The 72,089-nt window shown below is 44.8% G+C and overlaps 2 protein-coding genes and 1 pseudogene across 7 annotated transcripts; 1 reads left to right on the top strand and 2 right to left on the bottom strand.

Moving 5' to 3' along the window:
• Window positions 1–39,228: 39,228 nt before the first annotated feature.
• On the bottom strand, window positions 39,229–42,719 carry LOC136452325 (probable inactive beta-glucosidase 33). 6 transcript variants are annotated; one of them, XM_066452944.1, is made up of 6 exons: window positions 41,752–42,333; window positions 41,577–41,648; window positions 41,045–41,146; window positions 40,737–40,910; window positions 40,178–40,271; window positions 39,229–39,400 (listed from the first exon to the last, which is right to left on the bottom strand). In XM_066452944.1, the coding sequence occupies exons 1-4, from the start codon at window positions 41,810–41,812 to the stop codon at window positions 40,813–40,815; spliced, it is 333 nt and encodes a 110-aa protein (XP_066309041.1). In that variant the 5' UTR covers window positions 41,813–42,333; the 3' UTR covers window positions 39,229–39,400; window positions 40,178–40,271; window positions 40,737–40,812. The 6 variants fall into 6 exon arrangements, with proteins under 6 accessions (XP_066309041.1, XP_066309042.1, XP_066309040.1 ...); XM_066452945.1 differs by lacking the exons at window positions 39,229–39,400; window positions 40,178–40,271 and adding an exon at window positions 42,693–42,719 and having other exon boundaries at window positions 40,298–40,910; window positions 41,752–41,907; XM_066452943.1 differs by lacking the exons at window positions 39,229–39,400; window positions 40,178–40,271 and adding an exon at window positions 42,402–42,677 and having other exon boundaries at window positions 40,298–40,910; window positions 41,752–41,907.
• Window positions 42,720–46,434: 3,715 nt separating this feature from the next.
• On the top strand, window positions 46,435–50,286 carry LOC136452324 (LRR receptor kinase SERK2-like). Its single transcript, XM_066452940.1, has 4 exons — window positions 46,435–47,011; window positions 47,738–47,998; window positions 48,092–49,030; window positions 49,559–50,286. Exons 1-4 carry the CDS (start codon window positions 46,555–46,557, stop codon window positions 50,014–50,016), a joined length of 2,115 nt encoding a protein of 704 aa, XP_066309037.1. The 5' UTR covers window positions 46,435–46,554; the 3' UTR covers window positions 50,017–50,286.
• Window positions 50,287–69,932: 19,646 nt separating this feature from the next.
• LOC136454759 (uncharacterized) lies at window positions 69,933–71,315 on the bottom strand (annotated as a pseudogene).
• Window positions 71,316–72,089: the final 774 nt, after the last annotated feature.

Genomic DNA, 72,089 nt, shown 5'->3' with positions numbered 1-72,089 from the left:
TAACAGTTGCATGCATTAGTTCCAATGTTGGTCAAAATTAAAACATACAATTGTCCTCTACACTAATTCTACATCATCGTTGGGTAGAAATAAAATTAATGCATGACAAAACATTATAATATTGCCATTAATCAACGTTGGTCAGAATAATAACAATATTATAATCAATTAAAACATATCCATTTTCAAAATTACATTCTCCCATTGATTCGAATTTAATAATGAAAATAACATCTTTAAATATGCAGCGGAAAAATAATCTCAATTTAGTGAATTTTACCCACAGGAAAAATTCTCTTTTCTATTTTCTTTAAGCCATTTATTCATTTTCTAGGAAATAAATATTTGCTGGAAAAACAAAAAACAAAAAACTGATTCATTTCATCACTGTTCATTCGGCCCAGCCGGCAAAACGGCCCGGCCCAATTCTCTGCGCGTGCTACCCGCACCCAGGCCGCAACCTAGGCCTGGGCCGGCAAAGCCGCGTGGCGTGCTCGCCTGCCTGGGCCGCGAGTCGGCCTGATCAATTTGAGTCATCGGATCGCATCCGACGGTCGCCCGGCCGTCTCGCCCGAACAAAAAGGCCCGGCCGCCTCGGCCGAAACCCTAACTCCCATTCTACTCCTCCCCTTCTCTCTCTCAGTCGCGCGGAGCCTGAGCGAGAGCGAGCGTGAGCGAGCAGACGACTCGGCGCCATCGCCGGCCCCCTCGCCGGCAAGCGCGCTCCCCAGTGGGTGAGCGCGCCACCGTCGAGCGGCCTGGCTGCGGCGCCCCTTTGGCCCGAGCCCGGCGAGCAGCGCCCCCGGCTCGGCCTTCTTTTCCCCGCGCGTCGGCGAGGCCGCAGCGCTACGCAGCGGCGAGGTAGACCCCCTTTCCCCAACATCCCCCTCTGATTTGCTTCTTTCTTTTGTTCTTCTCGGATTCAATCGATTGGGGATATAGGGTTAGGGTTTCTTTTCTTATTAGGGTTACACTGTTTATCTTCCCCATGAAGTCTTCACGGGTTTAGGGTTCGGCTCTTACCTTCTTAAAGCCGAAACCCTCTTTTTCTTCTCCTTTCCTTAACCCAGTTAGGGTTAGGGTTCAACCGAACCCTCTGTTCTTCTTAGACCCGCACTGGATCTAACCTTCTACTTCCTTTTCTAATCGGTTTACCCGTTCTGGATCTAAAAACCCTAGAAACCGATGGCTCTGGTACCATTGTTATATCTATAGAATCACTAGAAGCATAGATCTAGCCAGGTACTTGCTGTTGAATAATGGCATGAACCCTAGAATGACTATCAGAGTAGTAACAGTAGGTAGAACGAGAGAAAGGGAGAGGTAGAAGATGGACGCGTCAAACCTGACACGGCAGTGGAGGAAGATCCGCTCGCATCCGCCATGGAGTCGATGTCTGCGCTAGGGCAGCGACGGTCGACGAAGACGGTGTCGGTGATGTGCTGTGGCGACCGGCGGTAAAGGCAGTGGAGTCCGGTGGCAGCGCGGCTGGTGGCTTCCTGTCACTGGCTGCACGCCCTCTAGATCGGATTAGGGTTTGTCGGTGGGGAGCTCGGCTCAGGCGAACCTAGTGATAAGAGCCACCGGCCCCCACCTTTTTTTATAGCGCAGTGTGACAGGGGTCCTCCAGCTATGGTGGGCTGGGCGCCCCCGATCAGGGCGTGAATCAAAGGCCCAACTGGGCCATTGGGTGCAGTTAGGATTAGAGATCAATCTAACATTTGTATCTTCTTCGTGCTAGTGCTTACTCTCTGAGATGAACTCGAATAAATTTTGGGAAGTTTTGCACAGACTCAGCAAGTGAGAATCTGAAAGTTAAATAAAAAGCAAGTGAGAATCTGGTACAGAAGCAGCAGTAGGTCATTTCGCTGATAGAGGTAATTTCCACCCGAGATCACTACGATGATATGGTTATGGACTAGGAGTCTATGATAATCACAATGGATATTGTCAGTTCAGGAAGTCACTCATCTGACATTTTATTTCTCCCTAAAATATGCAGGAACTCTGGATGAAGAAAAGAGAAGTGTCTATAGAATTTTATTATATAAATCGAGGGAAAAGGTCGTAGCTCTGATGACCGATCGATGTCGCTTTCAACCATGTCCCTGTGGTGTCTGCAGAGTGGATGATGTCTTTTATTTCAGAATGATCAGTTGCTTTGAACAAACAATCTGTGCAACTTGTCGTTTCTTTTTTTGAACTTGCTTTGTAAGAGTTAGTAGCACAGTTTGTTTGAAGAAACAATCTGTGCAACTTGTCATTTTTTCAGAACTTGCTTTGTAGGAGGTTGTAGCACCGATGCTGTAAAATGCAGAGACAATTCTTTATCTGAAATAAATATGGCATTTTGAGCCCCTTTGAACTTCACAGTGTGATGGATGTGTTACAAAAAAATTATAGTCGATTTACAGTGTTGAAGTTTCCGTTCTACTGCACATGGATGGCTTACTGTGTTACAGAATCCTTGGCATATATGTATAAGCACAGATTGAGACGTCTCAGCATGCTAAAAAAAATCACATTATCTTCTGGATGTGCTCAACAAAAGGAGGTTAACAGCATAGGTCACCAAAACAGTATCCGGCTCAACATAATGAGACAAAAATCACATCATCTTCAGCACTTGGATCCACTAATATCATTTGTAGGGGTGGCTCAAGACCATTTGTAGGGGCGGTTTGGCCAGCCGCCCCTACCAAACCGTCTCTACAAATCATGTTTTTATAGGTGCGGTTCCAGACCGCCCCTACAAATCGATTTGTAGGGGCGGCTGATACTACAACCGTCCCTATAACCGCCCCTATAGTATATTTTCCCACAAAAAAAATTCAAATTTACAATTCAATTTCGACCAGAACACTGTTTGTTTCCGCGTATTCCATCCAGCGTTTGCGTTGCCGAACGCCCCGCGACCAACGTTCCGCCGAACGCCCCGCGACCATCGTTCGCGTTGCCGAACGCCCCGCGACCAACGTGAGCGAGGAAAGTGAGATAATCCCGCCGAACGCCCCGCGACCAACATTCCAAACCGCGTTCGCTCAAGAGTATTATATAAACTACAAGCACAAGAGTATTATATAAACTACAATTACAAGTCCAATCCACAAGAATATATACAATTCATCATTAAATAGACATAATCCACAAGGTAAGACCAATGTCAAATTTCATACACATTGTTATCAATGTCCTAGAGCTAGCCTTTCAGTCTCACGAAGGTGTTGGTACTGAGGATTTCTACCTAAGTCAGACTCTCGATCATGGTAGGTGCCTTTGACGTGTACAATCTGGTCCAATATGAAGTTGCAAAGGTCGGTGATGAGCTCTAAGAGTTGGTCATCCCTGTATGGGTCTCTTTTCATTTCTTTCTCTTCTTTCCACTACAAGAGAACAAGTTTTGGTTTAGTATTTCATACCATATACGAAGTGTTTATACTACGGGTGAAGAGGTTCAAACTTATCCTTAAGTGATGTCTTCTGTAGGCACCGGTGTTACTCATCATAGAACATATATAGTATCCACAATGTACACTCCCAGACTTTTGCTTGGGGCATTGTGTGTTTTGCATAAGAAAATATTAAGTAATGCTTTTGACAGCCATGTAATGGAGTACTGAAGAAGTAAGTTACACTTACCGCACATAGTGTTTTTATAGCCAACTTTTCCTTCCTTGCTGGATCATGCCTTCCGTGATGTTTAGTGACATAGAACCTAAATGTCCTGTTTGAATTATTTTAGCAAATACAGCTTGTTAGTATCCAAAAATTAACGTTACAAGTATGTATACAAACATATAAACTAATGAGGATTGTCGATATGTATACGTCTTGAGAATCGATATAAAGTCTTTGTATGTCACCGGGTCCCTATCTATTGAATCAAAGACCCATGCCATGCTTCTCCCGACATCGACACCTATACAAATCCAGTGGTTGCTGCATGTATTTAATCATAGAACTAGATAAGCTCTTTTGCATCGAATAAAGCTTTAAGTATAGAGTTGAACTTACTCGAAGTTGTATGGTAGCCATATAGTAGTGCTGTTGGAGAATTTTGAAAGCCAGGGCAATGTATGCCGCAACCTTAAGGGACTCTTCCCTTAGTTTCACCATATGGATGTGCTCTTTCTCCCGAAGAGTCTTTCTAGCAGCTAGCTCTTTGGCATCTAGTAGCCACTGTTTAGGGTAATTAAAATTTATTTGTGCTATAGCTTGAGGGTCTATATACCCGGCTTTCACACTTGGCATTTGTTTGAGAATGTGCACTTGCATTCTAGAAATCACGGCGTGGGTTAGTTACAACAAAATTCAAAGATTACATTCATATCATTTCGGGAGGACAAGGACTTACAGGCACCACGTGCGAATTAGATTCATCTCCATTGCTCCGAGGTGAAAGCATGTCTGCATGTCATTGAAGTCAAAGGCAATTTTCCCGGCTGGGCTTCCAAATGTGCCGGTGGGGAAGCATGCTTGTATGAGGTCTATGCTCGTTGGGAGAACACGCAAGTACCAATCATGGAACCTTCTCATTCCAAGTGGTAGGTGCTGGATGTCCCGGTTTGGTAGGAAGGGCTTGCCTCTTTCATATGTTTTCGGGCAATCCTTTGACCATTTGATGGCATCAACATTTGGATACTGCTTTGCTGTTTGGTGGAGTTTGCTAGTGATGGTCTCCTCAGAATCCCGTGATGTGACTTTTTTAACTTAGTTCTCAGGCTTGAACTAGTCATGGGAATACCACTTGTGCACCGACGAGATGTCTTTCATCGGAACATAAACTGGTCTTATGGTGATTGGATGCTTCTTTCAAAGTTCCCATTCAGGCATGTCCTCATCTTCTTGTGAATCACCTTCTTCAGGAGGCACTCGTTGTTCATGTATCGGCTGTGCTTGTTGAGAAGACTGTGGCATCTCATCATGCACTTGCTCAGTATGAGCTGCAGAAGGCACATGCTCGCTAGGAGGTGGGGAAGAATGTGACATCTAAGGAATGTGGTGGTCGTGAGACAGTGAAAATATCTCCCTGACCTCAACAACTTGCTCCAAATTTGGGAGAGGGGGAGGCGGCGAAGAAGCAGTCAATATAATGTCTCGTTTGTGCTAGAGGATGAACTGCCCCATTACGTCTCCGAGTAACACCAGCCCCTCGAGAGTTGCGTAGTCTATCCTCCACTGCATGAACTCGGGCTTCATGGTATGCACCTCGACCCTAGTGTAGTCCGATGGCATCTTATTATTGTGGTGTAAGCCACCGGGAGGATGTGCCACACCCGTTGCCACCTCCATCACAATGTTTTGCTGGCCACTGAGAAACACCAAGGTGCAACTAGTTGGTTCCCATATGCGATCGATGGGGGTTGTGGCTGCAGTGGAACCTTGGCTGCTAGGAACTTTCGGAGGGCTGCCAACTAATGCCAGTTCTCCAAGCGACGTCATTAATGTTCATGGCTCCGTAGACAGTCCTTGCTCCTCCAACGCCTTCGCAACTAGAGCCTTTACTTGGAGCTCAAGATTAGTCTCCCAGTCTCTGTCATGTTTCTTGTACATGTGCCTGTCCTCTTCGAATCCATGCTTCTAGGTCGTCCTTTTCCCTAGCCCCCTGGTGTGGCCTATGTGCTCCTTGTTTCCTAAGCCAAGGTTAAGCTCGTCCCTCTCTCTAAAAGGATTGAATGAGCCCTTCTCCTTGTCTTTAGCATATTTTAGTATCCTTGATACTGCCTCTTGGGTCTCCGGCTTATCAAACTTAAGATTACCGCCAGATGATTCTGTACTCCTCGCATATATCTAATTCCTTGAGCGTACCTTCAAATTCATCACATCGATATTCCCAGTAGCTGCGGCCTCTTCGTCCATCTTCCTAAACTGCTCTTCCTTGGCATAGTAGCCATCGGGGCCTAGATGATGGTGGTGTTTGTTCCTCTTCGCCAGCTCGGTGTTACGGGCACTGAGCTCCAATGCCTCCGGTGAATTCTTCTGAGCCATGAGCTCCGCCCATTGACTAGGAGTTATTTTACCAAACTCGTTGAAGGGAGTTAACCCCTTTTGGATATACTTCTTGTTGAGCTCCGACCTCCAACATTAGAATGACTCTCCCATCATCCTGAAAGCATTTTTTACCAATTCGTGCTTACCCTCCGGAAATCTAAAATTGAGCTTCAGCTGCCTATCCCATAGTTCATTCTTTTTCTTCTCTGGTACCTCTTTCCAGTTAGGGATTGCTAGGTTTAATTTATCTCTTATTAGGGCCCCGATCGCATTATGAAATCATTCTCTTAATTTCTTTGGCTCAAGGATCTCCCCTGCTAGCCCGACCTCCATTATCACATAACAAGCCTTATCTGGATATAGATTTGCTTTTCTATCCCCTCGTTTCCTCTTAGGCTTGGTAGTTGTGGTTGTGTCTTAAGGTTGTGGAGCAGAGGCCTCAATGTCTGTCTCTATGGCTGTTGCCTCTGCTCTCCTTTCCTCTACTCCGTCTTGTCCAGCAAGATGTCGCGGACGTCGATGTCGTCTTTTCTGAGTTTTAGAAGGGACCTGTATATACGACAAGTCAAAGTATTAGCAGAGGTAACATAGCCAAAGCTTTAGCAAAATTTACAAGCTAAGGCTTTATCCCTACCTCCTCGTTCGGGTCAAAATCCTTGTCTAAATCTTCTTCCGTTGGCCTCCTTCTGGCTTCACGTGGGAAAGGATCCTCGGGACTTACATATCCCTCTTCTAAGTCATCATCCTCTTCTTCTTCACCTTCAGCAGCCTCTCCTGCTCTTCCTTCTGCTCCCCTTCCTCCTCGTCACACTGCTCCTAAGTAAGCATCACTTCTAGATCCTTTTCTAACTCGTTATTGAACTGCTCCTGAGTAAGCTAGTCCTCTAGTGCTTGCTCCTCATAGGTTGGTTGTTCATCATGCTCGGGGCATCGGGCTGCACTGTCTGGTGTCCATGACATTATTTCACGTTTTGTTCTAATAGATGCAAGAAAGTGTGCTTTAGGTACGCGAGAAGGTATAGAAAATCAAAAAGGTCTATAAACCAAAGTAGTCCTATAAAACAATAATATATAAAAAAATGAGTAGTAGCAATAGTAGAGGCCTCAGAAACATGTGAATCATCATTTGATCATGAACTTGGAGCATCAAGGCATCATAACAGAGAAGAGAGGATAAGGTAATGTAGGGGCGGCTGCTAATGATGCCAAGTTCCTCACAAGTTCATGATCATCAGCTCATATTCCATATAATGTATGAACTTAGACAATTTCATCATCAACAAAACAAAGGAGAGGAGAGGAGAGGGGAGATTTGGCAAAAAAGCAACAGCTACTTAGCAAACATAGAGAGAAAAAGGTGTAAAAAAAGCAGCTCCTGCTTCCCAAACATAGAGGATAGGAAAAATAGCCAAAAAATAGTTGACTGCTGTCACATGGTTGGAAGACCTCTGCAGATCAAAATATGGTAACTTAGATGTGGTAAATAATGGATTAGAGTAGAGGAGGAGTAATAGTAGATAGAATAATAGTAGAGGAGTAGAGTAGAGGAGGAGTAGAGAAGTGTAGCAGCCAGTAGTTAAGAGCAACAGCCACTTAGATACAATAATAGTCGTAGATAGAGTAGTAGAAGTGAGAGAGAGGTACAGATGGAGATAAGCTCTCAACCATGCATACTACTCTAATCAAAATGAAGTAATATAACACTTTCAGTAAATATATAGCCAATGATTGATTTGGTATTTCACGGATGCATCAAGCAAGCTTTTGATGGACGGAGCCACCACTCTCTCTCTCTCTCTCTCTCTCTCTCTCTCTCTCTATATATATATATATATATATATATATATATATATATATATATATATATATATTCACTGGTTGAAAATGATGTGCTTCCCTAGGTTTCCAATTTCACATTATTCTTGCACGCCCAGCCAACAAAAGGAGACGAGGTCCACTGGACCCTCCAATACATATACCAACCTCGGTGCCCAAGCACAAGAGATGCTTGCTTGACGTAGTACCATATAAACTAAGTATATGCGGGCAGTAAATGAAACTATAGGGAACATGCCAGGTATAATTTGAGTACGTCACATGATTTAGGATAGATAAGCGTACATGCCAGGTAGCAGTTTTCTAAATACTAATGGTTTACATCAGAAAGCTTTGGTACTTAGATTGCTCATGATGGAGTGTGGCTAGAAACTATAAATTGGGGTATTGATTGCTAATTATTTGGTGACACTGATGTGTTAGCTCACACATTGCTTTACAAAATCTATTCATGTTTGTTCAACCACCAGTTGCTGATAATGATGTCGGTGTTTCCTGTTCAGTGGGACACAACAGGCCAGGAAAGGTTCAGGACAATTACAAGCAGTTACTACCGAGGAGCTCATGGAATCATCGTAATTCCTCTTAACTCGTCATTTATAGCTCACGCTGATCTCTATTTACACAATCATTTTCAGCTTTCCTGTTTCACTTATTCAGTGTAATACAGTGAACTAGGATGGCTTGAATAGATTTGCAGATCACTTTTTTTAGTTATTAGACTGAAGTGGTTAATTTCCCTTTTTGACCTTACACAATTTGCCAGTCTTGGTATGGACTTAATATTGTACAATGCTCTTTTCAGATCGTGTATGACGTGACAGACATGGAGAGCTTCAATAACATCAAGCAGTGGTTGAGTGAGATTGATAGGTATGCCAGTGACAACGTGTGCAAGCTTCTAGTTGGGAACAAGTGTGATTTGGTTGATAGTAAGGTTGTTGACACTAAAAAGGCAAAGGTAAAGATCCTTTTTCTTATGCTTCTCTTTAAAATACTAGCCGTAATTCTGATGCTGGCTAACAGCTATCTAAGACAACTTTTACAAGTAGCAAACAAGAATGAACACAATGAAGGGAGGAATGTGTCTCTATTCGTTATGAAAATACAGTGATTTATTTTGATCCAAAGACATGTATGCTTAACTGAGGGTGTGTATGGGTGGGTGGGTGTGGTGTGATTGTGTTGTATTCATACATTTCTTCTTCTTGATGCAATGATGCACAACTCTATTGTGTATTCAAGGAAAAAATGAAAAATTACAGTAGTCACTGTGATTCTATTTTATTCTCGAATCTCGATAGATAATTAGATGTCCATGTTTATATGTTCTTCCTAAACCTGACAATCAAATCAATTGCAGGCTTTTGCAGATTCATTAGGAATTCCCTTTATCGAGACAAGTGCAAAGGAATCCATCAAAGGGCACCTCCGATCAGGGCACGGATCCAAAGGACCAATTGGTGGAGATCAAACTAACATTTCCCCCCTTGATCTCACCTTATGACTTAAACTTAACTTCTTTTTTCTTTTTCCCATTCCATCACAGATCAGTGCATAGAGTGTGCCTCATCGTCACAGTTAGTTGCCATTAGATTTAAGAGCTACAATTCACCTCTTTGTTTTGAAATAAATACTCAACTAGGCCCTTAGTATCCAGAAATTACAGGCTTTCCCATAAACCCATGTCGACTGTGTGTTCTCTGAACGCACTGGGTGGTAAGACTTTGGTAAACGGATCCACAAGTACTTACTCGGTACTTATGTGCTCAATGCTTTTAAAATAATTCTAGATTTTCTCCTTTACAACATATACCTTAGTGTCAATGTGTTTGGTAGCACACTTGACTTATTGTCTTAGGAGTTAAATTACTTTAAATGGTTATTGTTGTTGTCTATCATTGTTAAATCCAGGTACAAATTTTTTTAACCCTCTTTTGCCTGTTCCTTAAGCCTCATGACAAACTATACTATGGTATGCATCACTGATGACACCGCAACTGTTTCTTTAGAGCTTTTCCACAATAATACTCCAACTGCGAGTGTTAGCAACTGCCGTGGATTTCACTACACATCTCGCCAAGACTTTTGTACCCTCAATTATTTGAGAGTACTTATTCTTTCTTACTCAGCATGAGGCCTATGATACTTTACAAAATTGCAAGACATTCTCAACTCAATTCCAGTAATCTATATCTAAACTGGACTTCTGCCAAAATATCCCGGATACATAAACTACGTTAGGGTAAGTTCTTACTTGTACTTGTACACACATCAAGCTTCCAACAGCTGAAACATATGGAACCATATTCTTTTGATCGATCTCATATCGGTTCCTGGAACACTTAAAGTTTCCAAATCTATTACCCTTGACTATAGGAGCAGGCGTAGGTTTACTCGCATGCATATTTTACTTCTTTAAAATCTTTTCTAAGTATGCCTTTGCGATAGTTCTAATACCATATTTTCTTTTATCTTAGTGAATTTTGATTCTTCAAACCAATAACGCTTCACCAAGATTATTCACATTGAAACTTGAGAATAAAACTTCTTATCCAATGATAGATTAGCGAAAATGAATTTTCCATTCTTGAGCTTTGCATAAACGTTATTGTCCTTCTCATTTTCTTTAAAACCCAAACTTTCTTATCGTTTCATCAACTTCAAATACTACTGTCTAGAGACTTACTTTTAACCCATAAATGGATTTCTACAGGCGGCATCCCTTATGTTCTTTTCTTCCATGATAAAACCTTTTGGGTTATGCCATGTAAACGTTTCATATAAATCCCCGATGAGGAATGCCGTCTTTACATCCATCTGTTGTATTTCTAAATCATAATATGCCATGAACACCATTATGATTCTAAAGAATCCTTGCATGAGACTGGAGAGAAAACTCTCATCATAATCTTTTCATTCTCTTTGCGTAAAGCATATTGCTACAAGTTGTGCTTTATATCTTTCTTCATTTCCTTTGGAGTCACATTTTGTCTTGTAGACCCATTAACAGCCTACAGTTTTGTCTCCATTAGGAATTATTTCTAAGTCTGAAACATCGTTGGTATTCATCGAATTCATTTCAACTTTATATCTTTCAACATTCTCTTTGGAGTCACATTTTGTCTTGTAGATCCATTAACAGCCTACTATTTTAGCTCCATTAGGAATTACTTCTAAGTCCCAAAAAATCGTTGGTATTCATCTAATTCATTTCAACTTCCATAGCTTCTTGCCATTTAAACGAGTAAACACTTCTCATGGCTTCTTTAAATGAGGTGGAATCACCCTCCTTTTGAATTTCTTTACTAACATAGACTTTATAGTCATTGGAAAAATTGGTTTACTAATTCTTTGAGACCTTTTGGGGCCTCATCTACTGGCACTTTCATATGGGGCTGTTGTTGCTCTTCATTGCCAAGAGGCAATTGATTCTATAGGCTCCTGTATTACAAGATCCCTTTTTACATTATTCATCTTCTTCGAAAAGCCAACAATAGGTATTGTATAAGTCATACAACATCAATAGGTATTGAGAGATTCGTTGTTTTTTAATCACTGAAGTGGGCATGCAGTCCCGCTTCTCTTCAAGTCTTAGGTCTCTACATACCTCTACATACCATACTCCCCCAGATCTTCCCATGTTTTCTAAAGATAGTGTATCTTCAAATATCTTATTTTGGGTTTAATCCGTTAAAATCTCAAATGGCGCTTTAAGCACCACCTTAACATCTTTGAGACTGACTATGCTATTTTTCTATCGAAACTTTAAAAGGTCCAGTAATTTAGCTATTTCTCTACTTAGGGGTATCATTGTTGTAACCGTTGTACTTCTCCAACGGTCTTTATCTCACTCTTAATGAAGAGTATTTTTCTTAATTGATCTTAATATTCTCCCCTTCGAAATATGGTATGAACTTTGCTGCCATAATTTCGATAACTATTCAGAAAGTCTGTAAACGTGGAGACACTTATAACTTACTTCATTCACATGATTATGTCATGCGAACATAGTTATTTCTTGATTCGTGTAGGAGTACACTTTCCTTATTTCACTTCGAGAACTCAACGAGGTCTTTCATTAGCAGTGCTTTTGCAAGTCACACTTGCATCTTTTCTTATCTTTTGGTTAGTATTGACCATGATGATCCATTTCTATTGTGCCATGGTCAATACTAGGATAGCATAAGAGCTACCTAAACTTCTCTCACTATGCGGGATACATGAACATACGACTCATCATAAAACTTCTCCCACCATGCAGGATGGACTAGTATAAGTACTACGCCAAACTTTTTCCCATACGGGATAAATCTATATACAAACACACATGCTTAATCCAACATTGGTCAAATTAGACATGCATGTTACTTATTGCATCTCTTATCATAATAAACATTCACTTATACTTTATTTTTCAATTAAATCTTTCCGTTGGTTCCAATTTAATTAGAAAATTAATAAACTAACAAAAAGGCTGTCCTGAACTGGCTTGACTCAAGCCTTTTTATTCACATACCCTAGCATTGCAGCCCATTGGCATGCATCCGAGTGATCTCGTTGGTTAAATAAATAAGGTGCTTTTGCATCAATTCTACATCACCATTAGGCAGAAAATAGAATTAATGAATAAAACTCATAAATCAACTTGAAATACATATAACTACTCTTCAAAATTAAATTCTCCAATTAGTTCGAATTTAATTAGAAGATAATCAACTTCATTTCAGCGGAAACTTGATAATGAAATACATTCTTTTAGTTCAGAAACATTTCTTGGTCCTTATCTACTCTTTGAAAAGTTGACCACATTGGTGTAAAATTTATCAAAGATTTAAACATCAAACTTGAACTCATTATAATATTGTCATCATCAACATTGGTCAGAAAATGATAATACCATAATATGACTTAAACAAAATGGACTACTCCTATAATTTAAATTTTCCCATTGATTCCAATTTAATTAGAGGATAAACATAATCATAATTCACTAAATATAACTGCTCTTCAAATTAAATTCTCCCATTGGTTCAAATTTAATTAGAAGATAATCAACATCAATCTTTGCAGCGAAAACATGAAAAAATAATCTTTCTTGAAGGATAATACTTATTCAGAAGGTTCATTGTATACTTATCTACTCTCTAAACAAATTATCCTGTTGGTTCAAATTTAATAGAGATGAAAACTTAGTCAAATTCTTCAAAAAAATTGTTTCTGAAAAGAATAATACAAATTCATAAAGGCAACTGTGCAGTTGGGCCAGCAATAAGACGATCCACGGCCCAGCAGCGAAAACGGCCCCTGGCCCAGCCGTGCACACCGCGCCCCCCCGCGCCCAGGCCGCAACCTAGGCCTGGCCCAGGAATCTTCTTCCCCGCCTAGACCGAAAGCGGCCCAGCTGTCTGTGGCCATTGATTTGAATCAGATGGTCGTCCACACGCATCGGGTGAACAAAAGAGCGCTGTGACCGGTGCCTCCTGAATCCTAACTTCATTTTCTTCTCTCCCTTCTCTCTCTCACGCCACAGCTGAGTACCGCTGGTGAGCGAACGCCGGTGAGTGAGCGGAGTGGCGGCTGGAGCTTCGGTTAGTCCCCGGCTAGCCCCTTCAGCTCCCCCGCAGCCCCGCAGCAGTAGTGACTAAAGGTGCCCGCAGCGGAGGAATGGCGCTGTCACTGGCCCCCTCGTCGGTGTGTGTGCTCCCCAACTGGTGAGCATGCCGCCATCGAGTGGCCAGGCGGCGGTGCCCTAGCGCAGCGTAGAGATGTGCCCTAGCGTGGCATGGAGCCCTTTCTCGGAGTACTCCGGTGAGTGGAGGCCGGTGAGGTAAGCCGCCTCCCAAGCCCTTTCCCTTTTCACCTTCTTGTCTGTTTGGATTTTCTTTCTATTCTTCTTGGATCTTGTCTGATTTGGGGTTAGGGTTCGGGTCAACCCTTCTGCCACTATTCATTCATCTTCCTCGACTACTTTTCGTGAGTTAGGGTTAGGGTTCGTGTCTTGGTCGATCCAAATCGGGCAGAATTGAGCCCTCTTTCTTCTGTTGTTCTTTCCCTTCTAGGGTTAAGGTTAAGAACCCTCTGCTTCGATCCAAATTGGATCTCTCACCTCCTAATTTCTGTTACCCCTACCAAAACTACACACTAGATCGATGGCTTTGATACCAATGTTAGACGCTTAGTATTCATCGAGGTGTAGTACTGAGGGTGAATTGCTTACTAGTTGATTCAAATTGAGTAACAATAAACTTGGGACAAGGAGGCAGAGAGAGTAGAGAGGCCATATCTTTGGGCTTGGCAGAGGAGGTAAAGGAGGAAGTAGCCACCATGGCAGCAGGTACGCAGTGCGGGCGGTGAAGTCCGGCGTAGTGGTGGCAATGTAGAGGCGACAGTGAAGTTGGTGGTGACTTCCCATCGCTGACAGCACCCCCTCTCTAGATCGGTTAGGGTTAGAGAATGGTCGGTGGGGTGCCTAGTAGCTCAGGGGAATCTCGTGCCTTATGCCTAGACCCCCATCTCCCTTTTATGGTGTTGTGCGACGAGAGCCCACCAACCAAGGAGCGGTTGGGCGCCCCCGGTCAGGGCGTGGATCTAAGGGCCTAATTGGCTATTGGGCCAATTGGTGGAGATCAAACTAACACAAACCACTTGAGACATCATATTGTTATACCTTAGGATCACCTAGGTGTAGATCAAGAGGGTATGTTCTTAGAAATCTTGGCATTGCATCAAGTATGATCTACGATATGAAACCTAGAGGAAAAGAGAGAGGGAGAGAGGGGATAGAAGTCGCTGACCTTCAGGCTTGGTGGAGGAGGAAGCCATGGTGGTGAAGAGGATGTTGTTGAGTCAGCGGTCGATGGAGAGGGGCGACGCAGTCTAGTGATGGCGGTGGTGAAGGTAGTGGAGCTTCCCGTTGCTTCCAGCGCCTCCCTCTAGATTGGATTAGGGTTATAGGTGCGGTTTGTGGCAGAGGTGAACCTTGTACCTTGAGCCTCGGCACCCCACCTCCTTTTATATGGCGCTGTGCGATGGGGGCCCACCAACCATGACTTGGTTGGGCGTTCCCGATAAAGGGCTCGAGATCAAGGCCCAACTCGGTCGTTGGACCGAGTTGGAGGAGATCAATCTAACATTCTCCCCTTTGATCTCAACTTATAACTTTAAACTTAAAATACTTATCTATTTTCCCATTCCATCATTGATTAGTGCATAGAGCGTGCCTCATCATAACGGTTAGTACCATTAGATTAACAGCTACAATACACCCCTTTGTTTTGATATGGATTCTCAACTAGGCCCTTATTGTCTAGGGATCATAGGATTTCTCGTAAACCCATGCCGGCTAAGTGTTCTCTGAATACATTGGGCGGTAAGCTTTTGTAAGTGGACCCACAAGCATTTTCTTTGTACTTATAAGCTCGAGACTGATAGAATGATCCTAGACTTTGTCTTTCACAACATAAAACTTTATGTCAATGTGTTTAGCAGCACCACTTGACTTATTGTTGTGAGCATAACATACTGCTGGCTCATTGTCATAGTACAACTTGAGTGGTTTATGAATGTCGTCGACCACTTTCAACCCAGGCATAAACTTCTTTAGCCAGTTCACCTACCCTATGGCCTCATAACATGCTACAAACTTGGCATACATCGTGAATGATGCAGTGATGGTTTGCTTGGAGCTTTTCCACAATATAGCCCCCCCTGCGAGACTAAATACATAGCCTGATGTGGATTTTCTATCATCTCCATCTCCCACAAAATCTGAATCTGAATACCCCTCTATTTATAGGGAATCAGATCTTATATATGTTAGCATGAGGCCTTTTATGCCTTGCAAATAACACAAAGCTTTCTTTACCATTCTTTAGTGTTCTATTTCTAGATTACTCTGATATTTGCCAAGTATCTCAGTAACAAAAACTAAGTCAAGGCGTGTACATACTTGAGCATACTGTAAGCTTCCTACAACTGAAGCATATGGAACCACTTTCATTCGATCGATCTCATATTGATCCTAGGACATCGGAATTCCCCAAAACTATCACCCTTGACTATAGGAGTAGGTGAAGGCTTACACGCATGCATACTGTATTTCTTTAGAACCTTTTCTAAGTATGCCTTTTACGATAATCCCAAAACCCCCTTTTTCTATCTCGATGAATCTCTATTCCTAAAACAAATGAAACTTCACTGAGATCTTTCATATCAAAATTTGAGGACAAGAACTTCTTCGTCTCTAGTAGTAGATTAACATCACTACTAGCGAGTAAGATGTCATCCACATATAAGATTAGGAAAATGAATTTCCCATTCTTGAACTTTATATAAATGCAATTGTTGTCTACATTCTCTTTAAACCTAAACTTCCTTATCGTTCCATCAAACTTTAAATACCACTGTCTAGAGGCTTGTTTTAATCCGTAAATGGATTTCTTCAAGCATCATCCCATATGTTCTTTTCCTTTTATGACAAAACCTTTTGGTTGTGTCATATAAACATTTTCATCCAAATCCCCATTAAGGAAAGCCATCTTTCCATTCATCTGATGTAATTCTAAATCATAGTGCACGACTGATGCCATTATGATTCTAAAGGAATCCTTACATGAGATTGGAGAAAATGTCTTATTGTAATCTATTCCTTCTTTTTGCGTGAAGCCTTTCACCACACATCGAGCTTTAAATCTTTCCACATTTCCTTTGGAATCATATTTAGTTTTGTAGACCCATTTACAGCCTACTGTCTTGGCTCATTTAGGAATTTTTTCTAAGTCCCAAACATTATTGGTACTCATTGATCTCATTTCATCTTGCATGGCTTTAAGCCACTTTGACGAGTGAGCGCTTCTCATGGCTTCTTCAAATGAGGTGGGATCACCCTTCATTTGAAATTCTTCACATTCATAGACTTCATAGTCATCAGGAATGGCTAGTTTTCTGGCTCTTTGAGACCTTCTGGGGGCCTCATTAGTTGGCGCTTGTTCCATATGGGGCTGTTGTTGCTCTTCCTCATGTGCGACAACGGGTTCTATATGATCGTAGAGGACAGATTCCTCATGTTCATTTATTGTTGCCACAAGAGAATAGGTGCTGTCACTACATTGTCCTATAATGTTGGTGCAACAGCAATAGGTAGTGAGAAAAATGGCTCCTGAACCATCGGAGTGGGCACATATACCCGCTTCTCCTCAAAGTTAATTTCTCACGCTACCATGCTCCCCTTGACCATATCATCCTCCAAGAACACAGCGTGTCTTGTTTGTACAAACTTCGTATGTTTATCAGGACAGTAGAAATGATAACCTTTTGACTTATCTAGGTAGCCAATGAAATGGCAACTGACTATGTTAGAGTCTAGCTTCCTAATGTTTGGGTTAAATAATTTAGTCTCAGCTGGATAGCCCCACACACATAAATGGTTAAGTGAGGGTCCCCTTCCTATCCACAACTAATATGGTGTTTTGGGCACCGACTTGCTGAGTACTCGATTGAGAATATGAATGGCGGTTTTTAACGTCTCCATCCACAAACTTATCAGTAAAGTGGAGTAACTTATCATACTTCTCAACATATCCATTAATGTATGGTTGCATCTTTCAGCTACTCCATTCTGCCGAGGCTCGCCCGGTGTAGAGTACTGGGCAACTATGCTATTTTCCTGTAAGAACTTTGCAAAAGGTCTAGAAACTTGGCCATATGGGGTATGTCGACCGTAGTACTCCCCCACGGATGGATCTTACTACCTTAGTCTTTAAATTGTGCTGATTTTCTACTTTAGCCTTAAATATCTTAAATTTATCCAATGCTTCTGATCTTTTCTTAATTGGATAAATATATTCATAACAAGAATAATCATCTGTGAATGTTATAAATAAATCATAACCATCCACACTTTTCACAGGAAAAGGACCATAGATATATGTGTGAATTATTTCCAAAATTCCTACACTTCGTTTGGCGTCTTTCTTTATTTTCTTAACATACTTTCCTTTAATGCAATCAATGCATTGTTCTAAGTCTTAAAATTCTAATGGCAGAAGAATTGATTTCTTAATCAATTATTCTATTCTCCCCCTCGAAATATGGCCTAAACGATAGTGCCATAATTTCGATGATACGTCATGAATTCTCTTCCGCTTATTACATACATTTATAGATGAGGAGGCATTCTCATTATTAGTGCTCACAACATTCACATTCTCACAAAGTGATAACAAATAAAGTTTGTCTTATCGGAAGGCAAGACCAACACACTTATGATTAAACATAATCTTACATAGGCCATTACCAAAATGGCAATCATATCCATCATCATCTAAATGTGAGACACTTATTAAGTTTCTACGCAAAGAGGGTACATAAAGGAGATTTGTAAGCTTAAGTATAAAGCCATCATTTAATAATAATGGGAGTTCTCCAATGGCTTCAACTTCAGCTTTGACTCTATTTGCTACCTTAATGTGTCTTTCTCCTCTTTGTAGGGTTCTCCTCATATGGAATCCCTATAATGAATTTGCAACATGAATAGTTGCACCTGAATCAATCCACCAAGTAGATTTTGCATGACTTAAATACAAGGACTCATCTACAAAAGTAATAATGTCCTCACCTTTTCTCATTAGGTGCTTCAGGAATTCTGGACAATCTTTCTGGTAGTGTCCAGTCTTCTTGCACCATCTGTAGGTGTCCTTGTCTACTTCAAAATGGTTGGATTTTTTATGGTGATCTTTCTATAGGGCCTTTCCTTGTGACTTAGAAGAGGAGCTATTGTTCCACTGAGGTTTCCCTTGTGGTTTAGTGTTCTTGTTGTTAAAGTTCTTCTTTTTATTTTCTTTCACATGATTGATGGAGTCACCATGTGAGCTCTTAAGCCTCTACTCTTCTTGCACACATATGGCAATGAGCTTCTCAATGTCCCACTTATCTGGCTGTAAGTTGTAATTGACAACAAAGGTCTCATACTCTTTGGGCAAAGATGCAAAAATCAAATGAACTAGGAACTCATCCTTGAGCCCCATGTCCATTGGTTTGAGCTTGGATGCCATGTTGCTCATCTTCAATATGTGCTCTCTAATCCCTCCACCAGTGTATTTCTCATTGACTAACTTCTTAATCAGGGTGCTTGCATAAGCCTTTGAAAAGCCAGTAAACTAACTCTCAACCTTCTTGAGATAATCAGTGGTGGTGGTACATTCTGGGATTGATCCCCTTATTGGATCCTCAATAGAGCCCTTAATCACCATCAAACACTTGTGGTTTGAACTATCCCACTTCGCATGATCAAGATCGTACTTCATTCTTACTGTTGCATGGTCACGTTCCCAAGTAGCGAAAGCTGCATCGGTCTCATTTTCTGCTCTCATCGGGTCCACAGGCTCAGTGGGACAGGGAGAGGTTTGCACTAAATCATTATCAGACAGCGCAAGGGCTATCTCAAGCTTCTCTCGCCATACGTTATAGTTGTTTCCATTGAGAGGCGGAATGGACAAGATAAATATCATTGGGTTGTATCCTGAAAACAACATCAGAGAAAGTGAGAAACATTTGACATAATAATTGCATGCTGTAATTTAACATTGATCAAAATTAAAACATACAATGTGCTTCTACATTAACTCTACATCACCGTTGGACAGAAATAGAACTAATGCATAAAACTCATAAATAAAAAAAATATAATATTGTTATCATTAACTTTGGTCAGAAAATAGCAATATCATAAATACAACATTCTTCTTCATTAATTCTACATCATCGTTGGGCAAAAATAGAACTAATGTATAAAACTCATAAATAAACTTATAGTATTATTATCATCAATGTTGGTTAGAAAAATAACAATACCATAATTTAACTTAAATAAATCGTTCTACTCCTCCAATTAATTTTTTTTCTGTTGGTTCCAATTTAATAAGAGGATAAACATATTCATAGCAGCGGAAACATGAAAATACTTAAAATAATAATTCTTGATCAGAAGCACTTCAATGTACTTATCTACTCTCTAGACAATTTATCCCACTGGTTCAACACTGAATAGAGATGAAATCTATGCAAAAAAATCATCAAAAATCGCTTCTAAAAATAATAAACAAAAGCAAAAGGCTACTATTCATTCAATTGGCGGCCTAAAATGGCCTGAAGCCCAGTCGCGCATGCCGCGCGCACTGCGCTCCCCGTGCCCAGGCCGTAACCTAGGCGTAGGCTGGGAAAGTGCGTTCCTTCTTGGTCCGCTTTTGGCCCAGCCACTCTTAGCCGTCCATTCTGATCGGACGACTATTCAACCTCCTCGGCGGAACAAAATAGCGTGCCAGCCTCCTCCCCTGAAACCCTAGACACATTCAAACCCTCTCCTTCTCTCTCTTTGCTGTAGTTGAGAGGAGGAGCGGCAGCGGCGGCAGTCGCGGTGGTCATCGGCACCGGTGAGGAAGAGCATCGCCGGAGCAAGTCCAACCCCTTTTGTCCTTTTCTTGCTCGCTCCCCTTCCTGTCTCTTGCTCGCACCCGAGTGAGATGCGGCGGTGGCCACCCGTGGTGGCCTGAGGAAGGTGGCAGCGCCGTCGCGAGTCCCCTCACCGGTGCGCGTGTTCGCCTAAGGGTGAGTGCATTGCCGTCAAGCGGTCTTGCGGCGGTGCCCTTGGCCCGAGCCCGAGGAGGAGACCACACGGCGATGAGACCTTGCTCCCCCTTTGGTGGCTCAGGTTGACTTCCCGTGTAGCGTCCAGTCGACGGCCGATGAAGGTGATGGGGCTGGTAGGCCCCCTAGGTAGAAACCCCTTCCTTTCCTTCCTCTTCTTCTGGGGTTAGGGTTAGGTTTCTTTGATTTCTTAATTTTTGATTCAAATTTGAATCACCTCCTTCTAAATTCTTCTGCCCTGATCTAGATCTACTCACTAGGTAGGCAACGAATACCATTGTTATACCTTAGGATCACCTTGGTGTAGATCAAGAGGGTATGTTCTTAGAAATCTTGGCATAAGCATCAAGTATGATCTATGGTATGAAACCTAGAGGGAAAGAGAGAGGGAGAGAGGGGATAGAAGTCGCTGACCATCGAGCTTGGTGGAGGAGGAATCCATGGCGGTGAAGAGGACACTGTTGAGTCGGCGGTCGATGGAGAGGGGCGATGCAGTCCAGTGACGACGGCGTCTTGGCGGCAGCGAAGGCAGTGGAGCTTCCTGTCGCTTCTAGCGCCTCCCTCTAGATCGGATTAGGGTTGTAGGTGGGGTTTGTGACGGCGGTGAGCCTCATACCTCGAGCCCCGGCACCCCACCTCCTTTTATATGGTAATGCACGACGGGGGCCCACCAACCATGACTTGGTTGGCGCCCCTGATCAGGGCGTGAGATCAAGGTTCGACTCGGTCGTTGGACCAAGTCGGAGGAGATCAACCTAACACATATTTTATCCTCCAATTCAACTGCTTGGTTGAAGATGCTGTACATCTATCAAGCTACTTGGTTTAAGTCCTCTTCAGCTCTGAACTTAGGCACCATTTTTTCTCTTTTTGATGATTAATCAATAAAAACTGATTGGATTGGTCTCATTTTCTTACGTAACAGGGGCTCCCATGCATATCTATATTACATAGTCCCTCCGTTCCAAATTATAAGTCGTTTTGCTTTTTTGGTACATCCATTTTGTTATGCATCTAGATATAATAATATGTCTAGATACATAACAAAATGGATGAACCAAAAAAATCAAAGTGACTTATAATTTGGAATGGAGGAAGTATCATATTTCTCTCTTAACATGCTCCAACCAATATCGTATATTTGTCTCCTCATATTTATTCCACTCACCTATATTGTGTATAGATACTTTAAACCTCTCCACATATAAAAGAAAGTCATCCTGTTTTGTCATAAGGCAAGCCATCTCAACCGAATATCGTATATGTATGAATCAATGAGTGATAATATACATACTTTGTTTCAACAATCATGATACTAACAAATTATTTTAAAAATATATTAATATCCATGACATATAATTTACATAAATTGTTACTCTATATAACTTTGTACATTTTAACTAAAATATTTGGCATATCTATATTAATATTATAATTATAAGCATGCTATGTTTATAATTACACATAAATTGTTGATAAGAGAATCCAATATCTTAAGAAATTGGGGAGGCTAGTGCATACCAAAGGTAGTTATGGCCCTCATTGTCTTTGAGATTCCTTTAAAGTAAACAATGATTATAAGGTTTAAAACATCAATATCCTTTTGGGATTAGCACTACTACTCCACCCTATATCTCACTTCAAGCTCTATCACCAATCTTGACCAATAAGGTATATATTTAAATGGACATCTATGCATTGTGTACTTCAGAGTGCAGTCTATGACTTAAAATTCTTTTTTTAGAAAAACACAACAAAAATTAATAAAGATACAATAAGCCCAAGAGTTTCAACTTAACTTGAGGATAGAAAACTTGTAACAATGAATGAGAACAAAATTTAGATTCATGATGTCATGGGATGCAACAAGAACCACCATAACTTAAGCTGAGGTTTCAACTAAATGCATAATGAAATACATAAAGGCTCCATATGCAGAGGATAGAAACTATACATATGGACAAAAAGGCACATAAATCAGTAATCGTTAAATTCATCACAACTAGATAGAGATCACATTAGTGTATATATATGCCCATCATGTTAGAAAATAAACAAAAAATATAGAAATAAACTAACATAAGTAATTTTTATTAACTGTATGTATTAAACATCAATATCTAAAGCTTATGCCTTCTAAAAGTCTTCCCACACAGGTTGATAGACTACTGGTTAACAATAGCCATAGGATTTAATTTATCTTCTAAAAAGTTATCCACATGGACCATTATAAAAAATATATAACACTACTACAAAAATGATTTTCAGAGACGAAAGGCTTTTTTACTATAGAGGCGGGCCAATATACATCCGCCTCTAAAAATCGATATGATTTCTAGAGGTGACAGTTGTTTCCAGCCTTCTCTACAAATGCCCATATTTTTAGAGACGGCTAGCCGCCTCTAGAAATCGATTTTCAGCCGCCTCTAAAAATAAGAGCTACATAGTAAATTTTATTTTTTTAAATGACCTCAGATGGAGAAACAACCAAAACGAAAGTTGTAGATCTCGAAAAGTTATGCAACTTTGTAGTTGATAACTTTTTCATTTGAAATCATCTATGCATGAAAAATTACGTTTGAACTTCTTACATTTGAAATTCAAATGCTTCAAACGACCTCGGATAACGACCAAAACCAAAGTTGTAAATCTCCGGAAGTTATTGAACCTATTGTTGATAACTTTTTTATTTGAATTCGTTTATGGTCTCAAATACTCATTTCAAAACTGAATGGGGATAAAATGAGGTGGTTGAATATCTCAACTGGATATAAGTGTCCTATGAGTGGAGTGGTTATAGGGGAGAAATGCGCAAAGGCTTAGGTTGTGGATTCAAACCCCCCCCCCCCCCCCCCGTGGCCGCCTCCACGAAAAATTGTGCGGCACATGTGTTGCCTGGTGGGGTCTCCTCAGGTTTTTTTTGCTATTTTTAGCCTTATTTTGTAATTTCTGGGCAACGATTTGTAGAGACGGCTCAAAATACATCCGTCTCTAGATATCTGATTTTTAAAGGTGGCTGGCGCCCGCCTCTACAAATGGTTGTTTTGTAGAGGAGGAAATACAGATGCCTATAGAGGCTTTTCAGCCGCCTGTGCTGTGTTTTTTTTAGTAGTGTAAAATATATCTAGAACATGCATCTTCGCCTCTGTAATAATAACTCCCTAAATTCACATCCAAATTGCTCACTTTTGATGTAACGTCTAAATTTGCTTTTAAGTGCCAACCCTGATATTGTGAAAGATAAAAAGTAACCCCTTTGGTTGTATCTAAATCATCTATATCTACCGTTATAGAAAAACAAACTAAAATTTCTTTCAAGGCAACGTGGCAAAAGAAGTTTTGTTTGAGCGTAAATTATGCAAGATTAAGTAAGAAGTTCGGCCAGATTGGTTGACTCTTGGGGCTAGTTTCGAGAAGGTCCAGCAGGTCCGCTCCATGGGAAGCACAAGAAAGTCTTCAGAGCAAAAGGTCGTCGAAGGCTTGAAAATCCGGTCCATCACGTGCTAGTGGCGCCTAATCTCTCTAGCTAATCTTGTTCACAAACAAAATTATTAGGTCTCCGTCGTTAGTTTGTGTGACATTGTGTTTCCAATCATCCACTGAGATCAGATCAGACAATGACGCTGATGATGGCAACATTTTTGTTGACGTGTTTAGTTAATTTTTTTTGCGACGAAAGAAGAATTATATTAGATAATAGCTGGGTACATCAACACGTTACAAACACTCTCAATTACACAAATATCTAGAAACTGAGCGTTGTGGTACAACTCATAAATCTCCATAACGCTCTGTTTACGGTAAAGTTACCTCTCACACCGACAAAGATGTCCAGCAAAGCAATGCTGTGTATTTTAGTACTAGTGAACCACTCACTACCCATGGAGGGACGATGCTCTAATAGTCTAATTAAGTCACAGATGCCGTGTCAAGCAGTAGTTAATCACAGTACACCAACATGACTGTGAAACTCGATAGGAAACCTCCGCCACGTGATCCTGTCCGTGCTTTAAGTTTAATGCTAAGTATACTCCCTAATTAATCAGGTGATTGGAAAAGGCTTCAAAAGTTGGAGAACACAAAAGTAAAAAAAAAAAAAAAAAAAACTAAAGACCTGGCATCTACTCCCTCCGTCCCAAAATATATGTCGTTTTCGTTTTCGAGAAACAACTTTGACAAAATATATATTAAAAATATTAATATTTATGGTACATACTTGGTATCATTGAAAAGATCTTTGAATCTAGTTTTTTAATAAATTTATTTAGAGATACAAATGTTGCACGTATTTTCTATAAATCGAGTCAAACTTGTGGCATGAAAACCAAAAGCGACAGATAATTTGGGACAGAGGAAGTAGTATTCTAGTTCCCCGGCTGGCATAACGGGAACTTCCCCATTTCAGCCGAAGCTGGTGTGCATGCAATGCAACAGCTTAAGTGCTGTTTGGATGGACTAGGACTAACAACTAGTCCTATTAGCTCATACAAGTAAACTAGTGAACTAACAACTAGCCAATGACTAGTGAATTAACAATTAGTCTGCATATTTAGATGCTTAAGGACTGAAAATTAGTCAACTAGTTATTTCTATGGATCAAATAGAGCCTAAAATGTTCCAGAGCTTGCCGATGTGTATTTATTTTATTTTTCCAATTCCGGTGGCCATACGGAGGAGGGAAGGGGTTAAAAAGGACAGGGAAAGAAGTTGGGGGAAGAAGGGAAGAAAAACCAAAGCAAATGGCTATATGGTCTGAAGTCCTATACTCGGTCTGTTCAAAATGGTAAGTCATTTTAATTTTATCCTAAGTTAAATATCTCTAGTTTTAACCAGGTTTATTGAAAAATATACAAACATTTACAATATCAAACAAGATTAATGAGATAAACCATGAAATATATGCAATTATTTAATATTATAATGTTAATATGTTTATAAATTTAGTCAAAGTCATACAAGTTTGACTTAGGCCATTATTGACAGTAGTTAATGTCAATCATAAAATATCAATATACCCTGCATAAATGATTAAAATGGATCACTAAAATAGGATTAGGGGTTTAAATTAACAAATTCCATGAGTTTTAGTGAATCTGTGACTGCAGGAGGATTTAATCAGAAAACCGTCAAGGACCTATTCGTCAAAGAAAATCACGGTTATCCGCGACGAAACCAACCTAGGAAGACTCTAGAACACTATAGAAGGAAAACCACAGCAACAGGGACCGAGCCACTAACATGTGGGGCCGGTCGGCCCCACCTCCAGGCTAGCCGGCCTATGGGCCCCATGTGTCAGCCCCTCATTCGAATGTCGGTTCTCCACCAACTTAAAGATCAAATCTACGCCGTTGTTCAAGGTCGGTTTGATCCGAGGGTCCCGAATTGACGTACCCCCCTATATATAAGCCCATGTACCTCCTCCTGCAGAGCAGATCCTGATATTCAGAAACCCTAAGCCACAATTCCTATCCTCATTATCAGAATCAAAGCCAGCAATCAGGAGAAAATTAGTCCTCCAAGTTAGGATCTAGTGATATAGAGAGTGAGGGAAGAGTTTTGGAGGAAGTACTAGCCTGTTGGTGCTCTCTCTACGACTTGTACCTGGTGGAATCAAGTTCTATTTGAGCTTGCTTCTAAGATTTCTCTGGAAATCAACTTCTGATTCAAGTACATATCTTGTTTATATTGTTCATCAGGTTTACGACTTTTTATGAGTACTTTAATCCTTGTCGTTATTGGGTTAGAGTAGTATTCATAGTGCAAGCGTGGTGTTTAGACTCGATTACTCGTGGATGTACCCTACATTCCGGATCGGTGGTAGATTACAAGGGTGACTATAAAGCCTTGTTGAGTCCTTTGTAGACCATCTCCGTCTGTAGGCCGAGCAGGATCTGGTTACTATAAGAAAACATACTCTGCCTATGTTTCTCTGTAGTAATATCCCCATTTGAACATTAGAAGATATAACTTATCGAAGCTAGAACTAGAAAACCCTAGTGATCCTTTTTATGCTCCTACTTATCTTAATCCTTGTTGCTACTCTGGGTTAAGTTAGACTTAGTTAATTTCATACACGTTTCCTTGAGTTTGATATTCTAGAATACTTTCCGTTGAAGTGCTACATCGGTATCCGTGCACTTGTGGATTTATCTGTGTGTATTTAAATATACCAACAAGCATTTCTGGAGTCGTTGTCAGAGAAACGGTTGCTGAGTTAACTTCGAACCTAACTTAACCTTGTATCTTTTTATTCTTATATTCTTGTCTTTTACTATGGATTTGGAATCTACTCCTATCCATCAATATGCCGCATCTACGAGCGCACGCCTAGAGCCACCAAAATTCTCAAAGCCTATCCCAACACCTGGCTATGAGATACGTCTGTGTTTAATTAACATGGTCTAGGAACAATCCCTTTTGGGTGAAGAAGATGAAAACCCTTACTTCCACCTACGTGAGTTTGAGCAGACCTGCGCATGCTTACATATTGTGGGTATGTTGGATGAAACTTACGATGGAAGCTTTTTTCATTCTCTTTGATGGGAAGAGCTAAACATTGGTTTAATCAAACCATAGGAAGTAGGCAAGGAGATTGGGAAGCCTTATGTTCTAGCTTTTGCTTGAATTTCTTTTCCATCTCTAGAGTAGCCAGCTGGTTCTATCTTTTAAACAAAAAGAAAAATAATCTCTTGGCATGTCATGGGAATGATTTAATGATCTTACTAATACCGGCCCTGACCTTGCCATTCAAGACCCCATTCTTCTTCAATGCTTTTATATGGGTCTTAATAGGGAAACCTCAAAGTTTCTTGACATAGCTTTAGGAGGTTCGTTCTTGCATGTCTCTGCCAATTTGGGGAGAGGCATTCTTGATAAAGTTTTAGAGAAGACCCCATTACCTAAAGAAGTGCAAGAGAAGCTACTAGAGGTGGAATCCCAGATAGCTGAACCTTTGCCAAACCCATCACATACTTCAGTTGTCACAAATCTCGAACCACCGGAAAAAGGAGGAAACTCCAAATTTGGATTTTATGCTTGAATTCAAGGATGAACTTTTTGCTGAATATGGAAACATCTCGAATTATCATACTATGAGGAAGCCCTAGAAGTCTAGAAAATCATCACCCCATGAAGAAATCTTTGACCCTTCTAAGGAAGCTTTCCTTAAAAAGACTAGGAAAAGGTTAGTATCTATTATAAGCAATGAGTAGTTGGAAGAATCAGAGCTTTCCTCTGATGTGATTTGACTAGACTTACCTTTTATTTCTATTCACTGCCAAATTAACAAAGCTCCTTTCGATGCTCTTTATAATCTAGTTGTGGGTGTTAATATCATGTCTGCATCTTTTGCTCATGATTTATTAAAAGACATACCATTAACCCCAACAACAAAGTTGTTGAAAAGTCTTTCAGGATAGATTCTCCTAAGTTTGGGAATACTTTATGTCCACCCTATCTAGGTAAAAGGAATCATGGTTTATTTGAGCTTTTATAAGGAACCATGGTATTTAAGGCGGCGATGTCCGAGCATCGAGGAGTCCCTGGCGTAGCTGGCGAAGTCCGAGCACCGAGGAGTCCCCGACGTAGGCGGCGAGGTCCAAGCATCGAGGAGTTCCCAGCGTAGCTAGCGACGTCCGAGCACCAAGGAGTCCCCGGCATAGGCGGCGATGCGATGTCCGAGCACCGAGGAGTCCCCGACGTAGCTGGTGATGTCTGAGCACCGAGGAGTCCCCAACGTAGCTGGCGAGGTCCGAGCACTGACATAGCTGGCGATGTCCATGCGGTGAAGTGTGCCCACTTAGTCCTCGAGCATGAAGAATCCGAGCACCGAGGAGTCCCTAGCATAGCTGGCGATGAAGCACGAGCACCGAGGAGCCCCTGACGTAGCTGGCGATCGGCGAACAGTTCGATCAACTAGTCGGCGATGAAGTCCATGAACCTAGTGGTTCGACCAGTTGATCAGTGGAGAATTCCGAGCACCAGGTGGTCTAATCACCTGGGCGATGATCCTGCAATACAAATATGTAAAACGGTAGTACATAATGTAAAAATATATGAACTTCGGGGAAAAATAGCGTATGTAGCTCAGCGATCAGTTGGTACAAAGATGTATTTATATTTAATATAAACCGCCCGACCTGTTAGTGTGTAGCTGAGTCTCTAGCCCTAGCTAGCCCATAGTCCATAACGTCGAGCGCGGAGCCCGTGCACGTGTAGGAGGAACAGGCGTCACCAAGGAACCACTGCCGACCACCCATAACACAGAGCGCGGAGCCCGTAGTACATGTAGGGAGGAGCCGGAGATAGGGCCATCTCTGGGGACATCCGAGCGTCAACATGACTGTTCGGAGGTTTAGAAAATCATTTGGAGAACAAACATGGAGAAAATAGCTCAGAGAAATATTGCGGCGATATATGGAGACTAGAGAATATTTAGAAAAATATTAAAGCGTGACTTAACTTTAGACAGAATGTTTGGTTGATGGCGTATGGCATTATCTGGTCGGCGTTATGCAGATTAGATACGGAGATATCGTTGTCGTAGCCGCATTCAATCTGGTCGGAGAAGCAATGCTACATGGAGTAGATGGGGCATGGCCGAAGCGTGCTTGATGTGTGCGTTGTCTTCGTAGTCGCCATTGGAGTAGTCAGCGTATCCTAGAGGCGTAGGACGTCGAATCGCGTTGGCCAGTGCAAAAGCCAGAGCCCACAGACGTGCAGAGTTGTGGCATATCCGGATGGAGTCCACTGCGTGGGAAAAAATAGACACAGATGCCTCCGTGCATGCGCTCGTGCAAGTGCATACGTGCAAGTTGGCTTGCACGCGTCACCAGCTTGCTTGTTTTGTATTGGCTTGCATTACTTCGTGTCCTCCTTACTGGCTTGTTGTATATCTTGTTGATATGATGTGACCCTAAAGTCTATCAGGTTCCGTGTGGTGCTTGTAGGCTTTCTCTCGGAGAGTTGGAGCCGGTTAGGGCAGATTGCCCATGTGTCAGAGTCGGCGTGGACTCAGAAGAAGCTGGACACTAGAATCTGCAGGTAGCCAAATCACCATAGATCGAGGTGCTCTACAGGTAGCCGAATCGCCACAGATGATGACGAAGTTTCCATGCAAAACCAAAGAACGATCTTGTGGACAACGTCATGTTGATCTTGTGGTCCATCTGGTTCACCGGAGGATCAGCGCGCACGCCCCTACCTAGCGCGTCAACTATCGACAAAAGATGCTCGGCAGTCCACCGAGGGGTATCCCACTATGGTAGATTTATCATAGAGGTGAGCGAGATCAGGAGCGAGATGGTAATACAAGCACCAAGACACAAGATTTAGATAGGTTCGGACCATCTGATCGACATAATACCCTACGTCCTGTGTCTTTGGTATATTGTATTGAGGTGTAGTCTAGCGACTAGGGGACCCCTGCCTCTCCTTATATACTCTGGAGGGGTAGGGTTACAAGGAAAAGTATAATATTTGGTACTATACAATAGCTTACGGTGCACGCCGAGCAGCACCGTGCACGCCTTAATCTTGTGGGCTAGGGCACCTCTGATGGTGCAGCCCATGTCTTGTCTTATGGATACCGGGGGCCATACCCCCACAGAGTTCAACCCGTTGATAGGACAACCACTTGAAAGAATTATCAAAGAAGGACAAATAGGGAATTTGAAGATAAGCCTCAGGAAAAAACTTTAAACTATCTTTGCCTATTACTCATTCTCTAAATTTTAAGACTGAGACAAGTCCTGAGCAAGACCCAATGGAAGAGGTTAAGGTCACATCTCTTGATGATCTGATCGAACCCAATCTTGAAGATGATGCCCAGCCCTTCATCGAAGAGGAGGACGATAATTTCATAGAGCCTAAATCCCTAGGTGAATTAAAGGAACCACCTAAGCCCTCCATTGAGCTTAAACCCCTACCTTCTAGTCTTAGATATTCTTTTCTCAATAATGATTAGGGCTCCTATGATCATTAGTGATAAACTTTCTTAGAAAGAAACCCTCTGCTTGCTAACTGTCTTAGAAAAGCATCGTTTTACTTTTGGCTACTCACTCCAAGACCTTAAGGGAATTTGCCCTGCTCTTTGCACACATCATATACCTATAGACCCCGATTTTATACCTTCTAGGGAGCCACAACGTAGGCTTAATAATGCAATGAGAGAGGTTGTTAAGAAAGAAGTTTTGAAACTCTTGCATGCTGGGATCATCTATCACATCCCAAATAGCGAGTGGGTTAGCCCTGTACAAGTTGTGCCTAAAAAGGGAGGCATGATTGTTGTTAAAAATCAAAAGAATAAATTAATCCCACAAAAAACCATCATAGGATGGCGGATGTGTATTGACTACCAAAAACTTAAAAAGGCAACAAAGAAAGATAATTTTCTGTTGCCCTTCAATGATGAAATGTTGGAGCGACTGGCAAATCACTCTTTTTCTATTTCCTAGATGGATATTGAGGTTATCACCAGATACCAATCCATCCTGATGACCAAAGCAAAACCACCGTTACATGTCCATATGGAACTTATGCTTATCGTAGAATGTCTTTTGGATTGTGTAATGCTCTAGCTTCTTTTCAAAGATGCATGATGTCTATATTTTCTGATATGATTGAAGAAATTATGAAAGTTTTCATGGATGATTTTTCTGTTTATGAATTTTTTTATGATTGTCTTGAAAACTTAGATGAGGTTTTGCAAAGATGTGAGAAAAATCACTTAGTCCTTAATTGGGAAAAATATCATTTCATGGTTAGAGAAGGCGTAGTGCTTGGACACCTGGTGTCCGAACATGGGATTGAGATAGATAGAGCTAAAATAGAAGTAATTGAACAGTTACCTCCACTTAAAAATATCAAAGGGATCCGTAGTTTTCTTGGTCATGTGGGGTTTTACCGCCATTTCATAAAAGATTTTTCACATATTGCTAGACCACTTACAAATCTTTTGGCCAAGGATGTTCCCGTTGAATTTGATGATGCATGCTTGAAATCTTTTGAAATTCTTAAGAAAGCGCTCATCTCTACACCAATCACTCAACCCCCTGATTGGTCTTTAACTTTTGAAATTATGTGTGATGCAAGTGATTATGTTGTGAGGGTAGTTTTGGGACAAACAAAAGATAAGAAGCATCATGCAAATTGCCTATGCTAGTAAAACTCTGACATGACCTCAACTTAATTATGCAACAACTGAAAAAGAACTCCTGGTTGTTGTTTTTGCTATAGACAAATTTAGATCTTACTTAGTAGGAGCTAAGGTGATTGTTTACACTGATCATGCTGCTTTGAAATACTTGCTCACTAAGAAACATGCTAAACCCTGACTTATAAGATGGATTTTGTTACTCCAAGAATTTGATTTAGAAATAAAAGATAAAAGGGAGTAGAAAATTCTGTTGCCGATCGTTTGTCTAGAATGCAATTTGAGAATCCACATGAATTATCCATCAATGATTCTCTACGGGATGACATGCTCTTCAAGATCACGAGATCCGACCCCTGGTACATGAATATTGTCAATTTTATGGTTGCGGGTTATGTACCACCAGGGGAGAACAAAAGGAAGCTCATATATGAAAGTCATCTCCACATATAGGATGAGTGGTACCCCTACAGAGTCTACTCTGATGGTCTACTCAAGAGGTGTGTACCAGTAGAAGAAGGCTTCAAGATCATAGAACGATGCCACTCATCACCATATGGAGGACATTATGGTGCATTCCGTACTCATGCAAAGATCTGGAAAAGTGGATTTATCTGACCAACCATGTATGAAGACATGAAGGATTTTATTTGAAGGTGTGGTTCATGTCAGAGGCACGAAAACATCAATTTGAGAGATGTCATGCCACTCACCAACAACCTCTAGATCGAACTTTTTGATGTCTGGGGTATTGACTACTTGAGACTATTTCCAAAGTCGAAGAATTGTGAGTACATCTTGGTGGCAGTTGACTATGTTTCCAGGTGGGTTGAAGCTATGCCATGTAGAGTTGTTGATGCTAAGAGCTCCAAGAGGATGTTTGAAGAAACAATATTTCCACATTTTGGTGTTCTAAGAATGGTGATTAGTGATGGAGGCACTCACTTCATTGACAAGAACTTTCGCAAGTACTTGTCAAAGCATGGGATCCATCACAACATCGCAACTCTATATCACCCTCAGACATGTGGCCAAGCAAAAACATCAAACAAACAAATCTAGAATATTGTATAGAAGACGGTCAATGAGATGGGGACTGCATTGAAGGATAGACTACCTAATATGTTATGGGCCTACCGCACAGCCTATAAAACACCTCTTGGAATGACACCGTATCAACTTATTTACATGAAGACATGTCATCTACCCGTTGAGCTAGAATTAAGGCACACTGGGCTATCAAATGATGGAACATGGACTTGGAATCTGCAAGAACAAAGAGGAAGATGCAACTCTTTGAGCTTGATGAATGGCGTGAAAAAGCTTATCACAACGGCAAGATATACAAGGAGAGAATGAAGAGATGGCACGATATGAGGATCAAGAAGAAGGAATTCTCCCTAGGAGATAAGGTATTACTTTCTAATTCTAGGGTGAAATTATTCAGGCATGGGAAACTTCGGAGCAAATGGGAAGGACCATTCAAAGTCATATGCACTTCGTCGCATAGAGCGGTAACACTTAAAAATGATGAAGGTACGTTATTCAAGGTAAATGGTAATCATCTCAAGATCTTTCTAGAACCTAAAAAACCCTTGAGGATTCAGATGAAATAGAATTTATTATTTTACCATAAATATTTATCTCTGTCCTCCCTTTTATGATTCATAATGTGAAAATAGATTTTTTTGGATTAGATAAGCGTTAGGAGGTGTAACAAAAAAGATGGCCATGAGGCGACACTAGGAGAGGCTGGCTAGCCTACTACTGGGCCGCTCGGCCCACCTGTCAGTCTCCTTGTCCCCATTCAATTCTCTCATGAATATTCGATAACTATCCAGTAGAATTCTCTAGATTTTCGAGTCATTTGATCATCTATGATTACGAGAGCCATTATGGATAGATCTTGATCCTTGTTGCCCGTATCTTACCCCTATATAAAGAAGCCCCTGCTAGCCTCCAAAGCCATCCCAACAAGCCTTTCATCTCCAGTAGCGTAGAAGCTTTCCTCCTCCTAAGTTCCAATGGCCAAAAGAGAGATCGTCCCCTTCGGAGTTGACCTCAACAAGAAGCCCAAAGAAGCTTTAGTGTTGAGCATCGTTCCAATGATAGAGATAGCTCTAGTCCCCTCAAATCAGTCCTATTTCGCCCAAGTTGTTTGTCGTCCGGTGATCGCTCTGCCGCCGTCTCGTCTACTTTTGGAAGACAAGCCATGCCAGTGGGAGCCTCTGTTCGGTCAACTCGATGCGCCAAAGCCGATCATGGTGCCCAAGGAGATCAACCTTCTTACACCCAAGCTGAACAAGACGTTGACGGTGGTGTAGACCAACAAGTTTGGAGATGTCACCTATGCCAAGTACAAGACGATCATGAATCGTGTGACCATTGATGGTGTCCGGGCTACACCCGAGCGAGTCAAGGTTACGCCGCCTAAAGAGAAGAAGAAGGGAGCACCACCACCTTCTCAAGAGAATGAAGAGAAGCACTAGTGGATGACCATTGCAATGCTCCACAACAAGATGCAAGATCTTACCCAGACCACCCATGCTTTGTAGCATAGGATTGACCAAGAGCATATCTATCGCAAGGATTTAGAATACGAACTCACTATCTTACGCCATTATGTTGTCAATAAGGACAAGTATAATAAGTGAGAGTTAGGATGTTGATTGATAAGACACGCTTAGCTGTTTAGTTCATTTAGTTTAAAGATCATGTTAGCTCGTGTTAGCCAGATATTGTGTTAGTTAAAGTTTGCTTAGTTTGAGATTGTAATAAAAATGCCTTAAATGATATCAATGGAATTTGGTTACTATTATCTGCTCTCTACTTTTTGGATATGTGTTTGTCGCCACATGTTGTGCATAAAGGTAAATAGGAAACACGTGTTGGGGGAAGGACACCGCGACAACAAAACAAGATTCTATCACGAAAATCATGAATTTTAGAAAGCATCAACGCAAGGACCACGTATGACAAAGCTAGACTCGAGCGAGCCCCAGAGTGGGCGCCCGACCTCCTACATGGTCCGACTAGCCCAACCCAGCACCCTCTCATGCCATGCTTCGTCCATGGTCAGGTTTGTGTCTCGTATAATCAATTTTTACCTATCTTGCTTTCTATTTTGAACCGAATTGAAAATCCTTTAATAAACAACTTTAAAACATATGAGAAGATTATTTCAGTCATGACTTGAAGGATAGATTCACATAATACTTTTCCTAGAAGTCTTGCTACTATTGGGAACTTATTGGTAGGGACCCCGTGTTACTTAAGTTGTTGTGGAATGAGATATAGTAGAATAATGAGAACTTGATTCTTGATGTCTCATTATTGGAGAATTTTATTTTAGAAAGTTAAAAGAATAGCTATACCTTTTCTTTGTGGTAAAGCAATGTCTCACCAGAGCCATACATAGTATATTAGACTAGGAAAACCTTCTACATATACTACTTGGCATTGTATTAAGTTTGGTCAAGCCTTGTGACCCTTGTTGAGAAACTTGTCATGCACTCAAGATCAAAATCACATACACTCCACATATATCTGCTGCTTCTACACTAGGAGTACACAAAAACATGCTTTCAATCCACCCAAAAATGTTCTACTCCTACACTGGGAATAGACACAAAAACATGTTTATTAGGATTTTACTGAATAAATGCTCCAAGTTTTTGTAAATATCTCTCTTGAAAAGTTTTGTTGTAGAAGAGAGGCATGGGATATGCAAAAGTAAAAAAAAAGAGAAAAGACAAGTGTTGAAAAAAATGGACAAAAAAGTGTTCGAGATATTGAAGACAATGGGTACACAGTTGCTCGCTTGAGAAAAAAAAGAGAGAAAAGAAAGATAGCCCCTGCTCTTGCAAAGTATTTCAAGTCTCAACAAGAGGGATATGTTTCAATGAGCATAGTAGAATTAGGTTAGCCACCATATATATATATATATATATATATATATATATATATTCATCCACACACATGCACATCTTGCTCTAAGAGTATGATAGTTTTCTCCTAGGATCCTTGTTTTGACTTTACAATATATGCAATGCAAGTATGATTTTATATTTATTCCTACCTGAGCTCCACATAAACTTTTAGAAATAGGTAAAAAGAAGGCAAAATTATCTATGCCTTGGTGAGGATAAAAAATACCACATATATTGAGTGATTTGAGAGTACCGCAAAAGGAGAAGGTAAGCTATGTTTTGTTTTTAAAAATCTTAAAATGTTTCTCTAATTGACTAGATCGAAGGAAGATGGTGATCTGTTTTAGCTGTTCTGTTCTTCAACCGCCCAAAGTTTCATGGTAGAAACTTTGAATCCTGCAGATCATGTATGACTGGGAAACATTTTATGTTGATGTCTTGTCCCAAGGTTATGTCTAAAGTAATCTATCCTTTTATCGAGGATGAGTAAAAGCCTAAGTGTGATGGAGCTTGCTGACGGTAGTTAATGTCAATCATAAACCATCAATATACCCTACATAAATGATTAAAATGGATCACTAACATAGGATTAGGGGTTTAAATTAACAAATTCTATGAGTTTTGGTGAATCTATGACTGCAGGAGGATTTAATCAGAAAATCATCAAAAAGGACCTATTCGTCAAATAAAATCACAGTTATCCGCAACAAAACCGACTTAGGAAGACTCTAGAACACTCCAGAAGGCAAACCACCGCAACAAGACCGAGCCACTGACATGTGGGGCTGACCGACCCCACCTGTAAGCCAGCCAACCTATGGGCCCCACGTGTCGGCCCCACGTGTCAGCCCCTCCTTCGAATGTCGGTTCTCCACCGCCTTAAAGATCAAATCTACGTCGTTGCTCAAGGTCGGTTTGATCCGAGGGTCTAAAATTGATGTACCCCCTATATATATGCCCATGTACCTCCTCCAGCAGAGCAGATCCTGATATTCAGAAACCCTAAGCCACAATTCCTATCCTCATCATCAGGATCAGAGCCAGTAATCAAGAGAAGATTAGTTCTCCAAGTTAAGATCTAGTCTTTATAATTAGAAATAGTGAGATAGAGAGTGAGGGTAGAGTTTTGGAGGAAGTACCGGCCTGTCGGTGCTCTCTCTATGACTTGTATGTGGCGGAATCAAGTTCTATTTGAGCTTACTTATGAGATTTCTATGATAATCAACTTCTGATTCAAGTATCATGTTTATATTGTTCATCAGGTTTACGACTCTTTATGAGTACTTTAATCCTTGTCACTCTTGGGTTAGAGTAGTATTCATAGTGTAAACGTGGTGCTTAGACTCAGTTACTCATAGATGTACCCTACATTTTGGATCGGTGGTAGATCGCAAGGGTGACTATAAAAGCCTTGTTAAGTTCTTTGTAGACCATCTCCCGTCTATAGGCCAAGCAGGATCTGGTTACTATAGGAAAACATACTCTGCCTGTATTTCTCCTTAGTAATATCCCCATTTGAACAGTAGAAGACATAACTTACCGAAATTAGAACTAGAAAACCCTAATAATCCTCTCTACGCTCCTATTTATCTTAATCCTTGTTGCTCCTCTGGGCTAAGTTAGACTTAATTAATTTCATACACGTTTCCTTGAGTTTGATATTCTAGAATACTTTTTAGTGAAGTGCTACATCGGTTTCCGTGCGCTTGCAGATTTATCTGTGTGCGTTTAAATATACCAACAGCCATGTTTGTTTGAATTGCAGTTGTCTGGCTTTTGGCTTGAAAGCTAGCTTTTTGGCTTTTGACTTCTGGCTTTTGGATTTTTTTTCTATTGGCTTTTGTAATAAACTTTTAGCTTCTTAGCACCTCAAAAGCCAGAAAACTCCTTAGAATATGCTATTGAGTTTTTTCAAAATCCTGCTCAATAATTAGGACATTTCTGTTTCAACATTTGGTTTCTAGACAGCAGAAGCCAACAAAGGCTCAAACAAACAGGCCCTTAAGACAAAATTTAAATGAGTTACAATTTTAAACGGATGGAGTATATGTCAGAGGTGAAGAAAATTACAATTGCACAACACCAACCTTATTTAAACCTTTGTAATGGCATTCTCCCTCCGTACAGAAATAAGATCTCAGGATTGTAGAACATATTAAGAGAGTTGAGAAAGGTCACATGTGCCTCTAATTAAAACACAATCTCATCTATTTAATTGGCACTTGATTGGAGAAATTTAAGGACTAATTGACCAATTCCTCTCCATGAAAGAATTGACATCAGAATACCATTAACCGGTGCTAAGTCATTGACAGAAGGCTAAGATTTGGCATTAATAAACGATATGGAAATTAAGCCACGTAGAATCCCTTATGATTTAGAACAAAATACATATGCTTCTATCTCTTATGTTTTAAGACGAAGTATTTTAAATGCTAGTTATATCCATACTCGGTTGTTTTAGCCCCTGTAATCCCAGTCCCCGCCCATCATAGGCATGGATCATAGTAATCAGCACAGCACACTATTTTCTGGTCATGAAAAAGTGCTATTTTAAGGTAGCCGAAAGTCAATCCTAAAATTTTGGCTGTGAAGTTTTAGTGGAATACATCTATAAATATTATATATATTATGAAACTATGTTAAGGCAATAAGTCTACGTGTATCGCTTTCAAATATTTGAACTCAACATGACATGAGAAAGCTATTTTGTAGTTAATGTCTAGAATTTTATTCACTAAACCTCACTTATTTGTGACTGGAGTGAGAACTTGCTTACGTAGCATGCCAATGTGGCATCCCTCTCCATTCTAAAAAAAAAAAAGGTGGCATCCCTCTCCACCGACCACAATCCATGATTCTTCGTCCTGACCAGTAGAGAGAGCCAGAGAGAGTGGAGATTATGCAGGAAAATGTTAGAGGATGGCACGTGAGTGCTAATGGATTTTTTAAAACTTTTTCATTGTTTTCTGTGTGAGGCCGAATAATGACATGAATGATGAGTCAGCAAACTGCAGTTCCATATGACTCTTTCACCTTGTTCGCTTGTTGGTTTCAGCTAGCCCAAACCAGCCAGTCAATAGTATTTTCCTCTCACAACAAACCAGTACCCGCCAGCCCAAACCAGCCCAGAAACCAACCAGCGAACAGGCCGTTTGCATGCGTACGTACGCAAAGTAGGTCAAGGGAAATACTACAGTAGAGAGCATCCGGTGGTGTTGTAATCACTTCTGTTTTTTTTGCTCTGAGTAGTAGTCTTGTTGTATGTACAGTGTATGGTACTACAACTAGTATCCACTCGTATAGTGCCCGTGTTAACGCCACAAATTTATTATAGGATGCACATAAAAAACCAAACGACGATATTTTTTCATAGTTTAAGTTTCATGTAATTATATATGACCATGTATATAATCCGAAAAACACTTATGCATAACAATGCATAATAAAGTCATGTCTCGCATCAATTATCTAATTTATGATTTGCTAGTTGATTGCCCATGCATTGCTACGGACATATATAAAATTCCATCACATAACGTCACAGGAGAGCAGAAAATAATAAACGCAATAAAAAAAGCATGAAAATAAATAGTAACATGTTTTCGAAATGAATCAGTGGTCACCAATAATCTTTTTTGCTTGACAACCATAATAATTTGCATATGGTACATGATGAGTTGATGTTTTCCTTTGAATAATAAGCATTTCTTGCAATTTTGAGCTTGGACAAAACAAGAGCTATTCCCTAGTTCGTTTCATCTCACAAGAGTCAGGCAGTTAGCTCTTGATCTTTCTCTCTTGTTGTAATGCATGAATATTTCATTTGCCCCAAAAACATATTTTCCTGCAAACAAACCAACCAAAAACTGAGTTCAGCAACACAGCAAATATATATTTTGCCAGTAGCATTTTCTTTCATATATAGTCCATGTATAATGCCAATGACTGTCGTGCCAATAGCGCACCTACAATGAGAAGATCATCTAGATCATGCTTGTTATCAGCCTCTAGATAGAGCTACTGGCATCATGTAGATCTTCATATTGAAATACTTACACCAGCAACATGAGGCATAAAAAAGTCATGTTTTATGTTGTGCAAAGATCCTTGTCAACTGACATATATAAGATTGATTCAGTAACTTTTTTTTTTAACTGTCACCGGGGGGATTGAATCCCCACCTAAATATATATTGATTCAGTAACTCACATACAGCTTTATCTTATATAGAATTCATTATATTTGTTAAAGGATTTCTGCCGCTTTGACATGGAAGAAACATTTGATAAAATTGAACAGGATATGTCAAATGAGAATCAAGGTCTCCCTTTTCTGATTTTAAATAAAAAACCAGTAAATATTATCTTCACCACAGTTGAATCAGCAAGGAAGCACTCGAAAGAGAGATCAATATTATATCCGCATTACCCTTGTAACATAGAAAACCATATATGAAAATATAAATATTCCTTCGGTCTTAAAGCTTGGAACACAGGATTAGGCTTGTAACATAGAAAACCATATATGAAAATATAAATATTCTTCAGTCTTAAAGCTTGTAACATAGTAGAGATTTATTGGATATTATTTTGAAATAGAATCCGTACAAGAGAAAACTTACTCGATTAATTTAGGCTTCAACTTTTTCCAGCCAAATGGGATTATTTTTATGTACCAGTTTTGTACAAAAAAAATCAGTTTACGAGCCTTAACTCCTGCAAAGGAATCCAACAAACTGATGGTTATTCAGCTTAGATGTGCTTGCGAACACCATGGGCTACAGGAAACAATACTTATAATTGTTTTTGGTGACATAAACTATAGAGAGAAATTTACGCTTCCATTAATAAAATGTGTCACTGATACTGAAAAGTCAATGTTGGTTGGAAACATCGTCATCAAATTTCAAGTAGCAGTCCCTTTTCAATATTCTCAAACAGAAGCTAATATTACCTTCTTCTTGCAACCAACATAAATGTTGCAACCAAGTATCCAGAAACCAACTACTTCCACTTCCAGCATGGACTAACTTACACTTACATAATGTTTTTTCTAGTATAAGCTTAGTAATAAGGGGAGAAGTACATAATTATTTATTTCTAGAAGAAACGGTAATGACTACACCTATTTCTTGTGCCTGATGATCTGGGTGACACATCAGGCGGAGATGATCTGCTTACAGTTATAGGTAATCTCATCCTCCTTGTTGCTGAAGGAACTGAGTTTGAGCCCAGCGAAGCAGCTGGATATCGCCCATCATAATTTGTATCCATACTGACAGGTGAAGCGCAATCTCGAGAGCCTTGGGATCTTTGAATGTGACATAGGCAGTCCTCCCCGACGCCATTGTATCGCTTACAACCACCAACCAGATGCCAAAATCACAATGCAGTTCAAAATACAAATCGAAAAGGGGGGAAAAGCACAACTAAAACATAAAAAAAACAAGAGGCACAACAAATAGAGAAAGAAATCAAGAGGCGCTCACAATCTGATTCGACGTGCTTGATTTGGCCGGAAAAGGAGAAGAACTCGCGCACCTCCCGCTCAGTCACCAGATCTGAGATGTTTCGCACCCGCACCGTCATTCCTGAAAAGAAAATTGCAATTGACATCAGAATTGCTTCACTTTGTCCCCAAAGTTCCTGAAGCAGACTTCTACAAAAGCGAGGATTTCTTCTCTGCAAAACATGGTAGAAGCAACTTTTAGGTCAAAATATATGCACTTTTTTGTGGTGCTGAAGGAGGCTTCTCGTTCAGCACTTACATGACTCTAGGGCTGAGAAATCCACTGTATTCATTCTGAAGGACCTGAGGAAGATCGAAATGATAGATGGTGGCATGAGGATGAATCCCTACATACATGATAGGAAGAATGGAGCCAGTTTGTTCAGGAATAAAAGGACAGCAAGTCGATTTTTTTTTCAGAGAAAAATTAAGAAGCTATGACAAGTCAATAATGCTTGGGGTCACGGGTCAGTACTTCAATCTTACGACAAAGTAAAGTTGCATCGCCTTACCACGTAGTATCAGTTCATCTATGATATTGTTGTAGTATTCCAAGCCTTTTGGGTTGATCTTTCCTCCTCCATCTACACAAGGACATCACATTTTTTTTAGGAATACATACATTCAGATGCAAAATTGTTTTTTTTTTGTAAAAAAGGGAAAACTTGCTACTGCAATTTTACCTACCTGCAATCAGCCTTGGCCAAGCAATGGAGAATATGTAAGCATCTAAACCCATCTCATGCATAAGCTTCACATCTTCCTGACAAGAAAATATTTTTGATACTTGCCTTTAAGATTATGCTGGTACTTCCTCAGACCTTGTAATGGTGATACTGCCTACTGTAATCATGTGGAACGATGCACCCTCATGAGTGAAGTGTGTCAGTAATATATGTTTTACACAGCTATTGGACCAGCATTCTGGACTTTTTTGTTAATACGCAATAACCAATTTTCTATCAGACTACCATCTTTTATTGTATCTACTAATAATTTGACATTCACATTGGTAAAAGGGAAACAATCTACAAATGAGATGGACAACAAACATCTGACTTGATCAACCATGACCCCGCAATCCTGCTCCTTCAGTAATCACGGTGTGAAGCTGCATTTCAAAAAAAATTCTACATGGTGCACAAATATAATATTGAGACCAGATTTAGAGGCAAATTAATAGTGTTTTTCAAAACATATATGTATGAACAAATTTATTGGCAAATTTTGAGGTCATGGAGGAGTCATCTCCTCTCATCAGCTATCTTGTGCAGCCATTACAGACTAAATCAACCATTAAATAAGGGGGGGGGGGGGGGGGGGGGGGGGGATCTGACCTGGCATATGATCGAGAGGTCTGCTCTTGATGCGGTTAGAATAAAGGGGCTACACTAGACAATCACTATCCTCTAATTAACACATTATTGCCCCAAGTCTGCTTTGTGAGCATTCTATCAAACGCCTTGCAGGCTATATAACCTTGGTGCATGCACTTCACCAAAATAGAGAGCATCAGGGCTGTAATCACAATGAGCGCCGGTCCGCTACATCAGGCGGGCAGAATAGAGACGGGGAAGAGGCGCAAAAACCAAAAGGGAAGGTGGGCATGGGCCATGTGGTGAGCTTACCAATGAAAGTTTACATATGGCGGCGGCGTGAAGAATGGCGGATGTAGTATAGGTGCATGGGGGTACAGCTGTACCCCAAAAAATTCTGTAGAAACACTAAGTATATGTACCTATAATATTTAATTATGTAAAACATTATCAAATAACAAATTCTTGAGCTCAAGTACTCATCTAAGATGATGGACTATAGCTCTTTCTTCTAAAGCCTGGGAATCCAAAGTTAACCTCTGCACAAACACAAGTATAAGATAAATACGAACGAGCTTTGCTAAAAAAAAGATAAGTATGAAAATGAATTAATTGGACAGTTTTTTTTTTGTGGAAAAGTTGACTCTTTTTCCTTCCAAACCATCATTATAGTTTTAATTCGTGAAGTTTGAGTCTTGATTTTGTTTGATAATCAGACAATTTTTGGAAAGAAAAGTCATCTGTAGATTACTCGACAAATAAATAATTTTACTTTTGTAGAACATTGTGGTATTAACAGAAACAATGATCTAGCATTTTTAATATATTACTCTATATACAAAGCACAAATAGTCTGTTCGTTTGGCTGTGGCTTGTCGTAAACGATCGTAAATTTTCAGCCAGAACAATATTTTTCTCTCACACAAACCAGCCAGCAGTACTTTTTCACGAACCAGCAATGATACGAACCAGCCAAACAAAAAAGCTGAAAAGATTTCTTGGTCTACCCTGAGTCAGCAAGAAACTAATATGCTTATGAAGACCTTGGCAATGACTATATCTGTATACTCCTAGATGAATGTTGGTTAATTGTATCCTTAGAGCATCGATCTCCAATAGTCTTGGTAAAATTTACTCTCTAAATCATCATTTGGAGAGTTATTTTATGAAAAACGCTTTCTATATCTCTGTACACTCCGCCAGCTTTTCTATAAATCATATGAAAGATATACAGTCTTTTGGAGTTGCTCTTAGTGAACTGCATCACTTAGATCGTTTATATCATTAGCGAATTGTGTCACTTAGGTCCGTACCCCCATGACTGAAATCCTGGATCCGCCACCGGTGAAGATGAGCCGTGCACGCCTCCATAGCGAGCAGGGCTGGGCAGCGGGGTGACTCTCTGTCGCGTCTGGTGGTGCTGCGTGTCAGCCTGGTGGTGTGCTCGGCGAGAGGGTCGGCGGAGCTGAAGCAGGCGTTGGAGGCACGGACGGAGAGAGGACCTTGGCGACGGCTGCTGGACGCGTGGAGCCTGGCCGGCCTAGGTGCTCGCAGTCAGGGGAGGCGGCCTAGCCTGGCGCCCTTGCCTCTGCACACATGCAAGCACACAAATCCAAGTCGCCTTAAACTCGAACCCTAACGAATCGAGTTGGAGTTGGGGAACAGGAAAGGACGGGGCATGGTTGTTACCGGTGTGTCGAAGGAGACCACGCATCGTTGGGGGCGGCGGCGGGAGAGGGAGGCAAGCGAAGGGCGAGCAAGATGGCTATGGGCCGACGATGGCTGCTTGGCCGGCCCGGTAGCAGCAGCCTCCGCACGCGGCCACACTCCGGCGTTATGTTGGGAGGTGGGTCGGCGACGCCGGGAGACGGGCTAGCGCAATGGCTATGCGACACAGGCGGGATGCAGCGGCATCGGCCTCGGCGTCGGCGAGGCGTGCGCGGAGGGAGGAGGCGGCCGGGTCCACAGCAGCGGCAGCGGGATCAACGGCTGCTCGCGCGACGTTTTCTTTTTGTTTTATTCCGTGCTTGCAGCCTTCGATCCCTGCTTGTGCGTGGGGCACGTTTGAAGGTGCACGTGTGAGGCAGAGTGCGCGCGGGGTACTGATGGGTGAGAAGACTGGCATCCCACATGAATCATGGTCATGGATTTAGTTTAGATATTTTATGAGCCTTTTATTTTAATGAAGATAAATTTATGTATGTATTTTTCTGAGTGTATAATGATTGGAGGTTCTCCATAGGTAACATTTTACTGGGCGATCAATATAATTTTGATCGGTCCATTATAGTAAAGATGCCCCATGGATGATGATTAGATTTTAGTTTGAGGCCTTCACAGTGTCGGCCGGCCCTGCGTTCTGACTAGTTCCCGACGGGTTTGATGTGCACTGAAACCGCTGTTGCAGCGTGACGCCCGGCTCCTCGTCAATTTAGCCCTCGTTTAGTTCCTCCGTTAAAACTTTATACCATATCAAATCGAATATTTAGACACATGTATAGAGTATTAAATATAAACTAAAAATATCTAATTACACAGATTGCGACTACTTTGTGAGACGAATCTTTTAAGTCTAATTAGTTCATGATTTGACAACACAAATGCTACAGTAATACATGCGTTAATAGCGGATTAATTAGGCTTAATAAATTCATCTCGCGGTTTACGGACAAATTCTGTAATTTATTTTTTTATTAGTATCCGAACACCGGACATCCTAAAACTTTACGCCCTGGATCTAAACACCACCTCAATAATGATAGCTCAGCTTTGGCAATGCCAAACCCCAGTCCCCAAACGTCGCAGGCAAAATGCAACAAAGGTTTGGCATTCCAAGTCGGATTCTCGGACACAAGCTGCATGCAGCGACACGACATATATTGGATTCGTCGCTAAACGCTGCGACGTCATAGCATAGTTTAGACGGTGCAGCTTGCTGCCATGGGTCGTTGTTAACCTCTTGGCCCACCCTCACAAACATACTTTCATCCCTGGCTTTATTTGATTTTGTTCGCTAATCTCTCCAGTTACGAGTTAGGGACCAACGAAATGTGAGCCTGCGAGTGTGGTAATGCACCGATACCTTCTTTGGGCGGTAATTGAATCGAACTCCACGTAGTTGACCGGAAGTTGAAGACTTTGGGGGCGTGTTTGGGTCCGCGTCCTAGCCATGGTGCGGTGTGGTATTTGTACCACGGCGTCCGCGCCGCGTCCCCGTGGTAGAGAAGAAGCGGGCGCTAGTTCAATCTCGAGGTCTATGTGTCTCCGGCGATGGAAAAAAAAAATCATTGATTATAGTTGGGGTGTTTGGCACGATTTTCTTGATTCTCGAGGTGGGACAACCGGCAATTTGATTTTAAACGATTCTAAACACACCTTTATTTATTATTATTAAATCAAGATGAACCGTGGCCAGCCCGGGAAATACAAAACAGAAGGTACCCTATTTTAACTTTTGCATTGGTCGCATCACATATTCAGGCTTTGTTTAGTTTGTGAAATTTGAGAATTTAGCTACGGTAACACTTTCGTTTTTATTTGATACTTAGTGTTCAATCATGGACTAATTAGGCTCAAAACGTTCGTCTCGCGATTTCCAATCAAACTGTGCAATTGGTTTTTTTCGTCTATATTTAATGCTCCATGCACGTATCACAAGATTCGATGTAATGGCTACTATAACACTTTTTAGGAAATAATTTTGGGAACTAAACACAGCCTCACATGCAATGGCACAAGGCTGTGGTGGGTACTTGTCACGTATCCGTACGTACACTGCTCGCTCGTGCCAAACTCTTGTCCCAGCGGAGCAGCAAACACCCACTGACATGCAAGCCCCACAGCTCCATACGCTCACGGTAACGCTCACGGCTGACCCGACCGCTCCTCTCGGCTCGGGGGCCGCCAGCCCGCCACGGTATGCTGACAGTACGGTTTATAAGCGTACCGCTCCCACTCAGCTCCGTTCAGGTCAGCTGCCTGCCTCTGCCTGCGCCCATTCAGCCATTCCATTCCTCGAAGCCCTCACACCTGCACGCGCCCGCGCCCGGACGCCCTCGCCTTGTCTCCCTCTCCTCTCCCTCCTCGCCCATCCGCACCAAGCACCACGCGCCGGCCTGTCCCTGTCCGTCCCAGCTCACACGCGCAACAGGCCGGGCGCGCGCCGCGGGGGGCGATGGCCTCCGCCCGCCTCGTCGCGCTCGCCGCCTCCCTCCTCCTCCTCCTCACCCTGGGCCCGGGCCAGGTGGCGCGCGCGGCGGACGACGGCGAGGTGCGCGCGCTGCTGGCGCTGGGGGCCGCGCTGGACCTGACGGGTCGCCTGCTCCCGTCGTGGGCTCCCGGCCGCGACCCCTGCGCGCCGCCGCCGTCGGGGGGGTTCGAGGGCGTCGCGTGCGACGCCCGCGGCGCCGTCGCCAACGTCTCGCTGCAGGGGAAGGGGCTCGCCGGCACGCTCCCGCCCGCCGTCGCGGGGCTCCGCTCCCTCACCGGCCTCTACCTCCACTACAACGCGCTCCGCGGAGGCATCCCGCGGGAGCTGGCGGCGCTCGCAGCGCTCACCGACCTCTACCTCGACGTCAACAACTTCTCGGGGCCCATCCCACCGGAGATCGGCGCCATGGCGTCACTGCAAGGTACTGCCTCTACCTCTACCTCTATCTAGTCAGATGCGCGTCGAGATTCCTCGGAACCTTCATCGCCACCCTGCTCGTGCCGCACGCTCGCTGACTCGCCTCGGCATGCATGTGGCCGCGCCGTGGACTCTGCCTGCGTTGCAGTTGCTCCTCGGATCGATGATTGGTTCGCTCGCTTCCCTCCCTGTGTTTTTAATTCGTTTTCGGTCGACTTGCTTGGCGTTTCTCCACTCCAAGTCAATCAAATCAAAAACTAAAATGCGGCTTTACCTAACTACTCGTACCATGTATCCGTTGAATTTTTGGAAGAGGTCATGTTGCCGTCCCAAGTCGCAACCAAGCAAGAAGCAGCTCCTGTTGCTCAGATTGCAACATTTCTTGGCTCATAGCCAACATTTCCTTTCAGATTTACTCCCATTTTTGCTACCCCTCTACTCAGGCCATGTTTAGTTTCAAAAACTTTTCCCAAAAAGTGCTACGGTAGCACTCATATTGAATCTTACTAATTGCACAGTTTAGTTGAAAATCACGAGACGAACATTTTGAACCTAATTAGTCCATGATTGAATACTAATTGCTAAATAAAAACGAAAATGCTTAGGTAAACAAAATCGCAAACTTCACCCAACTCAACAAGGTCTCATACGATCATACCAAATCAGTACTGCCCCCAATCGGACGGTTTTTGTTAATGCTGCTGATGTTGATGTGTCCATGGCCGTGCAGTGGTGCAGCTCTGCTACAACCAGCTCACCGGGAGCATCCCCACGCAGCTGGGCAACCTCAGCAGGCTCACCGTGCTGGCCCTGCAGTCCAACCGCCTCAACGGCGCCATCCCGGCCAGCCTCGGCGACCTGCCGCTGCTCGCGCGCCTGGACCTCAGCTTCAACGCCCTCTTCGGCTCCATCCCCGTCAGGCTCGCGCAGCTGCCCCGCCTCGTCGCGCTCGACGTCAGGAACAACTCGCTCACCGGCAGCGTGCCTGCCGGTAATGCCTCCGTCCTCCATTAGTCTGCATCGATCGATTCTTGACTCTTGAGAGCAGTAATGCTGATTGGTTTTCTACTTGTTTCGTCCCAAGAACTGGCCGCCAAGTTGCAGGCCGGCTTCCAGTACGGGAACAACAGCGACCTGTGCGGCGCCGGGCTGCCCGCGCTCCGCCCGTGCACCCCGGCGGACCTCATCGACCCCGACAGGCCCCAGCCCTTCAGCGCAGGCATCGCGCCGCAGGTCACGTCCTTCTCCGGCGGCGACGGGCGCGCGCCGTCTACCAGGGCGCTTGCGGCAGTGGTTGTCGCCGCCGTGGCCCTCCTGGCGGCCACGGGGGTCGGCCTGTTCGCGCTCTCGTGGCGCCGGTGGCGCCGGCAGAGGGTCGCTGGGGGCTCGCCGTCTTCGATCTCCGGCGGCCGGTGCAGCACCGAGGCCGCGCCTTCGGCGGCGAAGGCGTCGCCGTCGGCTCGCAAGAGCGCGTCGTCGGCGCTGGCGAGCCTCGAGTACTCCAACGCCTGGGACCCGCTGGCCGACGCGCGCGGCGGGCTGGGCTTCTTCTCGCAGGATGTGCTGGCACAGAGCCTGCGGATCAGCACGGAGGAAGTGGAGTCCGCGACGCGCTACTTCTCGGAGCTCAACCTCCTCGGGAGGCGCGGCAAGAAGGCCGGCGGCCTCGCGGGCACGTACAGGGGCACGCTGCGCGACGGCACCTCGGTGGCAGTGAAGCGGCTGGGCAAGACGTGCTGCCGGCAGGAGGAGGCCGACTTCCTGAGGGGGCTGAGGCTGCTCGCCGAGCTCCGGCACGACAATGTGGTCGCGCTGAGGGGGTTCTGCTGCTCCAGGGCGCGCGGGGAGTGCTTCCTCGTCTACGACTTCGTACCCAACGGCAGCCTGTCGCAGTTCCTCGACGTCGACGTCGACGTCGACGCCGACGCCGACACCGACGCCGACACCGACACTGCCGGCGGCAGCAGCGGCCGTGTCCTCGAGTGGTCCACGAGGATCTCCATCATCAAGGGCATCGCCAAAGGTAGGTACCCTCGAGTGGAACACCACACCCTGTCACTCCCTTGCTATCAGTTGGTTAGCAGTGTCACTACTGATCCCCCACTAGTGGTTTGCTGATGCCCACATCTTTCCTGGATTCACACGTAGTACTGTTCACACTTGTTCACATACTACTACTAGTTGTCTTCTTGATTACTAGATTTTGCCTCAAAACACATGGTATGCATGCAACATTTGGCACCGACTCTACAAATTTGCCAAGTTTGTGTGTGTCATGCATGGGCGCATTCATTCGTTCAGTCACTGGATGGACAGTACATCGATTCATCCGTGCTGCGCTGGTTGCTCACATTTCAGTGACTGAGCTGGCCAGGGACGCAGCAATAGTCACATTTCTGAAGTCTGAACTTTTGTCTGCACTGAAAAGCTCTGCATGACATGTCTCAAAACTTTCTGTGCTACTTTTATCAGAGTAACAGTATCAGTATGAGATATCGGTAACTTTTAGCACTTTCAATCGTCTGAATTCTGCATCTTTTTTGTGTTCTAGGAATTGAGTATCTGCACAGCACAAGGACGAACAAGCCCGCTCTCGTCCACCAGAACATCTCAGCGGACAAGGTCCTGCTGGACTACACGTACAGGCCCCTCATCTCCGGGTGCGGCCTGCACAAGCTCCTCGTGGACGACCTCGTCTTCTCGACGCTCAAGGCCAGCGCCGCCATGGGGTACCTTGCGCCGGAGTACACCACCGTGGGCCGCTTCTCAGAGAAGAGCGACGTCTACGCGTTTGGGGTCATCGTGCTCCAGGTGCTCACCGGCAAGAGGAAGGTGACTACGACTCAGCTGCCAGACAACGTCGATGAGCTCGTCGACGGCAATCTGCAGGGGAATTACTCGGCGTCTGAGGCCGCCAAGCTGGCGACGATCGGCTTGGCTTGTACCAGCGAGAACCCGGACCAGAGGCCGACGATGGCGGAGCTGCTCCAAGAACTGGGCACCATCTGATGGAGGTGCAAACACCCATCCACTGTAACTGTTTCATGCAGGAGTCACACGCCTGACAGTGTGTCATGGGCCTGTTGTAACCTAGCTACCTGTCTAGGATCACCAGTCAGTAATCACTGATCTTAGAAAGCATCTGAGCTAGGCTCTAGTAATTTGCTAGTAATCACTGATCTTAGGAAGCACATGCCTAGGATCATGAGATCTTGTACGCTAATGATGTGTCGTTACCACCGCTCTGAAAAGCGTGCATTGTTTGGATGCCGACTTGGATGTGCTCTAGCCTCTACATGGTAGTAGACCAATAGGTGAATGTGAATGTGAATGCAGCCGTTTCCGGCAACACTTTTTTGTGGAGACCTTGTGACTCCAAGTGTACCTGCAACCCTGTGTGCCAATTTGGCTGCATCCTCCTGGGGTGAAATGGCTGGCACCATCCCAGGGAGGAAGGAGCCAAGAGTCCTGGAAGGCATGTCACCTATAGATTCTTGTGTTGTCTTGTTTGTTGTTCGTGTTTGAGTCCTGGCTTGTGATCACGCACAGGGGCAGTCAGGCGATGAAATCTCACGGACCGTGAAAGCGCACGGTGGTCGTGGGCTTTTTGTGCTAGAGGCTGAGATGCTGGACAAAATAGACTCTACCAAGCAATAAAATTATAGCACTGAAGAACAAGAACGCTGCTGATCCAAAAGAACGGCACCCAAGGTGATGCTGCATTGCTATTTGACACTGCTTATTTTGTAGGATAGTGGATTTTGGAATGGAGTATTTGGAGCTAGTAAGGTTCATATGTTAGCCGCAGGTCTACAAAACCAGGTCATGTGGCACTAGTAATGCAATGCCGAACCTAGGCAATGTACCTATAAATTCAGGTAATGTAGCAACTAAAAAGCATCAAACAAATAATTCCATTGTTTGTTAAGTTGGTTGACTTGATGTTTCACCATTTCGGTAATCGCGAGTGTATCTGTTCCACCTTTTTGCTAGGATGGATAAGACCAAATGTTCAAGTATTTAGTGTAAGTATCCGCCTTATTAGGCAGAATGCCCTTTTGTCAGATAACCCTTGATGTTTTTTTTGGTGTAGAAGAATGGCATTTACTGAATGTTAAAGCAGTAAATAATATGAGGTCGAGTCGCTAGACGAGCATATGTGAAAACAAAGGATGTGGTGTTTAACATAACTGTATCAACGGTTATGTGGGGTATCTCAAAAACTAAGTGTCGGTGTTTCGAGTAAACACCAACGAGTAAATTTATGTTATTACGCGTCTGATCCGGATAGTGTGCTAAAAAGGTACAAGGTTTATACTGGTTCGGGCAGAATGTCCATATGTCCAGTTTGTGGCTGCTGCTTGTGTTATTTGCACTGAAAAGTTCGTAGTAGGGGTTACAAACGGGCGAGAGAGGGAGAGATCCCAAGTCTCTGATGGAAACGTCGAATGGGTGCTGAGAGCTTGGTTGCTACTCAGCTATGTGTGATATGATGCGTGGTGTATTCAATTGATCCATCCCCTTAGTGGGGTGTCCTGCCTTCCTTTTTATAGATCAAGGGGAAGCAAGGATTACAGATGGGAGAAAGAAGAAAAACCAGAGACAAAGGAGGTCCTACCGAGATGCCGGGTCTTCCTTTTCCTCTAAGCGAGCCCTGCTGACACGGCAGACGGTGCCACGGATAGCTCCACGCTGGGTGCATGTCCGCTGATCCTCATAGGGCCACGCTGGGCGTCTGTCCACTGATGATGCCATGTTCTGGCTTGATCAGCAAGTGGTCACGTCCCATTCTGCCCCGACGGGCGGCGCGACGGACCAGGGTGCTGAACCGCGACCCTATGAGGAGCAGACGACGTAGTGATCGAACGTCCGTTACTGTAGACGATGCGAGTTTCCTTCTGGACCGTAGTGATTGTCGTATGCTTCCGTCAGGATCTGCGCCCGAGGGCAAATGGCGGGGCCCACAACACTATAAGACAAATATCGGCACCTACAACATAGTTCGGGCTCTAACATGTCTGGAAGGGCTTAAAGCGCCCGTCTTATCATATCCTGACGGTAATTTCCTGCAGGCGTGCTGGGTATGATCCTCGGTATTGCGGTTGACTCAAGTGCCCTGCCTTATCTGCGCGCGTAGTTATGAAGGAGCAGCGTGCAGACGTCGGGCGAGGCGGAGTCTGCCCGTAGACGTCGGGCGAGGCGGAGCCAGCCTCCGGACGTCGGGCGAGGCGGAGTCGGCCCGCAGACGTTGGGCGAGGCGGAGCCAGCCCTCGAACATCGGGCGAGGTGGAGTCTGCCCACGGACGTCGAGCAAGGCAGAGCCAGGCCCCAGACGTTGGGCGAGACGGAGCCACCCCTCGGGGGTAGGGCGAGATGGAGTCTACCCTCATACGTCAGGCGAGGCGGAGCCAGCCCTCGGGAGTCAGCTTGAGGCGGGACCCATGGTCTCGGTGGACAGACAAGGAGTGACTCGACATGCGGTGTAGTCGCACTCTCGATTTCATGGATGAATCAATGTTGTCGGTCATTAACTCCTCCTCGGGTACCCTAATATTGGCCCCCGACAGTAGCCCCCGAGCCCCCGGGCGATTCGAGTAGAATTGCCTGGGGGATTTCTTTGACTCGCCAGCGAGTGCGCGCGAGCGCACCCGGTGGGTGTAGCCCCCGAGCATGCGGAGAAGTAGGATACTCCTTCGGAGGGTTTTCCAAAAAAGAGGATTCTAAGAGCCCTGGCCCTCTATTGTCACCCACGGCGTGCCCTAAAGACGATGATTTCTTCTTCACCGAGGTCAGACCCTTCGTGGGTATGTTGGTGAGACTTGATGGTTGTTTAGCCGAATAGCTTAATTGGTATCCTGGTATCCCGTTCACGGGGATCCATCTAGGGTTAGCCCAGCTGAGACTCCCATGAAGCTCCTTCACCTGAGTTTTTGCCGCTCGTGGGCCCATCCTCTGTCGTAAGGGTGCCTAGGGACGGCCGTCGAAACCATTGATGGGCTAGCCCTCGAACTCCTAGGCCCATATCCTTTTTGCTAGTAAAGAGTCCTAGTCTGCTCGGAGAGGCGAAACGTCCAGCGCGCCTTTGGAGGGAAAGGATAGAGATTGCGGGCGCATATCCCGCGACGTGACATGGTGGCGGATCATGGTAGGCACGGAGATCTAGGCGGATGGTTGCCTTCCTCGCATCCATCGCCCCTATAAAATCAAAGGGTTCGCCCCTAGGGTTTCATACTTTACCTCCTTGCCTTTGTATCTAAAACCTCCACCGCTAATCGCCTAAGCCTCTCGCATCCACGTTTCAGCCATCGTCGAATTCACATCCACCACTCCAATCCTCCAATGGAGCTGTGGTGCCACTTCGATATCACCCTCAGCGCTTGGAGGGCCTCGTTCACCGTGGTCTTCTTTGCGCGTGGACCGCCGCTGAGGAGTGGTGGCTACCCAGCAATGAGGACGCACCATTGCCGCCCGACGGCTACGTCGTGTCCTTCGCTCACTTCCACGAGCGGGGATTCACCACCCTCGCCCACAAGTTTCTTCGGGGATTGCTGCACTACTACAAGGTAGAGCTGCAACACCTTAATCCCAACGGAATCTAGCACATTGCGACATTTGTCGCCCTGTGTGAGGGATTCCTGGGGATTAGTCCCCACTTCGACCTGTGGCGGTACTTCTTCTCCGTCTCCCTCCTAAAGAAGTGGGAGAAGCAGCAGGAGCTGAATGTGCTGATGGGATGCGCCAGCATTCAGCTCCACAATAACAGGGTCAGCGAGTACCCGCTGATGCGTCTATCGACCTCCAACAAGGGGTGGCATTCGCATTGGTTCTACGTCAAGAACGACACAGCCGCCCCCTTGCTAAAGTTCACCGGGCACCGCATCGAAGCGGTCCTAGACTCATGGAGGAAGTGGGGAGTCCTAGAGAAAGACAATAAGAGAATCCAATACCATCTCATCGCCATCTGAATCCTAAAGGAGAGGGGCATGACGGGGTCGAGGATCATCGGCGCCTACCACACGTAGAGGGTGGCACCGCTGATGAGGCACGCGCTTCCCCTACACATGATGGTGCCTGGGGCATCACTCGATGGGACGGTGCTCGATGAGGGAGTGCTCTCCCCCTCCAAAGTGTCATTGCGCATCAAGGAGGTGATGGAGCCTCCATGGGACAACGCCGGCGCTATCCTCGATTTTGTGTATCCGGTACCGGGGCATCCCCCAATGCGGTTGGAACTGGGGTACATTGTCTTCGTAAGTTTTCTTTTCTTGTGCCTCCTTTTTAATTGAACTCCCAACCTCTTGATGCTGATATTGAGATAGGGGGACCAGCCGAAGAGACTCGTCCTTACGGATCACCTGGTTCCACTATCAAAGGACCCATCCGTGATGGCGGCCAACCATGCCACGATCGAGCGACAGTGGAAGGAGAAGGAGGACAAGAAGAGGAAGAAGTAGCAGAAGCTATGGGCATGGGAGCAAGGGGAGGACACGGACAGTGATGATGATGATGATGAGGTAGTTGACGACACCAAGTGGGATGACCTAGAGAGCGAGGGTACGCTGACAGGTATGCACTCGTCCTTGCAGGGACCCTTCCTGTTCTATGCAGGGGGAGGTGAGTCCGTGAGTTCAGAGGAGGTGGGCTAGATCATTGGCCCATCCTCAAAATCAGTAGGGGCGAGCGGTTCTACCACCACACCTAAGGTGCCAGCAGAGGGGAGCGGCCCCGCCGCCATGCCTCAAGAGCCATCGGGGGCAGGTGGATCCGCCGCCGCGTCCCAAGAGCCAACGGGGGGGGGGGGGGGGGTGGATCCGCCACCGTGCCTGAGATGCTGAGGGAGGGTGGCAGCTCTGCCGCCATGCCCTCAGATGCAAGGGAGGCGAGCCCTTGGCCCGGTGTAGGGGGCGGGTACAAAATGGCCCTGTCCCGAGGAGGCAGAGCAAGGATTTGGGGTTCATCCCCCCAAACGTATCCAATGCCCAACAGCACCAATGTAAGTCCTCAACTCCTCTGTTTTCTTTGTTTTTATCATGACTTATGCCTTTTCTTTTCTTTCAGCATCTTAAGGTGGTGCAATCCTTTGTCAGTGGCGCCATAGAAGAGCATCGCCCTTCGAGTGAGGCGGGAGCCATCAGCTATCGTCGCACTAGTCTTGGGTAGGAGCAGCGCCACCGGCATTGCTGCCTCATCGGCCGGTCAGGCACCGCCCATGGTGGTTCCTATTCCCTCGGTGGGATAGGTGGATAAGGGGACTCAACGGACGCCCTCGGAGGTCATTACACAGCCGAGAATGGAGGTGATGCCACTACCGGCGATGTGGCTAATGGAGCTGCTGGTCACGCATGTGGCCTAAGCCACGGTAGATGTGACACTGCTCGTCAAGGCCCCACCAATGCAGGGGAGGTGGTAGTGGCTGCAATGGGCGAGCCGCAGTCGGACACCACTATGGCGGTGCCTGAGGCAGTGGTGCAATCTGCGCCACTATCGGCCCAAGTGACAGCGCTCGACGTGGGCTGAACGAAGGGGGACATGGCCGAGGGACCCTCCGATGTTGCGGTGGTGGCAGAGAGGACCGATAGGGAGCCGCTCCTAGCCCTGACGCTAGGGGGCAGCCGCTCACCTACGTGAGACAAGTCCTTGCTTCGGTGGGTGAATCCACAGGACTCGTCGTCGACACTCTTTACCCTCGATGATGCTGCTGAGAGCATGGAGCGGGAGAGTCTCGACAAGGGGATTGTGGCCGTGCTGGAAGCTCTGAATCTTGCTAGGGGCACTGTGTGTGACATCATCATTCCCATCGACCAGATATTCACTTAATCTAGCCTCTCGCCCTCTTCTTTCTTCATGTATTTTTGTGTTCTGACCACCATATTTTTTCAGTCTCTTATCGCTCACAGCCAGGAGAAATCCCGATTCCTTCGCGAGCATAAGGAGGCCTAGGACCGCCTCATTGATGAGGCACGGTTGCATGGGGATGTGACCGCCTAGCTCTAACAAAGGGTGGCTGAGTTGACTCCCCTTGCCGAGGAGGCGGGTAGTCTCCGGCTACAGGAGGCCGAGGCCCATTGGGACGTGGAGGAGGCCAAGAAGGCGTTTGAGGAACTATCAGCGTGGGCACGGTAGGATGAGGAGGAGGCCGCTAGGGTCCAGAAGGAGCAGGACAAGCTGCTCTAGAGAGACGCCGAGGCCTGCCAGTGGATCCTCGACCTCCTGGCTGAGGTAGAGAAGGAGTGGGAGCTCAAGCTGATAGCCGAGGAGAGGTTCACAGCCCTACAACAGAGGGTGAACCTGGATGCCAAGGTGGTTGCCCGGCTACGCAAGGAGCGAGATGAGTTATGCTAGACTGCAGAGAGGCTCTGCTCAGAGCATAGCATAGCCCATGGGGAGCGCAACTAGGCCGTCCAAGAGAGCGATGAGGCGTAGCAGAGGATCGGCTCCCTCTAGGCCAAGTTTGGAACCATGATGACCCAGAGGCTGGAGGCCAAGAGCGTTTCTACGGGGCTAGCCACGGAGCTCATGGAGGCACGGAGGGGCCTTCAGGCGGAGAGCGACGAGCATGATATCTTGCGCGTTGCCCTCAGAGTGGTCTACGATGACCTAGAGGTGGAGCGGTCAGAGGGGACTAGCTCACTCGCGGCCCATGCCGTCGATATCATAGCACGGGTATGCTAGCTCAAGAGGGACACTCTTTGCGCTGGGGTCACCCAAGCCTTTGCAATTTCCCGCTCCCATTATGCGGATAGCATTGACTTAGAGACGATGAGCCTTGGCTTTGCTCCCAGCTACGAAGCCTCCGAGATGGATGAGATAGAGACGGTTGTGGCTGCTCTTGCACGGGACCTGGCGAACAGAGTTGAACACATAGTTCTCCTCCGAGTGGCTAGTTAGTCAATTAGGTTGAGTGAATTTGGATGAATGTCATTGTACTCTATGGACAATTACCGATCCTTATGCATCATAAGAACAAATTTGTAACTTTGTTATTTTGTTTTGTTTGATTGGATTTATTTCCTTCCCTTTTTGTTTGTGAAAAGAGAAGGCTCATGTATTCTGACCATTCCATTCGTTAAGACCATAGGGCCCGAGGTGTAAGGGGAGAACTTCGATCATGCTGGTGAGCAAAGACACTGTAGCCATTGATGCATAGGTGTTTTGTAGTCCAACTAGACATGATCAATAATTTGTTTCCACAAACCTTGCCACTAGGCTCAGCATGAAGAAGAGGTCTGACGCAGTGACTGTTTTAGAAAAGGTATAGTTATACCTTTATCAGCCTCCGAGTGAGATCCGACCCCTTTCCATTGCTGAGGTCGAATGTCACTGAAAATCGAGGGGAGGATAGCGAAACTTAGGGGAATGCATCTCTTGTATTCGCACGTATCCTCCCCCTAGAATCTTAGCTATCATTCTACGACCGTGCATTAGGTCTCCTTGCAAGTCCAACCTTCTTCGAGCCCCCATGCGTGGCAGGGATTTGGTCAAGGGTTGGCACATTTTTGTGACTATCGCCCTGTCCATGGTTTCCGCAACTGGGGGGGTTGAGTTACCATTACTTGCCTTGGTGGCTTGAGTGATGTGCTCGTTGAGCTCGCTAACGGGCATGTTCGAGCAGAATCTGGTTTCGTTGCTTGTGACGAGGTGGGCAAAGCCCTCGTGTGGTATTTTGTTGCTCCTTAACCCGCCTTCCAATAGATTCCCCCTCAATGGGGATTCTATGGGCTTGGCTAGAGGCTAGGAGCGAACAAAAAGGTTGAGATGACCTTGTCTGCTTCTAAGCGGGATGGACACAGGCCACTGAGGCTCATCTATGTTTTCCCCTAGGCTTTTGTTCAACACGAGGCACCTCGGGCCCTTTGTGAGCCAGCCTTCAAACCTTGGTCTCTCGATCTAGGATCGGGCGCCTCGAGCCCCCAAGCCCCTTGGGGTTTGATAGGGGTTGGCCGTGTTTCATGTGTCACCCCATCCTTGGTTTCCACAACTAGAGGGGCTGAGCTAATGACACTTGCCTCGACGGCTCGAGTGTTGCGCTCAGTGAGCTCGCTAACAGGCATGTTCAAGTGGAATCTAGGTCCGTCATCCACTGATGGGGTCAGCAGAGCCCTCATGTGGCATTCCACTACTTAACCCGCCTCCCGGCAGATGCCCGAGCCGTTCGATAGGCTCAGGTGGCCCATTGACCTCTCATCGATGGAGATTTTGTGGGCTTGGCTCGAGGTTAGAATTGAATGAAAAAGGTCGAGATGTCCCTATCCGCTTCCGAGCAGGGTCAGGCAAGGCCACTGGGGCTCATCTTGGTTTTTCTCCCCTAGCTCTGTTTGACATGAGGCGGCCTCGAGCCCTTTGTGGGCTGGCATTCGAACCATGGTCGATTGCTGCTCATATCGAATGAGATGACTACCGCTTCATGATGTGATGCAAAGCGTTGTGATGCAGCAATCGCGTATGCGATGCTTGGATGTATGAGACAAGTCTATAAATGATTATATAAAGAAATAGCAGGGGTCAGTAATGTTACCTCGATGGCACAAGTGATGGGTTCTGGGAGTTCTTACTGGATATGTCTGCATGGGGGTCCGGGTCTAATGTTCATGATGGAACTGGCATAACCTGCATGTATCTGTCTTTCGGCAGCGGCCTGAGCTGTTCGATCGACTAGATATGTCCGCATATTGGTTCTTGTCTGGCATTCATGATGGAACCAGCGTAACCTACATGAGCCTCCCATTCCTCCATATCTGTCTTTCAGTAGCGGCCCGAGCTGTTCAATCAACCTAGGCATCGGTTTTACCTTGATGGTAAGAGTGATGGGTTCAGAAAGCCTCCCCTAGATATGAGTGTGATCCTGTCTGCTCCTTATCTGCTTCTTGTTAGTGGCCAAGCCATTTGATCGACTCGTGTTACCTATCGGGACAAGATTTCCCTACGAAAATAGAGGATGAGAGTGTCCCGCACAAAAAATTAGTTAGGCAGATAAGTCAAGCATCGATTTTGTGCAAAAATGGACAAGCTCTTCATTATAGTAAGTAGCCTATTAGCTCTTCTCTCTCTTTTTGTAAAAGAGGTTTAGCGCATTCCGACCCTTTCCATAGTTAAGGTCATATAAGCTCGGAATGCAGGTGAGCCAATTCTAATTATGCTGGTGAGCAAAAACACCGTAGCCGTTGGGGCATAGGTATCCTATAGTCCAACCAGTTATACTCAGAGCTTGTTCCCGTAAACCTAGATCCTAAGTCCTAAAAAAGAGGGGTAGGCATAGAAAATGTTTGCAGGATAAATGTACTCATATCAGCCCCCGAGTGAGGCCCAACCCCTTGCCATTGCTGGGGTCAGATGTCACAAAGGATCGGGGACTTTTGATAATGAAACTGATAAGGAACAGTGTGCATTTATTAGGGGTAAAAGCGACGTAGCTGCTCGATCTTCTAGGCGTTGGTGAAGATTTTGCCGTTGATGTTCTTGAGCTTGTAGGCATTTGGACGGAGCACCTCTGCAACTACATATGGTCCCTCCCACTATGGGGAGAGCTTGTGGTGGTCCTTGTTGCTCTGTATGAGGCAGAGGACTAGGTCCTTGACATTGAAGGTTTGGCCCCACACTCGTCGGTTGTGGTACCATCGCAATGCCTGTTGGTACTTGGCCGAGCGGAGGAGGGTGACGTCGCGGGCTTCATCCAGCTGGTCCATGGCATCCTCGTGGGATGCCTCGGCTCCCTATTCATCATATGCCCTGATCCTTGGCACTCCATAGTCGATGTCGGTTGGGAGGACAGCCTCAGAACCGTATACCATGAAGAAGGGTGTGTAGCCGGTGGCTCGACTAGGGGTTGTCCTATAGGACCATGCTATTTGCGTGTTCTACCTACCCGTTCATCTAGGGGTGCGCTATGGAGGCCCAATCAACGTGGATGTGATGTTCATCGCAAAATCAGAGGAATTTCTTGAAAGTGAACTGTGTGCCATTGTCCGTGATGATGGAGTTCAGGACTCCAAAGCGATGGACGATGTTGAGGAAGAACAGTACGGCCTACTCAGATTTGATCATGAAAATTGGTCAAGCTTCTATCCACTTTGTAAACTTATCTATGGTGATAAGCAAGTGGGTGTAGCCCTCAGTCGCCTCTTTGAGTGGTCCAACCAGATCGAGTCCCTAGACTGCAAATGGCCAGGTGATGGGGATCATACACTTTGTTGGTAGGTAAGTCTGTCGAGCGTAGTATTAGCACCCTTTGTAGGTGCATACACTTTTCTCAGCATCAACTACCGTGGTAGGCCAATAGAAGCCCTATTGGAACATGTTTTTGACTAGGGTTCTAGGCGCGACATGGTGACCATAGACCCCACCATGGATATCACTCAGCAAATGCTTCCCCTGTTCGAAGGGGATGCAGCACTGTAGGATCCTAGTGTGGCTTCACTTGTAGAGTTCTCCCTCCATAAGAACAAAGGACTTGGCACAACATGCGAGTCATCGAGCATCTGTCCTGTCCATTGGTAGTGTGTCATGGAGGAGGTAGTCGAGGTAGAGCGTCCTCCAGTCGACTAGAGGGTCAGGCTCTATCGCTGAGTCCTCTTCGAGCTCCATGACCTCAGAGCCAGGTGTAGCTGATGGTTGGTTGGCCCCCGGGCCAGGATTGGATGGACTGTTACTGCCTTGCTCTGACTCCTCGTAGCGAACCGAGGGCTTATGCTGGTCGCTGGCTTCTTTTGCAAGTGCATTAGCCACCTCATTGAGACACCTTGGGATGTGGTTGAGCTCGAGGCCATTGAACTTGTCCTCCAACTGGTGGACTTCTTAGCAGTACATGGTCATCTTGACATCGTGGCAGGTTGACTCCTTCATGACCTGATCGATGACTAGCTAGGAATCTCCTCGAACATCGAGGCATCGGATGCCCAACTCGATGGCAATGCGTAGGCCATTAACGAGCGCCTCATATTCGACCACATTGTTAGAGGAGGGGAAATGTAGATGGACCATGTACCTCATGCATACCTCGAGGGGTGACACAAAGACTAGCCCCACGCCAGCGCCCTTCTTCTTCATCGATCCGTCAAAGTACATTGTCCAGTACTCTTGATCGATGACCGCCGGTGGCATTTGGACCTCGGTCCATTCTGCGACAAAATTAGCCAACACCTAGGACTTGATGGCTGTCCTAGAGGCATATGCAATGCCCTGACCCATCAGCTCAAGTGCCCATTTTGTGGTTCTTCCCGTGGCATCATAGTTTTGGATGACCTCACCGAGGGGGGAGGACATCACGACCATCACTAGATGTGACTCAAAGTAGTGGTGTAGCTTCCTCCTAGTGAAGAGGACAGCGTACAAAAGCTTCTGGATTTGGGGGTAGTGGGTCTTCGAGTCAGATAGGACCTCGCTAATGAAGTACACATGGCAATGTACTTTGAGGGCGTGCCCCTCTTCTTCCTGCTCTACTACCAGGGTGGCGTTGACCACTTGCGTGGTGGCCATGATGTAGAGTAGAAAGGGTTCTCCCTCGATGGGAGGAACTAGGATCGGGGCCTTTGTTAGGAGCTGCTTAACCATGTCAAGTGATTCCTAGGACTCGGATGTCCATTCAAAGTGATCGGCTTTCTTCAGAAGTTGATAAAGGGGGAGACCTCATTCACTGAGGCATGAGATGAAGTGGCTGAGCATGGCGAGGCACCCTATAACCCGCTGTACCCCCTTTATTTTCTAAATCGGGCCCATCCTTGTGATGGCTGAGATCTTCTCTGGGTTAGCATCGATGACACGCTCGGAGATGATGAAACCAAGCAGCATGCCCCTTGGGACCCTGAAAACACACTTCTCAGGATTGAGTTTGATGCCATTCGCTTGGAGTTTTGCAAAGGTCTGCTCAAGATCAGCTACAAGATGGTCAGCCCATTTGGATTTGACCACGATGTCATCAACATAGGCCTCAATGGTCCGTTCAATGAGGTCCTCGAAGAACTTGAGCATACAGCGCTGGTATGTAGACCTAGCACTCTTTAGACTGAACAGTATTGTGACATAGCAGAATGATCCGAAGGGGGTGATGAAAGATGTTGTGAGCTAGTCAGATTCTTTCATCACAATTTGATGGTACCCGGAGTACGCATCCAGGAAGCAGAGGGTTTCGCACCCTGAGGTAGAGTCAACTATCTGGTCTATGTGCGGCAAAGGAAATGGATCCTTTGGGCATGCTTTGTTGAGAACCATATAGTCAACACACATCCTCTATTTCCCACTCTTCTTTCGTACAAGAACGGGATTGGCTAACCACTCTTGGTGGTACACTTCTTTGATGAATCCGGCCACCAAAAGCTTTGCGATTTCCTCACCAATGGTCCTACGTTTCCCCGTGTTGAAGTGATGTAGGTGTTGTTTCACTGGCTTAGAGCCTAGGCAGATCTTCAAGGCATGCTCGGTGACTTCCCTCGGAATGCCTATCATGTCCGAGGGTTTCCACGCGACGATGTCTTTGTTGGCATGGAGGAAGCCAACGAGCGCGCTTTCCTATTAAGAGGAAAGCGTGGTACCAATGCACACCGTTTTGCCCTCAGTGCTCCTGGGGTCTACGAGGACTACCTTGGAGCCCTCCACTAGCTCAAAGGACTCGATCGACCACTTGGGGTCGGGTGCCTCTTCAATGACCTCCTTCCTGAGGGCTGTGTGCTCTGTAGAGGCAACAATTGCTGCGGTGTGATTGCAGCACTCAACCTTGCACTCGTAGGCACGCTAAAAGGAGGTACAGACGATGATGATCCCGCCTAGGCCCATCATCTTTAGTTTGAGGTAGGTGTAGTTGGGGATGGCTATGAACTTCGCGTAGAATGGTCGCCCTAGGATGGCGTAGTAGGTTCTATGGAACCCAACCACTTCAAAGGTGAGGGTCTCTATCCTATAGTTGGATGGACCCCCGAAGGTGATGGGCAGATCAAGCTGCCCAAGTGGCAAGGCCTGCTTTCTAGGCATGACAATGTGGAAAGGCGCTCCGATCGGTTGGATGTGCACTCGATCGATGCCCATGGCGTCGAGCGTCTCGGCGTATAGGATGTTGAGGCCGTTGCTCCTATCCATCAGTACCTTGGTGAGGCGCTTCATACCGACGATTGGGTCGACCACGAGTGGATATCTCCCCGATTGTGGGACGCTCTCTAGGTGGTTGGTCCGATTGAAGGTTATGGCAGAATCTGACCACCAAAGGAAGGCGGGTGTGGCCGGTTCGGTTGCATAGACCTCACAACGGGCGATCTTCTGGCGACGCTTGGAGTCATAGGCCTCCGATACTCCAAAAATCATGAGGCAGCCATTCGGTGTTGGAAAGCCATTGTCCTTCTCCTTGGCATCATCTGTGGCGAGGTCAGGGTCCTTTCCATGCCCCCCTTTATTGGAGCTTCTGGACAAGAGCTGTCGCATGAGGTTGCAGTCCTTGTATAGATGCTTGATCGGGAAAGCATGGTTTGGGCATGGCCCCTCAAGTAGTTTTTTGAAATGGTTTGGGGTGCCCTCCATGGGCTTTCGACCACCCCTCCAGTCAGCGGTGGCCATGAGCGAGCCCTCGCACTGTTGCTTCTTGTTCTTCTTTTTGGTGGGATGATTGGAGGTGCCTTCGCTGGCATCCTCGTCTCGCCTCACCTTGCCACTGAGGTGATCGAAGATGGCTCCAAATGCTTCTTTGCCCAAGGTGTGGCTGGTGGCGATGTCCAGGAGTTCCTTGGAGGTTCACAGGCCCTTACGTCCTAGCTTGTGAACTAGAGACTCACAGGTGGTCCCAGATAGGAAAGCTCCTATAACATCAGCGTAAGTGACATTAGGGAGCTCATTGCATTATCGGGAGAAGCGCTGGTTGTACCCATAGAGGGTTTCTCTAGCCTTTGGCTAGCAGTTCTTAGGGTCCCACGAGTTTCCAAGGCGCTTGTATGTGCCCTAGAAGTTTCCCACAAAGATCTCCTTCAAGTCAGCCCAACTTTGGATTCTATTGGACGGATGGTGTTCCAACTAGGTTCTTGCTGAATCGGCCAAGAACAATGAAAGGTTGCGGATAATGAAGTCATCATTATCCACACCACCATCTTGTCAGGCAAACTGATAGTCTTCATGCCATAGTCCAGGGTTTGTCTCCCCAGAGTACTTCAAGATATTAGTTGGTGGTCAGTATCTTGGTGGGAAGGCAGCGTTGAGGATGTGTCGGCCGAAGGCCTAAGGCCCTGGCAGGATGGGGCTCGAGCTTTGGTCCTCGCCGCTATCATAGCATTCGCCATGAAGAGGGTGATAGCTATGTCTGGCTTCCTCTCTTGGGTCATTATAGGCGCATCTACAGACGTCGAGGGTGTTGCGCACATCATGGTTGTGGCCGAGATGCTGACGCACTGGGACTATAGTGTGCTGCCTACTTCCTTGTGGTTCCTAGTGGACCGATGTGTCCCTACTGAGACACTCTAAGGGCGTGCGCTGGCTAGCATCGAGCTTGCATCACCGAGACAACGAGCTTTCAGCCTGCTGCGCCACTGCACGCTCGAGCAGCGTGTGAATCTCATGGTGGGCCTGATGATCCTCGGGCGTCGTGGCCTCTAGAAGGCCATGGAGCAAGGCCGATGTGGCAGCGATGTTTTGGCTCACCCGGGCAAAGCGAGGGAGGGCTTCATCATTGGCAATGATCCTCTGGTTTGCATCATGGGCCATGGCATGGGAGCGCCCACCGTCTCTGCAGCGCTCGATCTCCTAATTGAGCTCTGTGCATTCCTACTCGAGCTAGAGTCGCGCTTCCTCGATCTCTTAGTGTCAGGCTTTCAGCTGCTCCACTGGCATGTGTGGTAGGGCCATCGTCTCCCTCTCATCCTCGTCATCGAGGTCGTTTGTTGGGGTAGCCTCCCCCTTGTGGATGCTTTTGACGTTCCCCTCGGGGGTACCCATCATGAAGCATAAATGAGAGGGGTGATGGCTTCCCCTGCTGGAGTTAGAGTCAAAGGGCAACTCCTGCTCCTCTACCAGGAGGTCGTGGAAAGTTTCCGTGACATGTTCGATCACCCCCACGAATTTGTCGTTCATGGGAGGTGGGACCATGCGTTGTGCCACAAGGTGGCTAACGGTCGCCACGATGTTGTGGAGACCAAATGGAAGCACTGTCGGGGTGCTCTGTATGAGGTGTTCCAGAGAGAGGGGTTCCCCTCCAGCGAGCCACACCATGACATTGACATTAGAGAAGGGGAGGCGGCACGGGTTCTCCCTGGATGGTTGGGGTCCTAGGGAGACACTGAGCTGGTGCTCAAGCCTCCCGTAGTCGAGCCCAATGGAGGGGAGAGGTTGGATGGCGGCGTGGGCCAATGCCAACTCTCCTCCCACCGTGATGATGAATTCGAGGTCCCCAAAGCACACGTGTGCGCCTACGACCTAGCTGATACCATGGTTAGCCATCTATGGCCTAATGTTAATGTCGGAAAGCACAAAGGTCCTCTACCTGGTGTGCCAACTGTCGGTGTTTCAAGTAAACACCAACAAGTAAATTTGTGTTATTGCGCGTCTGGCCCGGATGGTGTGCTAACAAGACATAAGCTTTTATACTGGTTTGGGAAAAATGTCCCTACGTCTTGTTCGTGGCTGCTGCTCATGTTATTTGCACTGAAAAGTTTGTAGTAGGGGTTACAAATGGGTGAGAGAGGGAGAGATCCCAAGTCTTTGATGGAAAGGTCGAATGGGTGCTGAGAGCTTGGTTGCTACTTAGCTCTGTGTGATGTGATGCATGGTGTGTTTAATTGATCCATCCCCTTAGTGGGGTGTCTTGCCTTCCCTTTTATAGACCAAGGGGAAGCAGGGATTACACATGGGAGAAAGAAGAAAATCCAGAGGCAAAGGAGGTCCTACTGAGATGCTGGGTCTTCCTTTTCCTCTGAGCAAGCCCCGTGGACATGGCAGATGGTGCCAGGGATAGCTCCACATTGGGTGCATGTTCGATGATCCTGATAGGGCCGTACTAGGTGTCTATCCGCTGATGATGCCATGTTCTAGCTTGATCAGCAAGTGGTCACGTCCTATCCCACCCTAGCAGGCAAAGCGACGGACCAGGTTGTTGAACCGCGACCCTACGGGGAGCAGACAATTTAGTGACCGCACGTCCATTACTATAGACAATGCAAGTTTCCTCCTAGACTGTAGTGGTTGTCATATGCTTCCGTCAGGATCCGCACCTGAGGGCAAATGGCGGTGCCCACAACACTGTCAGACAAATGTCGGCATCTACAACACTGTTTGGGCTCTGACATATTTGGAAGGGCTTAAAGCACCCATCTAGTCATATCCTGATGGTACTTTCCTATCGGCATGTAGGGTATGGTCCTCGGTATTGTGGTTGACTCGAGTGCCCTGCCTTATTTACGTGCGTAGTTATGAAGGAGCAGCATGTAGACATTGGGTGAGGCGTAGCTAGCCCCCAGACATCGGGCGAGGCAGAGCCTGCCCACAGACATCGAGCGAGGTGGAGCTAGCCCCCGGACGTCGAGCGAGGCAGAGCTAGCCCCCGGACATCAGGCGAGGCGAAGGCTGCCCATAGATGTCGGGTGAGGTGGAGCCAGCCCCCGAACATCAGGAGAGGTGGAGCCAGCCCCTGAATGTCGAGCGAGGCAGAGCCAGCCCCTAGACGTCTAGCAAGGCGGAGCCACCCCTCAGGGGTCGGGTGTGATGGAGTCTACCCTCAGACATTGGGCGAGGCGGAGCCAGCCCTTGGGAGTCAGCTTGAGGTGGGACCCATGGTCTCGGTGGACGGACGAGGAGTGACCCAGCATGTGGTGTAGTCGTGCTCTCGATCGCGCGGATGAATTAATGTTGACGATCATTAGCTCCTCCTCCCTAGGTACCCTAATATTGGCCCCCGACACTAAGAATTGAAATTATCCTTTTGTTTTCGTAATGGAATTTGGCTTTTTTCCATAAAAGAAGCTCTATTCATCTCAATTGATTACTTTCGGAAGATACAATAGCACTAGGATCACTCTCGGCCTCTACCCAGGTAGGGCAAAAGAAGAAATACACACTAGTGCACTGGAGCTCAGCACTAGCGGTTCCAGAGCCATTTCTACTAGCGTCTAAACCCACCGCCAGTGGCATAGGCCAGAGAAAATAAAAAGACTACAGGCGGTTAGTCAAGATGCGCCAGTGTTAATAAATTTGTACTGATGGTTCCTCTTAAACAACCACCAGTGATAATAGTATTTTCACAGGCGGTTGTAGTAAGCAATCCGCCGATGTTAAAGCATTTTCACTGGTGGTTCGTTTAAGTCGGCCGTCAGTGTAATGTTTTTAGCATAGGCGCTTGACCTAAATCTGCCGTCTCTAAAATAATTTTTCCACAGGTGGTTTATTAGCAAAACCGCTAGTAAATTGTTTTTAAAAATTCAAAATTTGGTGCCATATATTTCCCGTTAGTGAATTGTTTTTATTTTCCACCATATATTTCCTGCCAGTGAATATTACATATAAATTGAAACAAATCCAAATAGAAATCATAGAAAATTATATTTGCATGCACGAAAAAAGCAATATTTGCTGCAGTCTACCAAAGTCATCACACGCTAATAATATATACATAAAACAAATAAAGTTTTTTCCACTCATAGCTAGCTCGGTCCTATGACATACTCCTATAATAATCCTTGTGGTTTAGCTCTAGCCTAGCAATATCTATGAGATCTTAGTACTGTGGTTGAGCTAATTCCGACTCTGGATCAAAATACTTTCCATTGAAGTGAATTATTTCTTTCATGATGAACCAGCAGAAGTCCTCGCAAATGGCCATGAGGTCACCATTCTGGAGGCGTACACTCATGGGATAACACTTGTATACCTACAAAAAAATAATAAGTCATCATACATTTACAACTAACCAATCGGAGAAGGCATCAGTAGTGACAAAACTTCACTTATGACTATTACTTACTTTGCTAGGGTTGTTAGTGCATCTCCCATTTTCTCTGAGAAACTCGCACACATAGTACCCACAAAACACTCCTGGTGGTTGCTTGTGGCACTATATAAGAATTGGCAAGTGGTTACATAGTTGCTACGTATACATATATATACAAGACGAATATGTATGTTTATTTAAAATTTACCTTAAAGTTAATCCGCACATGTAGCGGTTTTCTGGCTTTTTTTAAATCTTAGCGTCCACCCTTGAACTTGTAGAACATGTATGCCCGGCAGTGCTCGAATGAATTCAACAAGTCATATCGATCCAAACTCTCGTATATGATATAGAAATGTTGAAAAGCACACATGCAAATCTTGACTTGCTGATCTAAAATATCGACAAACTTTTGATAACTGCTCTATGGGAAATCTATGGAGTCAAGGACCAAAAGTCGCCCTTCATGGAGATAAATGAATATACAAATCCAATGATCACTTCACGAATTTAATGAAGTCATGTTTTAAGACAGTAGTAAGTTTATAAATAAAAACTATTAAGGGAGTTTAGGACCAACATACTTGAGCATGTATGGTGCACATACAATACTCCTATTTCTAAATTGAAGAAACGCATTCCCTATGTAGGTGGTCACTGATGTTTCCTACTTTTGTTGCTCCTCCACTCTAATTTTGGCTATTTTATCATCGGTCTTGCTCCTCCACTCTAAGTCATGGTCAGGACCCATAACCATTGTGTGCTCGTTCTGGCTTATTCTGGTCAGGTCGAGATACCCAACCTTTTTCTCCTTGTGAAGAAACGGGTTCTTAGTATACCGCATCTCCTGGTCTAATTGTAGCATTATGTAGAGCGCATGACATTGTCAGATACTTCATGCCCTAACATTATATTAATTAGTAACAAAACATAGTTATGTATTAGCGACACTTATAGGCACCACACGCTCATGAGCTGGATGTCAAGTTTTTCAGGGCAAAACATCAACCAAATGTCCTCGAAGTCAACAATAATCTTGCTATTGCCACCCATAAAAGCTAGTGGTGGTACAGCTGTGGAGAAGGCATTGATCTCAATCGAAGATGCTCTCATATACCAGTCATGCAACCTCTTCATCGCACATGAAACACCATGGAGTTCGCACCACTGGAGTAGAGGCCTGCCTAGAACATATTTATCGGTGGGGATATTATTGTAATCCTCTCTCGTAGGCTTCCGTATGGTGATCTTGTTGGAGGCGGACTTGGTAGCTTTCTGACGACTGGAACATGTGTTTGGTTTCCTTGTCAATTCAGTTGTCCACTTCTTCATGACCCCTGGTGATGTCTCGTCCTTACCTAAGGGCGTAACCATTTTTGGCATAGACTAAAGGTTTCCTTTAGCTACATGGCCATTAGGTTCCGATGAGGCATCCTTCTTGCTCGCGGATGATGGTGGGTCCATGGATGTCGATGCTGGTGGGTTAGGTAGAGGTGCCGAGTTGGTGTGGAGGCTAAATGATGGTGGTGGGTTAGGTTCTGGTGATGGTGGTGCGTCATGAGATGGTAGGGTATGATGAGATGGTGAGGCTACATGTGAGAACCCTCCTTCACTGTCCACTACAAAAAAATGGCATTGATGGAATAGGACCATTCAACCTAATGTCGCGTCAAGGCCATAAGATGAACTCATTGATAGCTTGACCAAGTTTCTTGACACCGTCAGGAGTGGGGATGTCTAGGAAGTCATCCCTATGTCCTTCGATGACTGTCAACCTTTCTACCCTGTAGTACTCCTCTGGCATTTTCATGTTGTGATAGTCGTGGCCTAGGATCACCATACCAGTGGCAACTTCTATCATACGGATATTGGTGATACCATATGATATAACTAGGGAGAAAGTTGTTGGTGCGACGATATCATCAACTGCATAGTGCTCCCTATTTGTCGTAGATCCGATACTGCTTGGAACTATTGGAGAATCCGAGGGTTGTGTGATGACCATCTGCATCTGTGGCATCTGTGTGATCATCTATGGTGACTATATTGTCGACAGTTGTTGACTTGACATTACACTAGCCAATTGTTGCCTTATCTCAGAATCAGGATTGGCCATGATTTCAACCAACATTTGTTTCATTTCTTGCTTAGCCTCCTCCTTAAAATAATCTCTCATAGCTTCCTTATAGCGGTTGTGTTTTCTATACATCTCGGCATGCTTAGAAAATCCTTCCTTCTAGCCCAAATGGAATGAGACACCTCACACAAGACCGTGGTGCTCTAGGTTACCCAGACCCACACTAAGGGTGTCCCTCTCTCTTGGTGGCTTGAATGATCCTTCCTTCTACTTAGCTACCATGGCCAAAATGTTCTTGGCTGCTTCATTGGTCATTGGATCTGGCCACCACAAACCAGCCTCACTTTCTGTGGTTTCCGTGCATGAAGCCAATCTCCAGCCCTTTCGGGTACATCCTCCAACAACACCGGTAACCCTACCGCCCTCCTTGCAACTTCTTCTACCCTCCATTTGGGAATCGCACACTGGTAATCACCAGTTCCAAGGTGGTGGTGGTATTGTTCTTCTTTGCAAGTTCAGCATTGGCTTGACTCATAGATAATAACTCTTCTGATGTCTTCTGCTCAACAAAGGTCTTCCACTTAGTTGCTGTAATTCTCGGGTACTTCTTCGTTGCGTCCAACCCTTTCTTCATGAACTTGGTATTCACTTTAGACCTCTAGTTATGAAAGTTGATTGCACACTGCCTCATTGCGTACTCCTTCATGACAGCTTGTGACTCGGTTGCGAAAATAAACCTTGTTCTCAACTTTTTCCACAAGTTCTTTTTGGTTTTCTTTGGAACTAGTTTCTAATTAGAGATTGTGATGTCATGATTGTCCCTAACAAGAAAACCAATGGCGTTTCGATACTTAGCTGCCACCTTTATAGGTTGTACGGGCTCTCCTTTTGGTCTTACTTCTATAACAGAATATGTACAATCCAGCCACTTGTTTACGCCCTGTTCCCCATGTTTCCACTTCCTATCTTCGGTGGTTGTCCTAGTTGCCTCTAGTGCGGAATCCGATGCATCTTCCTCCGTTTGGTTCCGTAATTAAGAAGTTATCTACGAAGAACAACCAGTCATATATATATATATATATTCGGTATGTAGTTATGGATATGAATAACAACCCCTCGTAGCCCTACATTGAAATTATTAAATTGTACCTCCTCATTTATTGGATTGTAAGTAGGGTCTCGTGTTTCGGCATGATGAGCTGCCCTATCTATGCTAGGGCACGGATCGGATGGTGAACTCCACGATCCACTAGTGGTGTTGTGCTGTGAGTTTGATCCTTGGGCACCCACCTCATCACCATTGTTTGGTTGGGCACCCTCCTCGTCACCATTGTTTGGAGAACTCATCAAGCTAATTTTGATTTATTGAATATTTATTTTTATGTAAGCATCGTTTAATAGCACGTACAATAAATACATTGTTTGAAAATATATGTGCATCTAGCATCGAATGGACATGAAATTTTCACACATAGCATGAATTGAATAAGCTACCATAAATATTCCACACCAATTGGATAACAAAAACTATTGCTACAAATTAAGCATTATAAAATATGCTACCCTAGACTTAATATATATATATATCGAACAATGTACAAATAATAACTAGCTTAATATAAAAGTAATTTTTGACCCTAGAACTAAAATATTTTTTTAGCAAAAAAGCTACCCTAGAATTAATTTTATGATTATAACACATAATATATAAGTAAAGATGTTGAAACATATAATCATACAAGTAAAGATGTTGAAACAAAGTTTCAAAAAAAGATGTTGAAACAAGCCCTTAATGGGCCAGTTAGGGTTTTGGCCTAGGGAAATGTGCCAGATGGGCCAGCCTAGGTAGGCAAGCGGCTTGCCCGGCGGCGATCCAGGGCAGGCAACGCATGGTGGCGCGTTTGCTGGCAGCGCGCTGCAGCATGGGGTCCGGCGCACAGGTGGGGCACGGGAGGAGCAGGCGAGATGCAGACCTCGGCGTCACATAGTTTCATAAAATATGTGAGAGATCTTTGGATTTGTGAATAATGTTTGGTAAAAGTTTGTCGGATGAAGAAATGACCAAAATAAAAGTTGTAGAGCTCGATGAGTACTACAACTTTTATGTTCATGACTTTCTGA

This window comes from Miscanthus floridulus, chromosome 5 (genome assembly GCF_019320115.1).
Source record: "Miscanthus floridulus cultivar M001 chromosome 5, ASM1932011v1, whole genome shotgun sequence".
In the NCBI taxonomy this organism is placed as follows: domain Eukaryota; kingdom Viridiplantae; phylum Streptophyta; class Magnoliopsida; order Poales; family Poaceae; genus Miscanthus; species Miscanthus floridulus.
Note: the sequence above shows the minus strand (reverse complement) of the source record. Positions and strands in the feature narration are given on the sequence as shown.

Excerpts from the sequence above, each read along its gene's own strand:
- LOC136452325 (XM_066452945.1), bottom strand. The coding sequence starts at position 41,812 with ATGCATGAGATGGGTTTAGATGCTTACATATTCTCCATTGCTTGGCCA. Across the intron at positions 41,649-41,751 it reads TTGGCCAAGGCTGATTGCAG|ATGGAGGAGGAAAGATCAAC; the intron begins GTAGGTAAAATT and ends GTCCTTGTGTAG. Across the intron at positions 41,147-41,576 it reads AGATGAACTGATACTACGTG|GAATGACGGTGCGGGTGCGA; the intron begins GTAAGGCGATGC and ends TTTTCTTTTCAG.
- LOC136452324 (XM_066452940.1), top strand. The coding sequence starts at position 46,555 with ATGGCCTCCGCCCGCCTCGTCGCGCTCGCCGCCTCCCTCCTCCTCCTC. Across the intron at positions 47,999-48,091 it reads CACCGGCAGCGTGCCTGCCG|AACTGGCCGCCAAGTTGCAG; the intron begins GTAATGCCTCCG and ends TTTCGTCCCAAG. Across the intron at positions 49,031-49,558 it reads CATCAAGGGCATCGCCAAAG|GAATTGAGTATCTGCACAGC; the intron begins GTAGGTACCCTC and ends TTTGTGTTCTAG.